Raw genomic sequence first — 70335 nt, 5'->3', positions numbered from 1 at the left:
GCTCCCTTATGCCTCTAATCTGATAGTGGTAGTGGGGTGGTAGATGTCTAGTCTCCCTTATGGCTCTATTTCGGTAGTGGTAGTGGGGTGGTAGATGTCTAGTCTCCCTTATGGCTCTAATTCAATAGTGGTAATGGGGTGGTAGATGTCTAGGCTCCCTTATGGCTCTAATCTGATAGTGGGGTGGTAGATGTCTAGTCTCCCTTATGGCTCTAATCTGATAGTGGTAGTGGGGTGGTAGATGTCTAGTCTCCCTTATGGCTGTAATTTGATAGTGGTAGTGGGGTGGGAGATGTCTAGTCTCCCTTGTGGCTCTAATCTGATCGTGGTAGTGGGGTGGTAGATGTCTAGTCTCCCTTATGGCTCTAATCTGATAGTAGGGTGGTAGATGTCTAGTCTCCCTTATGGCTCTAATCTGATAGTGGAAGTGGGGTGTTAGATGTCTAGACTCCCTTATGGCTCTAATTTGATAGTGGTAGTGGGGTGGTAGATGTCCTACTCCCTTATGGCTCTAATTTGATATTGGTAGTGGGGTGGTAGATGTCTAGTCTCCCTTATGGCTCTAATTAGATAGTGGTAGTTTGGTGGTAGATGTCTAGCCTCCCTTATGGCTCTAATCTGGTAGTGGTAGTGGGGTGGTAGATGTCTAGTCTCCCTTATGGCTCCAATTTGATAGTGGTAATGGGGTGGTAGATGTCTAGTCTCCCTTATGTCTCTAATCTGATAATGGGGTGGTAGAGGTCTAGTCTCCCTTATGGCTCTAATCTGATATTGGTAGTGGGGTGGAAGATGTCTAGTCTCCCTTATGGCTCTAATTTGATAGTGGTAGTGGGGTGGTAGATGTCTATCCTCCCTTATGGCTCTAATCTGATAGTGGTAATGGGGTGGTAGATGTCTAGTTTCCCTTATGGTTCTAATCTGATTGCGGAAGGTAGATGTCTAGGGTCCCTTATGGCTCTAATCTGATAGTGGTAGTGGGTTGGTAGATGTCTAGTCTCCTTTATGGCTCTAATTTGATAGTGGTAGTGGGGTGGTAGATGTCTAGTCTCCCTTATGGCTCTATTTCGGTAGTGGTAGTGGGGTGGTAGATGTCTAGACTCCCTTATGGCTCTAATTCAATAGTGGTAATGGGGTGGTAGATGTGTAGGCTCCCTTATGGCTCTAATCTGATAGTGGGGTGGTAGATGTCTAGTCTCCCTTATGGCTCTAATCTGGTAGTGGTAGTGGGGTGGTAGATGTCTAGTCTCCCTTATGGCTCTAATCTGATAGTGGTAGTGGGGTGGTAGATGTCTAGTCTCCCTTATGGCTCTAATCTGATAGTGGTAGTGGGGTGGTAGATGTCTAGTCTCCCTTATGGAACTAATTTGATAGTGGTTGTGGGGTGGTAGATGTCTAGTCTCCCTTATGGCTCTAATCTGATAGTGGTAGTGGGGTGGTAAATGTCTAGTCTCCCTTATGGCTCTAATCTGATAGTGGTAGTGGGGTGGTAGATGTCTAGTCTCCCTTATGGCTCTAATCTGGTAGTGGTAGTGGGGTGGTAGATGTCTAGTCTCCCTTATGGCTCTAATCTGATAGTGGTAGTGGGGTGGTAGATGTCTAGTCTCCCTTATGGCTCTAATCTGATAGTGGTAGTGGGGTGGTAGATGTCTAGTCTCCCTTATGGAACTAATTTGATAGTGGTTGTGGGGTGGTAGATGTCTAGTCTCCCTTATGGCTCTAATCTGATAGTGGTAGTGGGGTGGTAGATGTCTAGTCTCCCTTATGGCTCTAATCTGATAGTGGTAATGGGGTGGTAGATGTCTAGTTTCCCTTATGGTTCTAATCTGATTGCGGAAGGTAGATGTCTAGGGTCCCTTATGGCTCTAATCTGATAGTGGTAGTGGGTTGGTAGATGTCTAGTCTCCTTTATGGCTCTAATTTGATAGTGGTAGTGGGGTGGTAGATGTCTAGTCTCCCTTTTGGCTCTAATCTGGTAGTGTTAGTGGGGTGGTAGATATCTGGTCTCCCTTATGCCTCTAATCTGGTAGTGGTAGTGGGGTGGTAGATGTCTAGACTCCCTTATGGCTCTAATCTGATATTGGTAGTGGGGTGGAAGATGTCTAGTCTCCCTTATGGCTCTAATCTGATAGTGGTAATCGGGTGGTAGATGTCTAGTCTCCCTTATGGCTCTAATCTGGTAGTGGTAGTGGGGTGGTAGATGTCTAGACTCCCTTATGGCTCTAATCTGATAGTGGTAGTGGGGTGGAAGATGTCTAGTCTCCCTTATGGCTCTAATCTGATAGTGGTAATGGGGTAGTAGATGTCTAGTCTCCCTTATGGCTCTAATCTGGTAGTGGTAGTGGGTTGGTAGATGTCTAGTCTCCCTTATGGCTCTAATCTGATAGTGGTAGTGGGGTGGTAGATGTCTAGTCTCCCTTATGGAACTAATTTGATAGTGGTTGTGGGGTGGTAGATGTCTAGTCTCCCTTATGGCTCTAATCTGATAGTGGTAGTGGGGTGGTAGATGTCTAGTCTACCTTATGGCTCTAATCTGATTGTGGTAATGGGGTGGTAGATGTCTAGTTTCCCTTATGGTTCTAATCTGATTGCGGAAGGTAGATGTCTAGGGTCCCTTATGGCTCTAATCTGATAGTGGTAGTGGGGTGGTTAGATGTCTAGTCTCCCTTATGGCTCTAATCTGGTAGTGTTAGTGGGGTGGTAGATGTCTAGTCTCCCTTATGGCTTTAATCTGATAGTGGTCGATGGGTGGTAGATGTCTAGTCTCCCTTATGGCTCTAATATGATAGTGGTAGTGGGGTGGTAGATCTCTAGTCTCCCTCATGGCTCTAATCTGGTAGTGGTAGTGGGGTGGTAGATGTCTAGACTCCCTTATGGCTCTAATCTGATAGTGGTAGTGGGGTGGAAGATGTCTAGTCTCCTTTATGGCTCTAATCTTATAGTGGTAATGGGGTGGTAGATTTCTAGTCTCCCTTATGGCTCTAATCTGGTAGTGGTAGTGGGGTGGTAGATGTCTAGTCTCCCTTATGGCTCTAATCTGATAGTGATAGTGGGGTGGTAGACGTCTAGTCTCCCTTATGGCTCTAATCTGATAGTGGTAGTGGGGTGGTAGATGTCTAGTCTCCCTTATGGAACTAATTTGATAGTGGTTGTGGGGTGGTAGATGTCTAGTCTCCCTTATGGCTCTAATCTGATAGTGGTAGTGGGGTGGTAGATGTCTAGTCTCCCTTATGGCTCTAATCTTATAGTGGTAATGGGGTGGTAGATGTCTAGTTTCCCTTATGGTTCTAATCTGATTGCGGAAGGTAGATGTCTAGGGTCCCTTATGGCTCTAATCTGATAGTGGTAGTGGGGTGGTAGATGTCTAGTCTCCCTTATGGCTCTAATCTGGTAGTGGTAGTGGGGTGGTAGATGTCTAGACTCCCTTATGGCTCTAATCTGATAGTGGTAGTGGGGTGGAAGATGTCTAGTCTCCCTTATGGCTCTAATCTGATAGTGGTAATGGGGTGGTAGATGTCTAGTCTCCCTTATGGCTCTAATCTGGTAGTGGTAGTGGGTTGGTAGATGTCTAGTCTCCCTTATGGCTCTAATCTGATAGTGGTAGTGGGGTGGTAGATGTCTAGTCTCCCTTATGGAACTAATTTGATAGTGGTTGTGGGGTGGTAGATGTCTAGTCTCCCTTATGGCTCTAATCTGATAGTGGTAGTGGGGTGGTAGATGTCTAGTCTCCCTTATGGCTCTAATCTGATTGTGGTAATGGGGTGGTAGATGTCTAGTTTCCCTTATGGTTCTAATCTGATTGCGGAAGGTAGATGTCTAGGGTCCCTTATGGCTCTAATCTGATAGTGGTAGTGGGGTGGTAGATGTCTAGTCTCCCTTATGGCTCTAATCTGGTAGTGTTAGTGGGGTGGTAGATGTCTAGTCTCCCTTATGGCTTTAATCTGATAGTGGTCGATGGGTGGTAGATGTCTAGTCTCCCTTATGGCTCTAATATGATAGTGGTAGTGGGGTGGTAGATCTCTAGTCTCCCTCATGGCTCTAATCTGGTAGTGGTAGTGGGGTGGTAGATGTCTAGACTCCCTTATGGCTCTAATCTGATAGTGGTAGTGTGGTGGAAGATGTCTAGTCTCCTTTATGGCTCTAATCTTATAGTGGTAATGGGGTGGTAGATTTCTAGTCTCCCTTATGGCTCTAATCTGGTAGTGGTAGTGGGGTGGTAGATGTCTAGTCTCCCTTATGGCTCTAATCTGATAGTGGTAGTGGGGTGGTAGATGTCTAGTCTCCCTTATGGCTCTAATCTGATAGTGGTAGTGGGGTGGTAGATGTCTAGTCTCCCTTATGGAACTAATTTGATAGTGGTTGTGGGGTGGTAGATGTCTAGTCTCCCTTATGGCTCTAATCTGATAGTGGTAGTGGGGTGGTAGATGTCTAGTCTCCCTTATGGCTCTAATTTTATAGTGGTAATGGGGTGGTAGATGACTTGTTTCCCTTATGGTTCTAATCTGATTGCGGAAGGTAGATGTCTAGGGTCCCTTATGGCTCTAATCTGATAGTGGTAGTGGGGTGGTAGATGTCTAGTCTCCCTTATGGCTCTAATCTGATAGTGGGGTGGTAGATGTCTAGTCTCCATTATTGCTCTAACTTGATAGTGGTAGTGGGGTGGTAGATGTCTAGTCTCCATTATGGCTCTAATTTGATAGTGGTAGTGGGGTGGTAGACGTCTAGTCTCCCTTATCGTTCTAATCTGATAGAGGTAGTGGGGTGGTAGATGTCTAGTCTCCCTTATGGAACTAATTTGATAGTGGTAGTGGGGTGGTAGATGTCTAGTCTCCCTTATGGCTCTAATCTGATAGTGTTAATGGGGTGGTAGATGTCTAGTTTCCCTTATGGTTCTAATCTGATTACGGAAGGTAGATGTCTAGGGTCCCTTATGGCTCTAATCTGATAGTGGTAGTGGGGTGGTAGATGTCTAGTCTCCCTTATGGCTCTAATCTGATAGTGGTAGTGGGGTTTTAGATCTCTAGTCTCTCTTATGCCTCTAATCTGATAGTGGTAGTGGGGTGGTAGATGTCTAGTCTCCCTTATGGCTCTATTTCGTTAGTGGTAGTGGGGTGGTAGATGTCTAGTCTCCCTTATGGCTCTAATTCAATAGCGGTAATGGGGTGGTAGATGTCTAGGCTCCCTTATGGCTCTAATCTGATATTGGGGTGGTAGATGTCTAGTCTCCCGAATGGCTCTAATCTGGTAGTGGTAGTGGGGTGGTAGATGTCTAGTCTCCCTTATGGCTCTAATCTGATAGTGGTAGTGGGGTGGTAGATGTCTAGTCTCCCTTATGCAACTAATTTGATAGTGGTTGTGGGGTGGTAGATGTCTAGTCTCCCTTATGGCTCTAATCTGATAGAGGTAGTGGGGTGGTAGATGTCTAGTCTCCCTTATGGCTCTAATCTGATAGTGGTAATGGGGTGGTAGATGTCTAGTTTCCCTTATCGTTCTAATCTGATTGCGGGTGGTAGATGTCTAGGGTCCCTTATGGCTCTAATCTGATAGTGGTAGTGGGGTGGTAGATGTCTAGTCTCCCTTATGGCTCTAATCTGATAGTGGTAGTGGGGTGGTAGATCTCTAGTCTCTCTTATGCCTCTAATCTGATAGTGGTAGTGGGGTGGTAGATGTCTAGTCTCCCTTATGGCTCTATTTCGTTAGTGGTAGTGGGGTGGTAGATGTCTAGTCTCCCTTATGGCTCTAATTCAATAGCGGTAATGGGGTGGTAGATGTCTAGGCTCCCTTATGGCTCTAATCTGATAGTGGGGTGGTAGATGTCTAGTCTCCCGAATGGCTCTAATCTGGTAGTGTTAGTGGGGTGGTAGATGTCTAGTCTCCCTTATGGCTTTAATCTGATAGTAGTCGATGGGTGGTAGATGTCTAGTCTCCCTTATGGCTCTAATCTGATAGTGGTAGTGGGGTGGTAGATGTCTAGTCTCCCTTATGCCTCTAATCTGATAGTGGTAGTGGGGTGGTAGATGTCTAGTCTCCCTTATGGCTCTTTTTCGGTAGTGGTAGTGGGGTGGTAGATGTCTAGTCTCCCTTATGGCTCTAATTCAATAGTGGTAATCGGGTGGTAGATGTCTAGGCTCCCTTATGGCTCTAATCTGATAGTGGGGTGGTAGTTGTCTAGTCTCCCTTATGGCTCTAATCTGGTAGTGGTAGTGGGGTGGTAGATGTCTAGTCTCCCTTATGGCTCTAATCTGATAGTGGTAGTGGGGTGGTAGATGTCTAGTCTCCCTTATGGCTCTAATCTGATAGTGGTAGTGGGGTGGTAGATGTCTAGTCTACCTTATGGCTCTAATCTGATTGTGGTAATGGGGTGGTAGATGTCTAGTTTCCCTTATGGTTCTAATCTGATTGCGGAAGGTAGATGTCTAGGGTCCCTTATGGCTCTAATCTGATAGTGGTAGTGGGGTGGTAGATGTCTAGTCTCCCTTATGGCTCTAATCTGGTAGTGTTAGTGGGGTGATAGATGTCTAGTCTCCCTTATGGCTTTAATCTGATAGTGGTCGATGGGTGGTAGATGTCTAGTCTCCCTTATGGCTCTAATATGATAGTGGTAGTGGGGTGGTAGATCTCTAGTCTCCCTCATGGCTCTAATCTGGTAGTGGTAGTGGGGTGGTAGATGTCTAGTCTCCCTTATGGCTCTAATCTGATAGTGGTAGTGGGGTGGAAGATGTCTAGTCTCCTTTATGGCTCTAATCTTATAGTGGTAATGGGGTGGTAGATTTCTAGTCTCCCTTATGGCTCTAATCTGATAGTGGTAGTGGGGTGGTAGATGTCTAGTCTCCCTTATGGCTCTAATCTGATAGTGGTAATGGGGTGGTAGATGTCTAGTCTCCCTTATGGAACTAATTTGATAGTGGTTGTGGGGTGGTAGATGTCTAGTCTCCCTTATGGCTCTAATCTGATAGTGGTAGTGGGGTGGTAGATGTCTAGTCTCCCTTATGGCTCTAATCTTATAGTGGTAATGGGGTGGTAGATGTCTAGTTTCCCTTATGGTTCTAATCTGATTGCGGAAGGTAGATGTCTAGGGTCCCTTATGGCTCTAATCTGATAGTGGTAGTGGGATGGTAGATGTCTAGTCTCCCTTATGGCTCTAATCTGATAGTGGGGTGGTAGATGTCTAGTCTCCATTATTGCTCTAACTTGATAGTGGTAGTGGGTTGGTAGATGTCTAGTCTCCCTTATGGCTCTAATTTGATAGTGGTAGTGGGGTGGTAGACGTCTAGTCTCCCTTATTGCTCAAATCTGGTAGCGGTAATGGGGTGGTAGATGTCTAGGCTCCCTTATGGCTCTAATCTGATAGTGGGGTGGTAGATGTCTAGTCTCCCGAATGGCTCTAATCTGGTAGTGGTAGTGGGGTGGTAGATGTCTAGTCTCCCTTATGGCTCTAATCTGATAGTGGTAGTGGGGTGGTAGATGTCTAGTCTCCCTTATGCAACTAATTTGATAGTGGTTGTGGGGTGGTAGATGTCTAGTCTCCCTTATGGCTCTAATCTGATAGAGGTAGTGGGGTGGTAGATGTCTAGTCTCCCTTATGGCTCTAATCTGATAGTGGTAATGGGGTGGTAGATGTCTAGTTTCCCTTATCGTTCTAATCTGATTGCGGGTGGTAGATGTCTAGGGTCCCTTATGGCTCTAATCTGATAGTGGTAGTGGGGTGGTAGATGTCTAGTCTCCCTTATGGCTCTAATCTGATAGTGGTAGTGGGGTGGTAGATCTCTAGTCTCTCTTATGCCTCTAATCTGATAGTGGTAGTGGGGTGGAAGATGTCTAGTCTCCCTTATGGCTCTATTTCGTTAGTGGTAGTGGGGTGGTAGATGTCTAGTCTCCCTTATGGCTCTAATTCAATAGCGGTAATGGGGTGGTAGATGTCTAGGCTCCCTTATGGCTCTAATCTGATAGTGGGGTGGTAGATGTCTAGTCTCCCGAATGGCTCTAATCTGGTAGTGGTAGTGGGGTGGTAGATGTCTAGTCTCCCTTATGGCTCTAATCTGATAGTGGTAGTGGGGTGGTAGATGTCTAGTCTCCCTTATGCAACTAATTTGATAGTGGTTGTGGGGTGGTAGATGTCTGGTCTCCCTTATGGCTCTAATCTGATAGAGGTAGTGGGGTGGTAGATGTCTAGTCTCCCTTATGGCTCTAATCTGATAGTGGTAATGGGGTGGTAGATGTCTAGTTTCCCTTATCGTTCTAATCTGATTGCGGGTGGTAGATGTCTAGGGTCCCTTATGGCTCTAATCTGATAGTGGTAGTGGGGTGGTAGATGTCTAGTCTCCCTTATGGCTCTAATCTGATAGTGGTAGTGGGGTGGTAGATCTCTAGTCTCTCTTATGCCTCTAATCTGATAGTGGTAGTGGGGTGGAAGATGTCTAGTCTCCCTTATGGCTCTATTTCGTTAGTGGTAGTGGGGTGGTAGATGTCTAGTCTCCCTTATGGCTCTAATTCAATAGCGGTAATGGGGTGGTAGATGTCTAGGCTCCCTTATGGCTCTAATCTGATAGTGGGGTGGTAGATGTCTAGTCTCCCGAATGGCTCTAATCTGGTAGTGTTAGTGGGGTGGTAGATGTCTAGTCTCCCTTATGGCTTTAATCTGATAGTAGTCGATGGGTGGTAGATGTCTAGTCTCCCTTATGGCTCTAATCTGATAGTGGTAGTGGGGTGGTAGATGTCTAGTCTCCCTTATGCCTCTAATCTGATAGTGGTAGTGGGGTGGTAGATGTCTAGTCTCCCTTATGGCTCTTTTTCGGTAGTGGTAGTGGGGTGGTAGATGTCTAGTCTCCCTTATGGCTCTAATTCAATAGTGGTAATCGGGTGGTAGATGTCTAGGCTCCCTTATGGCTCTAATCTGATAGTGGGGTGGTAGTTGTCTAGTCTCCCTTATGGCTCTAATCTGGTAGTGGTAGTGGGGTGGTAGATGTCTAGTCTCCCTTATGGCTCTAATCTGATAGTGGTAGTGGGGTGGTAGATGTCTAGTCTCCCGTATGGCTCTAATCTGATAGTGGTAGTGGGGTGGTAGATGTCTAGTCTACCTTATGGCTCTAATCTGATTGTGGTAATGGGGTGGTAGATGTCTAGTTTCCCTTATGGTTCTAATCTGATTGCGGAAGGTAGATGTCTAGGGTCCCTTATGGCTCTAATCTGATAGTGGTAGTGGGGTGGTAGATGTCTAGTCTCCCTTATGGCTCTAATCTGGTAGTGTTAGTGGGGTGGTAGATGTCTAGTCTCCCTTATGGCTTTAATCTGATAGTGGTCGATGGGTGGTAGATGTCTAGTCTCCCTTATGGCTCTAATATGATAGTGGTAGTGGGGTGGTAGATCTCTAGTCTCCCTCATGGCTCTAATCTGGTAGTGGTAGTGGGGTGGTAGATGTCTAGACTCCCTTATGGCTCTAATCTGATAGTGGTAGTGGGGTGGAAGATGTCTAGTCTCCTTTATGGCTCTAATCTTATAGTGGTAATGGGGTGGTAGATTTCTAGTCTCCCTTATGGCTCTAATCTGGTAGTGGTAGTGGGGTGGTAGATGTCTAGTCTCCCTTATGGCTCTAATCTGATAGTGGTAGTGGGGTGGTAGATGTCTAGTCTCCCTTATGGCTCTAATCTGATAGTGGTAGTGGGGTGGTAGATGTCTAGTCTCCCTTATGGAACTAATTTGATAGTGGTTGTGGGGTGGTAGATGTCTAGTCTCCCTTATGGCTCTAATCTGATAGTGGTAGTGGGGTGGTAGATGTCTAGTCTCCCTTATGGCTCTAATCTTATAGTGGTAATGGGGTGGTAGATGTCTAGTTTCCCTTATGGTTCTAATCTGATTGCGGAAGGTAGATGTCTAGGGTCCCTTATGGCTCTAATCTGATAGTGGTAGTGGGATGGTAGATGTCTAGTCTCCCTTATGGCTCTAATCTGATAGTGGGGTGGTAGATGTTTAGTCTCCATTATTGCTCTAACTTGATAGTGGTAGTGGGGTGGTCGATGTCTATCCTCCCTTATGGCTCTAATTTGATAGTGGTAGTGGGGTGGTAGACGTCTAGTCTCCCTTATTGCTCAAATCTGGTAGTGGTAGTGGGGTGGTAGATGTCTAGTCTCCCTTATGGCTCTAATCTGATAGAGGTAGTGGGGTGGTAGATGTCTAGTCTCCCTTATGGCTCTAATCTGATAGTGGTAATGGGGTGGTAGATGTCTAGTTTCCCTTATCGTTCTAATCTGATTGCGGGTGGTAGATGTCTAGGGTCCCTTATGGCTCTAATCTGATAGTGGTAGTGGGTTGGTAGATGTCCTCTCTTCCTTATGGCTCTAATTTGATAGTGGTAGTGGGTTGGTAGATGTCTAGTCTCCCTTTTGGCTCTAATTTGATAATGGTAGTGGGTGGTAGATGTCTAGCCTCCCTCATGGCTCTAATCTGATAGTGGTAGTGGGGTGGTAGATGTCTAGACTCCCTTATGGCTCTAATCTGATAGTGGTAGTGGGGTGGAAGATGTCTAGTCTCCCTTATGGCTCTAATCTGATATTGGTAATGGGGTGGTAGATGTCTAGTCTCCCTTATGGCTCTAATCTGGTAGTGGTAGTGGGGTGGTAGATGTCTAGTCTCCCTTATGGCTCTAATCTGATAGTGGTAGTGGGGTGGTAGATGTCTAGTCTCCCTCATGGCTCTAATCTGATAGTGGTAGTGGGGTGGTAGATGTCTAGTCTCCCTTATGGAACTAATTTGATAGTGGTTGTGGGGTGGTAGATGTCTAGTCTCCCTTATGGCTCTAATCTGATAGTGGTAGTGGGGTGGTAGATGTCTAGTCTCCCTTATGGCTCAAATCTGATAGTGTTAATGGGGTGGTAGATGTCTAGTTTCCCTTATGGTTCTAATCTGATTACGGAAGGTAGATGTCTAGGGTCCCTTATGGCTCTAATCTGATAGTGGTAGTGGGGTGGTAGATGTCTAGTCTCCCTTATGGCTCTAATCTGATAGTGGTAGTGGGGTGGTAGATCTCTAGTCTCTCTTATGCCTCTAATCTGATAGTGGTAGTGGGGTGGTAGATGTCTAGTCTCCCTTATGGCTCTATTTCGTTAGTGGTAGTGGGGTGGTAGATGTCTAGTCTCCCTTATGGCTCTAATTCAATAGCGGTAATGGGGTGGTAGATGTCTAGGCTCCCTTATGGCTCTAATCTGATAGTGGGGTGGTAGATGTCTAGTCTCCCGAATGGCTCTAATCTGGTAGTGGTAGTGGGGTGGTAGATGTCTAGTCTCCCTTATGGCTCTAATCTGATAGTGGTAGTGGGGTGGTAGATGTCTAGTCTCCCTTATGCAACTAATTTGATAGTGGTTGTGGGGTGGTAGATGTCTAGTCTCCCTTATGGCTCTAATCTGATAGAGGTAGTGGGGTGGTAGATGTCTAGTCTCCCTTATGGCTCTAATCTGATAGTGGTAATGGGGTGGTAGATGTCTAGTTTCCCTTATCGTTCTAATCTGATTGTGGGTGGTAGATGTCTAGGGTCCCTTATGGCTCTAATCTGATAGTGGTAGTGGGTTGGTAGATGTCCTCTCTTCCTTATGGCTCTAATTTGATAGTGGTAGTGGGTTGGTAGATGTCTAGTCTCCCTTTTGGCTCTAATTTGATAGTGGTAGTGGGTGGTAGATGTCTAGCCTCCCTCATGGCTCTAATCTGATAGTGGTAGGGGGATGGTAGATGTCTAGACTCCCTTATGGCTCTAATCTGATAGTGGTAGTGGGGTGGAAGATGTCTAGTCTCCCTTATGGCTCTAATCTGATATTGGTAATGGGGTGGTAGATGTCTAGTCTCCCTTATGGCTCTAATCTGGTAGTGGTAGTGGGGTGGTAGATGTCTAGTCTCCCTTATGGCTCTAATCTGATAGTGGTAGTGGGGTGGTAGATGTCTAGTCTCCCTCATGGCTCTAATCTGATAGTGGTAGTGGGGTGGTAGATGTCTAGTCTCCCTTATGGAACTAATTTGATAGTGGTTGTGGGGTGGTAGATGTCTAGTCTCCCTTATGGCTCTAATCTGATAGTGGTAGTGGGGTGGTAGATGTCTAGTCTCCCTTATGGCTCTAATCTGATAGTGTTAATGGGGTGGTAGATGTCTAGTTTCCCTTATGGTTCTAATCTGATTACGGAAGGTAGATGTCTAGGGTCCATTATGGCTCTAATCTGATAGTGGTAGTGGGGTGGTAGATGTCTAGTCTCCCTTATGGCTCTAATCTGATAGTGGTAGTGGGGTGGTAGATCTCTAGTCTCTCTTATGCGTCTAATCTGATAGTGGTAGTGGGGTGGTAGATGTCTAGTCTCCCTTATGGCTCTAATTCAATAGCGGTAATGGGGTGGTAGATGTCTAGGCTCCCTTATGGCTCTAATATGATAGTGGGGTGGTAGATGTCTAGTCTCCCGAATGGCTCTAATCTGGTAGTGGTAGTGGGGTGGTAGATGTCTAGTCTCCCTTATGGCTTTAATCTGATAGTAGTCGATGGGTGGTAGATGTCTAGTCTCCCTTATGGCTCTAATCTGATAGTGGTAGTGGGGTGGTAGATGTCTAGTCTCCCTTATGCCTCTAATCTGATAGTGGTAGTGGGGTGGTAGATGTCTAGTCTCCCTTATGGCTCTTTTTCGGTAGTGGTAGTGGGGTGGTAGATGTCTAGTCTCCCTTATGGCTCTAATTCAATAGTGGTAATCGGGTGGTAGATGTCTAGGCTCCCTTATGGCTCTAATCTGATAGTGGGGTGGTAGTTGTCTAGTCTCCCTTATGGCTCTAATCTGGTAGTGGTAGTGGGGTGGTAGATGTCTAGTCTCCCTTATGGCTCTAATCTGATAGTGGTAGTGGGGTGGTAGATGTCTAGTCTCCCTTATGGCTCTAATCTGATAGTGGTAGTGGGGTGGTAGATGTCTAGTCTCCCTTATGGAACTAATTTGATAGTGGTTGTGGGGTGGTAGATGTCTAGTCTCCCTTATGGCTCTAATCTGATAGTGGTAGTGGGGTGGTAGATGTCTAGTCTCCCTTATGGCTCTAATCTGATAGTGGTAGTGGGGTGGTAGATGTCTAGTCTCCCTTATGGCTCTAATCTGGTAGTGGTAGTGGGGTGGTAGATGTCTAGTCTCCCTTATGGCTCTAATCTGATAGTGGTAGTGGGGTGGTAGATGTCTAGTCTCCCTTATGGCTCTAATCTGATAGTGGTAGTGGGGTGGTAGATGTCTAGTCTCCCTTATGGAACTAATTTGATAGTGGTTGTGGGGTGGTAGATGTCTAGTCTCCCTTATGGCTCTAATCTGATAGTGGTAGTGGGGTGGTAGATGTCTAGTCTCCCTTGTGGCTCTTTTTCGGTAGTGGTAGTGGGGTGGTAGATGTCTAGTCTCCCTTATGGCTCTAATTCAATAGTGGTAATCGGGTGGTAGATGTCTAGGCTCCCTTATGGCTCTAATCTGATAGTGGGGTGGTAGTTGTCTAGTCTCCCTTATGGCTCTAATCTGGTAGTGGTAGTGGGGTGGTAGATGTCTAGTCTCCCTTATAGCTCTAATCTGATAGTGGTAGTGGGGTGGTAGATGTCTAGTCTCCCTTATGGCTCTAATCTGATAGTGGTAGTGGGGTGGTAGATGTCTAGTCTCCCTTATGGAACTAATTTGATAGTGGTTGTGGGGTGGTAGATGTCTAGTCTCCCTTATGGCTCTAATCTGATAGTGGTAGTGGGGTGGTAGATGTCTAGTCTCCCTTATGGCTCTAATCTGGTAGTGGTAGTGGGGTGGTAGATGTCTAGTCTCCCTTATGGCTCTAATCTGATAGTGGTAGTGGGGTGGTAGATGTCTAGTCTCCCTTATGGCTCTAATCTGATAGTGGTAGTGGGGTGGTAGATGTCTAGTCTCCCTTATGGAACTAATTTGATAGTGGTTGTGGGGTGGTAGATGTCTAGTCTCCCTTATGGCTCTAATCTGATAGTGGTAATGGGGTGGTAGATGTCTAGTTTCCCTTATGGTTCTATTCTGATTGCGGAAGGTAGATGTCTAGGGTCCCTTTTGGCTCTAATCTGATAGTGGTAGTGGGTTGGTAGATGTCTAGTCTCCTTTATGGCTCTAATTTCATAGTGGTAGTGGGGTGGTAGATGTCTAGTCTCCCTTTTGGCTCTAATCTGGTAGTGTTAGTGGGGTGGTAGATATCTAGGCTCCCTTATGGCTTTAATCTGATAGTGGTAGATGGGTGGTAGATGTCTAGTCTCCCTTATGGCTCTAATCTGATAGTGGTAGTGGGGTGGTAGATGTCTAGACTCCCTTATGGCTCTAATCTGATAGTGGTAGTGGGGTGGTAGATGTCTAGTCTCCCTTATGCCTCTAATATGATAGTTGTAGTGGGGTGGTAGATGTCTAGTCTCCCTTATGGCTCTATTTCGGTAGTGGTAGTGGGGTGGTAGATGTCTAGTCTCCCTTATGGAACTAATTTGATAGTGGTTGTGGGGTGGTAGATGTCTAGTCTCCCTTATGGCTCTAATCTGATAGTGGGGTGGTAGTTGTCTAGTCTCCCTTATGGCTCTAATCTGGTAGTGGTAGTGGGGTGGTAGATGTCTAGTCTCCCTTATGGCTCTAATCTGATAGTGGTAGTGGGGTGGTAGATGTCTAGTCTCCCTTATGGCTCTAATCTGATAGTGGTAGTGGGGTGGTAGATGTCTAGTCTCCCTTATGGAACTAATTTGATAGTGGTTGTGGGGTGGTAGATGTCTAGTCTCCCTTATGGCTCTAATCTGATAGTGGTAGTGGGGTGGTAGATGTCTAGTCTCCCTTATGGCTCTAATCTGATAGTGGTAGTGGGGTGGTAGATGTCTAGTCTCCCTTATGGCTCTAATCTGGTAGTGGTAGTGGGGTGGTAGATGTCTAGTCTCCCTTATTTCTCTAATCTGATAGTGGTAGTGGGGTGGTAGATGTCTAGTCTCCCTTATGGCTCTAATCTGATAGTGGTAGTGGGGTGGTAGATGTCTAGTCTCCCTTATGGAACTAATTTGATAGTGGTTGTGGGGTGGTAGATGTCTAGTCTCCCTTATGGCTCTAATCTGATAGTGGTAATGGGGTGGTAGATGTCTAGTTTCCCTTATGGTTCTATTCTGATTGCGGAAGGTAGATGTCTAGGGTCCCTTTTGGCTCTAATCTGATAGTGGTAGTGGGTTGGTAGATGTCTAGTCTCCTTTATGGCTCTAATTTCATAGTGGTAGTGGGGTGGTAGATGTCTAGTCTCCCTTTTGGCTCTAATCTGGTAGTGTTAGTGGGGTGGTAGATATCTAGGCTCCCTTATGGCTTTAATCTGATAGTGGTAGATGGGTGGTAGATGTCTAGTCTCCCTTATGGCTCTAATCTGATAGTGGTAGTGGGGTGGTAGATGTCTAGACTCCCTTATGGCTCTAATCTGATAGTGGTAGTGGGGTGGTAGATGTCTAGTCTCCCTTATGCCTCTAATATGATAGTTGTAGTGGGGTGGTAGATGTCTAGACTCCCTTATGGCTCTATTTCGGTAGTGGTAGTGGGGTGGTAGATGTCTAGTCTCCCTTATGGCTCTAATTCAATAGTGGTAATGGGGTGGTAGATGTCTAGGCTCCCTTATGGCTCTAATCTGATAGTGGGGTGGTAGATGTCTAGTCTCCCTTATGGCTCTAATCTGATAGTGGTAGTGGGGTGGTAGATGTCTAGTCTCCCTTATGGCTGTAATTTGATAGTGGTAGTGGGGTGGTAGATGTCTAGTCTCCCTTATGGCTCTATTCTGGTAGGGGTAGTGGGGTGGTAGATGTCTAGTCTCCATTATGGTTCTAATCTGATAGTGGTAGTGGGTTAGTAGATGTCTAGTCTCCCTTATGGCTCTAATTTGATAGTGGTAGTGGGGTGGTAGATGTCTAGTCTCCCTTATGGCTCTAATCTGGTGGTGGTAGTGGGGTGGTAGATGTCTAGTCTCCCTTAATGCTCTAATCTGATAGTGGTACTGGGGTGGTAGATGTCTAGTCTCCCTTATGGCTCTAATCTGATAGTGGTAGTGGGGTGGTAGATGTCTAGTCTCCCTTATGGCTCTAATCTGATAGTGGTAGTGGGGTGGTAGATGTCTAGTCTCCCTTATGGCTCTAATCTGATAGTGGTAGTGGGGTGGTAGATGTCTAGTCTCCCTTATGGCTCTAATCTGATAGTGGTAGTGGGGTGGTAGATGTCTAGTCTCCCTTATGCCTCTAATCTGATAGTGGTAGTGGGGTGGTAGATGTCTAGTCTCCCTTATGGCTCTTTTTCGGTAGTGGTAGTGGGGTGGTAGATGTCTAGTCTCCCTTATGGCTCTAATTCAATAGTGGTAATCGGGTGGTAGATGTCTAGGCTCCCTTATGGCTCTAATCTGATAGTGGGGTGGTAGTTGTCTAGTCTCCCTTATGGCTCTAATCTGGTAGTGGTAGTGGGGTGGTAGATGTCTAGTTTCCCTTATGGTTCAATTCTGATTGCGGAAGGTAGATGTCTAGGGTCCCTTATGGCTCTAATCTGATAGTGGTAGTGGGTTGGTAGATGTCTAGTCTCCTTTATGGCTCTAATTTCATAGTGGTAGTGGGGTGGTAGATGTCTAGTCTCCCTTTTGGCTCTAATCTGGTAGTGTTAGTGGGGTGGTAGATATCTAGGCTCCCTTATGGCTTTAATCTGATAGTGGTAGATGGGTGGTAGATGTCTAGTCTCCCTTATGGCTCTAATCTGATAGTGGTAGTGGGGTGGTAGATGTCTAGTCTCCCTTATGCCTCTAATATGATAGTTGTAGTGGGGTGGTAGATGTCTAGTCTCCCTTATGGCTCTATTTCGGTAGTGGTAGTGGGGTGGTAGATGTCTAGTCTCCCTTATGGCTCTAATTCAATAGTGGTAATGGGGTGGTAGATGTCTAGGCTCCCTTATGGCTCTAATCTGATAGTGGGGTGGTAGATGTCTAGTCTCCCTTATGGCTCTAATCTGATAGTGGTAGTGGGGTGGTAGATGTCTAGTCTCCCTTTTGGCTGTAATTTGATAGTGGTAGTGGGGTGGTAGATGTCTAGTCTCCCTTATGGCTCTAATCTGGTAGTGGTAGTGGGGTGGTAGATGTCTAGTCTCCATTATGGTTCTAATCTGATAGTGGTAGTGGGTTAGTAGATGTCTAGTCTCCCTTATGGCTCTAATCTGATAGTGGTAGTGGGGTGGTAGATGTCTAGTCTCCCTTATGGAACTAATTTGATAGTGGTTGTGGGGTGGTAGATGTCTAGTCTCCCTTATGGCTCTAATCTGATAGTGGTAGTGGGGTGGTAGATGTCTAGTCTCCCTTATGGCTCTAATCTGATAGTGGTAGTGGGGTGGTAGATGTCTAGTCTCCCTTATGGCTCTAATCTGGTAGTGGTAGTGGGGTGGTAGATGTCTAGTCTCCCTTATGCCTCTAATCTGATAGTGGTAGTGGGGTGGTAGATGTCTAGTCTCCCTTATGGCTCTATTTCGGTAGTGGTAGTAGGGTGGTAGATGTCTAGTCTCCCTTATGGCTCTAATTCAATAGTGGTAATGGGGTGGTAGATGTCAAGGCTCCCTTATGGCTTTAATCTGATAGTGGGGTGGTAGATGTCTAGTCTCCCTTATGGCTCTAATCTGGTAGTGGTAGTGGGGTGGTAGATGTCTAGTCTCCCTTATGGCTCTAATCTGGTAGTGGTAGTGGGGTGGTAGATGTCTAGTCTCCCTTATGGCTCTAATCTGATAGTGGTAGTGGGGTGGTAGATGTCTAGTCTCCCTTATGGCTCTAATCTGATAGTGGTTGTGGGGTGGTAGATGTTTAGTCTCCCTTATGGCTCTAATCTGATAGTGGTAATGGGGTGGTAGATGTCTATGCTCCCTTATGGCTCTAATCTGATAGTGGGGTGGTAGATGTCTAGTCTCCCTTATGGCTCTAATCTGATAGTGGTAGTGGGGTGGTAGATGTCTAGTCTCCCTTATGGCTCTAATCTGGTAGTGGTAATGGGGTGGTAGATGTCTAGTCTCCCTTATGGCTCTAATCTGATAGTGGGGTGGTAGATGTCTAGTCTCCCTTATGGCTCTATTTCGGTAGTGGTAGTGGGGTGGTAGATGTCTAGTCTCCCTTATGGAACTAATTTGATAGTGGTTGTGGGGTGGTAGATGTCTAGTCTCCCTTATGGCTCTAATCTGATAGTGGTAGTGGGGTGGTAGATGTCTAGTCTCCCTTATGGCTCTAATCTGATAGTGGTAGTGGGGTGGTAGATTTCTAATCTCCCTTATGGCTCTAATCTGGTAGTGGTAGTGGGGTGGTAGATGTCTAGTCTCCCTTATGGCTCTAATCTGATAGTGGTAGTGGGGTGGTAGATGTCTAGTCTCCCTTATGGCTCTAATTTGATAGTGGTTGTGGGGTGGTAGATGTCTAGTCTCCCTTATGGCTCTAATTCAATAGCGGTAATGGGGTGGTAGATGTCTAGGCTCCCTTATGGCTCTAATCTGATAGTGGGGTGGTAGATGTCTAGTCTCCCTTATGGCTCTATTTCGGTAGTGGTAGTGGGGTGGTAGATGTCTAGTCTCCCTTATGGCTCTAATTCAATAGTGGTAATGGGGTGGTAGATGTCTAGGCTCCCTTATGGCTCTATTCTGATAGTGAGGTGGTAGATGTCTAGTCTCCCTTATGGCTCTAATCTGGCAGTGGTAGTGGGGTGGTAGATGTCTAGTCTCCCTTATGGCTCTAATCTGAAATTGGTAGTGGGGTGGTAGATGTCTAGTCTCCCTTATGGCTCTAATCTGATAGTGGTAGTGGGGTGGTAGATGTCTAGTCTCCCTTATGGCTCTAATCTGATAATGGTAATGGGGTGGTAGATGTCTAGTTTCCCTTATGGTTCTAATCTGATTGCGGAATGTAGATGTCTAGGGTCCCTTATGGCTCTAATCTGATAGTGGTAGTGGGTTGGTAGATGTCTAGTCTCCTTTATGGCTCTAATTTCATAGTGGTAGTGGGGTGGTAGATGTCTAGTCTCCCTTATGGCTCTAATCTGATAGTGGTAGTGGGGTGGTAGATGTCTAGTCTCCCTTATGGAACTAATTTGATAGTGGTTGTGGGGTGGTAGATGTCTAGTCTCCCTTATGGCTCTAATCTGATAGTGGTAGTGGGGTGGTAGATGTCTAGTCTCCCTTATGGCTCTAATCTTTTAGTGGTAATGGGGTGGTAGATGTCTAGTTTCCCTTATGGTTCTAATCTGATTGCGGAAGGTAGATGTCTAGGGTCCCTTATGGCTCTAATCTGATAGTGGTAGTGGGGTGGTAGATGTCTAGTCTCCCTTATGGCTCTAATCTGATAGTGGGGTGGTAGATGTCTAGTCTCCATTATTGCTCTAACTTGATAGTGGTAGTGGGGTGGTAGATGTCTAGTCTCCCTTATGGCTCTAATTTGATAGTGGTAGTGGGTTGGGAGATGTCCTACTCCCTTATGGCTCTAATTTGATAGTGGTAGTGGGGTGGTAGATGTCTAGTCTCCCTTTTGGGTCTAATTTGATAGTGGTAGTGGGTGGTAGATGTCTAGCCTCCCTCATGGCTCTAATCTGATAGTGGTAGTGGGGTGGTAGATGTCTAGACTCCCTTATGGCTCTAATCTGATAGTGGTAGTGGGGTGGAAGATGTCTAGTCTCCCTTATGGCTCTAATCTGATATTGGTAATGGGGTGGTAGATGTCTAGTCTCCCTTATGGCTCTAATCTGGTAGTGGTAGTGGGGTGGTAGATGTCTAGTCTCCCTTATGGCTCTAATCTGATAGTGGTAGTGGGGTGGTAGATGTCTAGTCTCCCTCATGGCTCTAATCTGATAGTGGTAGTGGGGTGGTAGATGTCTAGTCTCCCTTATGGCTCTAATCTGATAGTGGTAGTGGGGTGGTAGATGTCTAGTCTCCCTTATGGCTCTAATCTGATAGTGGTAATGGGGTGGTAGATGTCTAGGTTCCCTTATGGTTCTAATCTGATTACGGAAGGTAGATGTCTAGGGTCCCTTATGGCTCTAATCTGATAGTGGTAGTGGGGTGGTAGATGTCTAGTCTCCCTTATGGCTCTAATCTGATAGTGGTAGTGGGGTGGTAGATCTCTAGTCTCTCTTATGCCTCTAATCTGATAGTGGTAGTGGGGTGGTAGATGTCTAGTCTCCCTTATGGCTCTATTTCGTTAGTGGTAGTGGGGTGGTAGATGTCTAGTCTCCCTTATGGTTCTAATTCAATAGCGGTAATGGGGTGGTAGATGTCTAGGCTCCCTTATGGCTCTAATCTGATAGTGGGGTGGTAGATGTCTAGTCTCCCGAATGGCTCTAATCTGGTAGTGGTAGTGGGGTGGTAGATGTCTAGTCTCCCTTATGGCTCTAATCTGATAGTGGTAGTGGGGTGGTAGATGTCTAGTCTCCCTTATGGCTCTAATCTGATAGTGGTAGTGGGGTGGTAGATGTCTAGTCTCCCTTATGGAACTAATTTGATAGTGGTTGTGGGGTGGTAGATGTCTAGTCTCCCTTATGGCTCTAATCTGATAGTGGTAGTGGGGTGGTAGATGTCTAGTTTCCCTTATGGTTCTAATCTGATTGCGGAAGGTAGATGTCTAGGGTCCCTTATGGCTCTAATTTGATAGTGGTAGTGGGGTGGTAGATGTCTAGTCTCCCTTATGGCTCTAATCTGGTAGTGTTAGTGGGGTGGTAGATGTCTAGTCTCCCTTATGGCTTTAATCTGATGGTAGTCGATGGGTGGTAGATGTCTAGTCTCCCTTATGGCTCTAATCTGATAGTGGTAGTGGGGTGGTAGATGTCTAGTCTCCCTTATGCCTCTAATCTGATAGTGGTAGTGGGGTGGTAGATGTCTAGTCTCCCTTATGGCTCTTTTTCGGTAGTGGTAGTGGGGTGGTAGATGTCTAGTCTCCCTTATGGCTCTAATTCAATAGTGGTAATGGGGTGGTAGATGTCTAGGATCCCTTATGGCTCTAATTCAATAGTGGTAATCGGGTGGTAGATGTCTAGGCTCCCTTATGGCTCTAATCTGATAGTGTGGTGGTAGTTGTCTAGTCTCCCTTATGGCTCTAATCTGGTAGTGGTAGTGGGGTGGTAGATGTCTAGTCTCCCTTATGGCTGTAATCTGATAGTGGTAGTGGGGTCGTAGATGTCTAGTCTCCCTTATGGCTCTAATCTGATAGTGGTAGTGGGGTGGTAGATGTCTAGTCTCCCTTATGGAACTAATTTGATAGTGGTTGTTGGGTGGTAGATGTCTAGTCTCCCTTATGGCTCTAATCTGATAGTGGTAGTGGGGTGGTAGATGTCTAGTCTCCCTTATGGCTCTAATCTGATAGTGGTAGTGGGGTGGTAGATGTCTAGTCTCCCTTATGGCTCTAATCTGGTAGTGGTAGTGGGGTGGTAGATGTCTAGTCTCCCTTATGGCTCTAATCTGATAGTGGTAGTGGGGTGGTAGATGTCTAGTCTCCCTTATGGCTCTAATCTGATAGTGGTAGTGGGGTGGTAGATGTCTAGTCTCCCTTATGGAACTAATTTGATAGTGGTTGTGGGGTGGTAGATGTCTAGTCTCCCTTATGGCTCTAATCTGATAGTTGTAATGGGGTGGTAGATGTCTAGTTTCCCTTATGGTTCTATTCTGATTGCGGAAGGTAGATGTCTAGGGTCCCTTATGGCTCTAATCTGATAGTGGTAGTGGGTTGGTAGATGTCTAGTCTCCTTTATGGCTCTAATTTCATAGTGGTAGTGGGGTGGTAGATGTCTAGTCTCCCTTTTGGCTCTAATCTGGTAGTGTTAGTGGGGTGGTAGATATCTAGGCTCCCTAATGGCTTTAATCTGATAGTGGTAGATGTTTGGTAGATGTCTAGTCTCCCTTATGGCTCTAATCTGATAGTGGTAGTGGGGTGGTAGATGTCTAGTCTCCCTTATGCCTCTAATATGATAGTTGTAGTGGGGTGGTAGATGTCTAGTCTCCCTTATGGCTCTATTTCGGTAGTGGTAGTGGGGTGGTAGATGTCTAGTCTCCCTTATGGCTCTAATTCAATAGTGGTAATGGGGTGGTAGATGTCTAGTCTCCCTTATGGCTCTAATCTGATAGTGGGGTGGTAGATGTCTAGTCTCCCTTATGGCTCTAATCTGATAGTGGTAGTGGGGTGGTAGATGTCTAGTCTCCCTTATGGCTGTAATTTGATAGTGGTAGTGGGGTGGTAGATGTCTAGTCTCCCTTATGGCTCTAATCTGGTAGTGGTAGTGGGGTGGTAGATGTCTAGTCTCCATTGGTTCTAATCTGATAGTGGTAGTGGGTTAGTAGATGTCTAGTCTCCCTTATGGCTCTAATTTGATAGTGGTAGTGGGGTGGTAGATGTCTAGTCTCCCTTAAGCTCTAATCTGATAGTGGTAGTGGGGTGGTAGATGTCTAGTCTCCCTTATGGCTCTAATCTGATAGTGGTAGTGGGGTGGTAGATGTCTAGTCTCCCTTATGGAACGAATTTGATAGTGGTTGTGGGGTGGTAGATGTCTAGTCTCCCTTATGGCTCTAATCTGATAGTGGTAGTGGGGTGGTAGATGTCTAGTCTCCCTTATGGCTCTAATCTGGTAGTGGTAGTGGGGTGGTAGATGTCTAGTCTCCCTTATGGAACTAATTTGACAGTGGTTGCGGGGTGGTAGATGTCTAGTCTCCTTTATGGCTCTAATCTGATAGTGGTAGTGGGGTGGTAGATGTCTAGTCTCCCTTATGGCTCTAATCTGATAGTGGTAATGGGGTGGTAGATGTCTAGTTTCCCTTATGGTTCTAATCTGATTGCGGAAGGTAGATGTCTAGGGTCCCTTATGGCTCTAATCTGATAGTGGTAGTGGGTTGGTAGATGTCTAGTCTCCTTTATGGCTCTAATTTGATAGTGGTAGTGGGGTGGTAGATGTCTAGTCTCCCTTTTGGCTCTAATCTGGTAGTGTTAGTGGGGTGGTAGATATCTAGTCTCCCTTATGGCTTTAATCTGATAGTGGTAGTGGGGTGGTAGATGTCTAGTCTCCCTTATGCCTCTAATCTGATAGTTGTAGTGGGGTGGTAGATGTCTAGTCTCCCTTATGGCTCTATTTCGGTAGTGGTAGTGGGGTGGTAGATGTCTAGTCTCCCTTATGGCTCTAATTCAATAGCGGTAATGGGGTGGTAGATGTCTAGGCTCCCTTATGGCTCTAATCTGATAGTGGGGTGGTAGATGTCTAGTCTCCCTTATGGCTCTAATCTGATAGTGGTAGTGGGGTGGTAGATGTCTAGTCTCCCTTATGGCTGTAATTTGATAGTGGTAGTGGGGTGGTAGATGTCTAGTCTCCCTTATGGCTCTAATCTGGTAGTGGTAGTGGGGTGGTTGATGTCTAGTCTCCCTTATGGCTCTAATCTGGAAGTGGTAGTGGGGTGGTAGATGTCTAGTCTCCCTTATGGCTCTAATCTGGTAGTGTTAGTGGGGTAGTAGATGTCTAGTCTCCCTTATGGCTTTAATCTGATAGTAGTCGATGGGTGGTAGATGTCTAGTCTCCCTTATGGCTCTAATCTGATAGTGGTAGTGGGGTGGTAGATGTCTAGTCTCCCTTATGCCTCTAATCTGATAGTGGTAGTGGGGTGGTAGATGTCTAGTCTCCCTTATGGCTCTATTTCGGTAGTGGTAGTAGGGTGGTAGATGTCTAGTCTCCCTTATGGCTCTAATTCAATAGTGGTAATGGGGTGGTCGATGTCAAGGCTCCCTTATGGCTTTAATCTGATAGTGGGGTGGTAGATGTCTAGTCTCCCTTATGGCTCTAATCTGGTAGTGGTAGTGGGGTGGTAGATGTCTAGTCTCCCTTATGGCTCTAATCTGATAGTGGTAGTGGGGTGGTAGATGTCTAGTCTCCCTTATGGCTCTAATCTGATAGTGGTTGTGGGGTGGTAGATGTCTAGTCTCCCTTATGGCTCTAATCTGATAGTGGTAGTGGGGTGGTAGATGTCTAGTCTCCCTTATGGCTCTAATCTGATAGTGGTAGTGGGGTGGTAGATGTCTAGTCTCCCTTATGGCTCTAATCTGGTAGTGGTAGTGGGTTGGTAGATGTCTAGTCTCCCTTATGGCTCTAATCTGATAGTGGTAGTGGGGTGGTAGATGTCTAGTCTCCCTTATGGCTCTAATCTGATAGTGGTAGTGGGGTGGTAGATGTCTAGTCTCCCTTATGGAACTAATTTGATAGTGGTTGTGGGGTGGTAGATGTCTAGTCTCCCTTATGGCTCTAATCTGATAGTGGTAATGGGGTGGTAGATGTCTAGTTTCCCTTATGGTTCTATTCTGATTGCGGAAGGTAGATGTCTAGGGTCCCTTTTGGCTCTAATCTGATAGTGGTAGTGGGTTGGTAGATGTCTAGTCTCCTTTATGGCTCTAATTTCATAGTGGTAGTGGGGTGGTAGATGTCTAGTCTCCCTTTTGGCTCTAATCTGGTAGTGTTAGTGGGGTGGTAGATATCTAGGCTCCCTTATGGCTTTAATCTGATAGTGGTAGATGGGTGGTAGATGTCTAGTCTCCCTTATGGCTCTAATCTGATAGTGGTAGTGGGGTGGTAGATGTCTAGACTCCCTTATGGCTCTAATCTGATAGTGGTAGTGGGGTGGTAGATGTCTAGTCTCCCTTATGCCTCTAATATGATAGTTGTAGTGGGGTGGTAGATGTCTAGTCTCCCTTATGGCTCTATTTCGGTAGTGGTAGTGGGGTGGTAGATGTCTAGTCTCCCTTATGGCTCTAATTCAATAGTGGTAATGGGGTGGTAGATGTCTAGGCTCCCTTATGGCTCTAATCTGATAGTGGGGTGGTAGATGTCTAGTCTCCCTTATGGCTCTAATCTGATAGTGGTAGTGGGGTGGTAGATGTCTAGTCTCCCTTATGGCTCTAATCTGATAGTGGTAATGGGGTGGTAGATGTCTAGTCTCCCTTATGGCTCTAATCTGGTAGTGGTAGTGGGGTGGTAGATGTCTAGTCTCCCTTATGGCTGTAATTTGATAGTGGTAGTGGGGTGGTAGATGTCTAGTCTCCCTTATGGCTCTAATCTGGTAGGGGTAGTGGGGTGGTAGATGTCTAGTCTCCATTATGGTTCTAATCTGATAGTGGTAGTGGGTTAGTAGATGTCTAGTCTCCCTTATGGCTCTAATTTGAAAGTGGTAGTGGGGTGGTAGATGTCTAGTCTCCCTTATGGCTCTAATCTGGTGGTGGTAGTGGGGTGGTAGATGTCTAGTCTCCCTTATGGCTCTAATCTGATAGTGGTAGTGGGGTGGTAGATGTCTAGTCTCCCTTATGGCTCTAATCTGATAGTGGTAGTGGGGTGGTAGATGTCTAGTCTCCCTTATGGAACTAATTTGATAGTGGTTGTGGGGTGGTAGATGTCTAGTCTCCCTTATGGCTCTAATCTGATAGTGGTAATGGGGTGGTAGATGTCTAGTTTCCCTTATGGTTCTATTCTGATTGCGGAAGGTAGATGTCTAGGGTCCCTTATGGCTCTAATCTGATAGTGGTAGTGGGTTGGTAGATGTCTAGTCTCCTTTATGGCTCTAATTTCATAGTGGTAGTGGGGTGGTAGATGTCTAGTCTCCCTTTTGGCTCTAATCTGGTAGTGTTAGTGGGGTGGTAGATATCTAGGCTCCCTTATGGCTTTAATCTGATAGTGGTAGATGGGTGGTAGATGTCTAGTCTCCCTTATGGCTCTAATCTGATAGTGGTAGTGGGGTGGTAGATGTCTAGTCTCCCTTATGCCTCTAATATGATAGTTGTAGTGGGGTGGTAGATGTCTAGTCTCCCTTATGGCTCTATTTCGGTAGTGGTAGTGGGGTGGTAGATGTCTAGTCTCCCTTATGGCTCTAATTCAATAGTGGTAATGGGGTGGTAGATGTCTAGGCTCCCTTATGGCTCTAATCTGATAGTGGGGTGGTAGATGTCTAGTCTCCCTTATGGCTCTAATCTGATAGTGGTAGTGGGGTGGTAGATGTCTAGTCTCCCTTATGGAACTAATTTGATAGTGGTTGTGGGGTGGTAGATGTCTAGTCTCCCTTATGGCTCTAATCTGATAGTGGTAGTGGGGTGGTAGATGTCTAGTCTCCCTTATGGCTGTAATTTGATAGTGGTAGTGGGGTGGTAGATGTCTAGTCTCCCTTATGGCTCTAATCTGATAGTGGTAGTGGGGTGGTAGATGTCTAGTCTCCCTTATGGCTCTAATCTGGTAGGGGTAGTGGGGTGGTAGATGTCTAGTCTCCATTATGGTTCTAATCTGATAGTGGTAGTGGGTTAGTAGATGTCTAGTCTCCCTTATGGCTCTAATTTGATAGTGGTAGTGGGGTGGTAGATGTCTAGTCTCCCTTATGGCTCTAATCTGGTGGTGGTAGTGGGGTGGTAGATGTCTAGTCTCCCTTATGGCTCTAATCTGATAGTGGTACTGGGGTGGTAGATGTCTAGTCTCCCTTATGGCTCTAATCTGATAGTGGTAGTGGGGTGGTAGATGTCTAGTCTCCCTTATGGCTCTAATCTGATAGTGGTAGTGGGGTGGTAGATGTCTAGTCTCCCTTATGCCTCTAATATGACAGTTGTAGTGGGGTGGTAGATGTCTAGTCTCCCTTATGGCTCTATTTCGGTAGTGGTAGTGGGGTGGTAGATGTCTAGTCTCCCTTATGGCTCTAATTCAATAGTGGTAATGGGGTGGTAGATGTCTAGGCTCCCTTATGGCTCTAATCTGATAGTGGGGTGGTAGATGTCTAGTCTCCCTTATGGCTCTAATCTGATAGTGGTAGTGTGGTGGTAGATGTCTAGTCTCCCTTATGGCTGTAATTTGATAGTGATAGTGGGGTGGTAGATGTCTAGTCTCCCTTATGGCTCTAATCTGATAGTGGTAGTGGGGTGGTAGATGTCTAGTCTCCCTTATGGCTCTAATCTGATAGTGGTAGTGGGGTGGTAGATGTCTAGTCTCCCTTATGGCTCTAATCTGGTAGTGGTAGTGGGGTGGTAGATGTCTAGTCTCCATTATGGTTCTAATCTGATAGTGGTAGTGGGTTAGTAGATGTCTAGTCTCCCTTATGGCTCTAATCTGATAGTGGTAGTGGGGTGGTAGATGTCTAGTCTCCCTTATGGAACTAATTTGATAGTGGTTGTGGGGTGGTAGATGTCTAGTCTCCCTTATGGCTCTAATCTGATAGTGGTAGTGGGGTGGTAGATGTCTAGTCTCCCTTATGGCTCTAATCTGATAGTGGTAGTGGGGTGGTAGATGTCTAGTCTCCCTTATGGCTCTAATCTGGTAGTGGTAGTGGGGTGGTAGATGTCTAGTCTCCCTTATGCCTCTAATCTGATAGTGGTAGTGGGGTGGTAGATGTCTAGTCTCCCTTATGGCTCTATTTCGGTAGTGGTAGTAGGGTGGTAGATGTCTAGTCTCCCTTATGGCTCTAATTCAATAGTGGTAATGGGGTGGTAGATGTCAAGGCTCCCTTATGGCTTTAATCTGATAGTGGGGTGGTAGATGTCTAGTCTCCCTTATGGCTCTAATCTGGTAGTGGTAGTGGGGTGGTAGATGTCTAGTCTCCCTTATGGCTCGAATCTGATAGTGGTAGTGGGGTGGTAGATGTCTAGTCTCCCTTATGGCTCTAATCTGGTAGTGGTAGTGGGGTGGTAGATGTCTAGTCTCCCTTATGGCTCTAATCTGATAGTGGTAGTGGGGTGGTAGATGTCTAGTCTCCCTTATGGCTCTAATCTGATAGTGGTTGTGGGGTGGTAGATGTTTAGTCTCCCTTATGGCTCTAATCTGATAGTGGTAATGGGGTGGTAGATGTCTATGCTCCCTTATGGCTCTAATCTGATAGTGGGGTGGTAGATGTCTAGTCTCCCTTATGGCTCTATTTCGGTAGTGGTAGTGGGGTGGTAGATGTCTAGTCTCCCTTATGGAACTAATTTGATAGTGGTTGTGGGGTGGTAGATGTCTAGTCTCCCTTATGGCTCTAATCTGATAGTGGTAGTGGGGTGGTAGATGTCTAGTCTCCCTTATGGCTCTAATCTGGTAGTGGTAATGGGGTGGTAGATGTCTAGTCTCCCTTATGGCTCTAATCTGATAGTGGGGTGGTAGATGTCTAGTCTCCCTTATGGCTCTATTTCGGTAGTGGTAGTGGGGTGGTAGATGTCTAGTCTCCCTTATGGAACTAATTTGATAGTGGTTGTGGGGTGGTAGATGTCTAGTCTCCCTTATGGCTCTAATCTGATAGTGGTAGTGGGGTGGTAGATGTCTAGTCTCCCTTATGGCTCTAATCTGATAGTGGTAGTGGGGTGGTATATTTCTAATCTCCCTTATGGATCTAATCTGGTAGTGGTAGTGGGGTGGTAGATGTCTAGTCTCCCTTATGGCTCTAATCTGATAGTGGTAGTGGGGTGGTAGATGTCTAGTCTCCCTTATGGCTCTAATTTGATAGTGGTTGTGGGGTGGTAGATGTCTAGTCTCCCTTATGGCTCTAATTCAATAGCGGTAATGGGGTGGTAGATGTCTAGGCTCCCTTATGGCTCTAATCTGATAGTGGGGTGGTAGATGTCTAGTCTCCCTTATGGCTCTATTTCGGTAGTGGTAGTGGGGTGGTAGATGTCTAGTCTCCCTTATGGCTCTAATTCAATAGTGGTAATGGGGTGGTAGATGTCTAGGCTCCCTTATGGCTCTATTCTGATAGTGAGGTGGTAGATGTCTAGTCTCCCTTATGGCTCTAATCTGGTAGTGGTAGTGGGGTGGTAGATGTCTAGTCTCCCTTATGGCTCTAATCTGAAATTGGTAGTGGGGTGGTAGATGTCTAGTCTCCCTTATGGCTCTAATCTGATAGTGGTAGTGGGGTGGTAGATGTCTAGTCTCCCTTATGGCTCTAATCTGGTAGTGGTAATGGGGTGGTAGATGTCTAGTCTCCCTTATGGCTCTAATCTGATAGTGGTAGTGGGTTGGTAGATGTCTAGTCTCCTTTATGGCTCTAATTTCATAGTGGTAGTGGGGTGGTAGATGTCTAGTCTCCCTTATGGCTCTAATCTGATAGTGGTAGTGGGGTGGTAGATGTCTAGTCTCCCTTATGGAACTAATTTGATAGTGGTTGTGGTGTGGTAGATGTCTAGTCTCCCTTATGGCTCTAATCTGATAGTGGTAGTGGGGTGGTAGATGTCTAGTCTCCCTTATGGCTCTAATCTTATAGTGGTAATGGGGTGGTAGATGTCTAGTTTCCCTTATGGTTCTAATCTGATTGCGGAAGGTAGATGTCTAGGGTCCCTTATGGCTCTAATCTGATAGTGGTAGTGGGGTGGTAGATGTCTAGTCTCCCTTATGGCTCTAATCTGATAGTGGGGTGGTAGATGTCTAGTCTCCATTATTGCTCTAACTTGATAGTGGTAGTGGGGTGGTAGATGTCTAGTCTCCCTTATGGCTCTAATTTGATAGTGGTAGTGGGTTGGTAGATGTCCTACTCCCTTATGGCTCTAATTTGATAGTGGTAGTGGGGTGGTAGATGTCTAGTCTCCCTTTTGGCTCTAATTTGATAGTGGTAGTGGGTGGTAGATGTCTAGCCTCCCTCATGGCTCTAATCTGATAGTGGTAGTGGGGTGGTAGATGTCTAGACTCCCTTATGGCTCTAATCTGATAGTGGTAGTGGGGTGGAAGATGTCTAGTCTCCCTTATGGCTCTAATCTGATATTGGTAATGGGGTGGTAGATGTCTAGTCTCCCTTATGGCTCTAATCTGGTAGTGGTAGTGGGGTGGTAGATGTCTAGTCTCCCTTATGGCTCTAATCTGATAGTGGTAGTGGGGTGGTAGATGTCTAGTCTCCCTCATGGCTCTAATCTGATAGTGGTAGTGGGGTGGTAGATGTCTAGTCTCCCTTATGGCTCTAATCTGATAGTGGTAGTGGGGTGGTAGATGTCTAGTCTCCCTTATGGCTCTAATCTGATAGTGGTAATGGGGTGGTAGATGTCTAGGTTCCCTTATGGTTCTAATCTGATTACGGAAGGTAGATGTCTAGGGTCCCTTATGGCTCTAATCTGATAGTGGTAGTGGGGTGGTAGATGTCTAGTCTCCCTTATGGCTCTAATCTGATAGTGGTAGTGGGGTGGTAGATCTCTAGTCTCTCTTATGCCTCTAATCTGATAGTGGTAGTGGGGTGGTAGATGTCTAGTCTCCCTTATGGCTCTATTTCGTTAGTGGTAGTGGGGTGGTAGATGTCTAGTCTCCCTTATGGTTCTAATTCAATAGCGGTAATGGGGTGGTAGATGTCTAGGCTCCCTTATGGCTCTAATCTGATAGTGGGGTGGTAGATGTCTAGTCTCCCGAATGGCTCTAATCTGGTAGTGGTAGTGGGGTGGTAGATGTCTAGTCTCCCTTATGGCTCTAATCTGATAGTGGTAGTGGGGTGGTAGATGTCTAGTCTCCCTTATGGCTCTAATCTGATAGTGGTAGTGGGGTGGTAGATGTCTAGTCTCCCTTATGGAACTAATTTGATAGTGGTTGTGGGGTGGTAGATGTCTAGTCTCCCTTATGGCTCTAAGCTGATAGTGGTAGTGGGGTGGTAGATGTCTAGTTTCCCTTATGGTTCTAATCTGATTGCGGAAGGTAAATGTCTAGGGTCCCTTATGGCTCTAATCTGATAGTGGTAGTGGGTTGGTAGATGTCTAGTCTCCTTTATGGCTCTAATTTGATAGTGGTAGTGGGGTGGTAGATGTCTAGTCTCCCTTATGGCTCTAATCTGGTAGTGTTAGTGGGGTGGTAGATGTCTAGTCTCCCTTATGGCTTTAATCTGATGTTAGTCGATGGGTGGTAGATGTCTAGTCTCCCTTATGGCTCTAATCTGATAGTGGTAGTGGGGTGGTAGATGTCTAGTCTCCCTTATGCCTCTAATCTGATAGTGGTAGTGGGGTGGTAGATGTCTAGTCTCCCTTATGGCTCTTTTTCGGTAGTGGTAGTGGGGTGGTAGATGTCTAGTCTCCCTTATGGCTCTAATCTGATAGTGGTAGTGGGGTGGTAGATGTCTAGTCTCCCTTATGGCTCTAATCTGATAGTGGTAGTGGGGTGGTAGATGTCTAGTCTCCCTTATGGCTCTAATCTGGTAGTGGTAGTGGGGTGGTAGATGTCTAGTCTCCCTTATGGCTCTAATCTGATAGTGGTAGTGGGGTGGTAGATGTCTAGTCTCCCTTATGGCTCTAATCTGATAGTGGTAGTGGGGTGGTAGATGTCTAGTCTCCCTTATGGAACTAATTTGATAGTGGTTGTGGGGTGGTAGATGTCTAGTCTCCCTTATGGCTCTAATCTGATAGTTGTAATGGGGTGGTAGATGTCTAGTTTCCCTTATGGTTCTATTCTGATTGCGGAAGGTAGATGTCTAGGGTCCCTTATGGCTCTAATCTGATAGTGGTAGTGGGTTGGTAGATGTCTAGTCTCCTTTATGGCTCTAATTTCATAGTGGTAGTGGGGTGGTAGATGTCTAGTCTCCCTTTTGGCTCTAATCTGGTAGTGTTAGTGGGGTGGTAGATATCTAGGCTCCCTTATGGCTTTAATCTGATAGTGGTAGATGTTTGGTAGATGTCTAGTCTCCCTTATGGCTCTAATCTGATAGTGGTAGTGGGGTGGTAGATGTCTAGTCTCCCTTATGGCTCTAATTCAATAGCGGTAATGGGGTGGTAGATGTCTAGGCTCCCTTATGGCTCTAATCTGATAGTGGGGTGGTAGATGTCTAGTCTCCCTTATGGCTCTAATCTGATAGTGGGGTGGTAGATGTCTAGTCTCCCTTATGGCTCTATTTCGGTAGTGGTAGTGGGGTGGTAGATGTCTAGTCTCCCTTATGGCTCTAATCTGATAGTGGTAGTGGGGTGGTAGATGTCTAGTCTCCCTTATGGCTCTAATCTGGTAGTGGTAGTGGGGTGGTAGATGTCTAGTCTCCCTTATGGCTCTAATCTGATAGTGGTAGTGGGGTGGTAGATGTCTAGTCTCCCTTATGGCTCTAATCTGATAGTGGTAGTGGGGTGGTAGATGTCTAGTCTCCCTTATGGCTCTAATCTGATAGTGGTAGTGGGGTGGTAGATGTCTAGTCTCCCTTATGGAACTAATTTGATAGTGGTTGTGGGGTGGTAGATGTCTAGTCTCCCTTATGGCTCTAATCTGATAGTGGTAGTGGGGTGGTAGATGTCTAGTCTCCCTTATGGTCTAATCTGATAGTGGTAGTGGGGTGGTAGATGTCTAGTCTCCCTTATGGCTCTAATCTGGTAGTGGTAGTGGGGTGGTAGATGTCTAGTCTCTCTTATGGCTCTAATCTGGTAGTGGGGTGGTAGATGTCTAGTCTCCCTTATGGCTCTAATCTGATAGTGGTAGTGGGGTGGTAGATGTCTAGTCTCCCTTATGGAACTAATTTGATAGTGGTTGTGGGGTGGTAGATGTCTAGTCTCCCTTATGGCTCTAATCTGATAGTGGTAATGGGGTGGTAGATGTCTAGGCTCCCTTATGGCTCTAATCTGATAGTGGGGTGGTAGATGTCTAGTCTCCCTTATGGCTCTAATCTGATAGTGGTAGTGGGGTGGTAGATGTCTAGTCTCCCTTATGGAACGAATTTGATAGTGGTTGTGGGGTGGTAGATGTCTAGTCTCCCTTATGGCTCTAATCTGATAGTGGTAGTGGGGTGGTAGATGTCTAGTCTCCCTTATGGCTCTAATCTGGTAGTGGTAGTGGGGTGGTAGATGTCTAGTCTCCCTTATGGAACTAATTTGACAGTGGTTGTGGGGTGGTAGATGTCTAGTCTCCTTTATGGCTCTAATCTGATAGTGGTAGTGGGGTGGTAGATGTCTAGTCTCCCTTATGGCTCTAATCTGATAGTGGTAATGGGGTGGTAGATGTCTAGTTTCCCTTATGGTTCTAATCTGATTGCGGAAGGTAGATGTCTAGGGTCCCTTATGGCTCTAATCTGATAGTGGTAGTGGGTTGGTAGATGTCTAGTCTCCTTTATGGCTCTAATTTGATAGTGGTAGTGGGGTGGTAGATGTCTAGTCTCCCTTTTGGCTCTAATCTGGTAGTGTTATTGGGGTGGTAGATATCTAGTCTCCCTTATGGCTTTAATCTGATAGTGGTAGTGGGGTGGTAGATGTCTAGTCTCCCTTATGCCTCTAATCTGATAGTTGTAGTGGGGTGGTAGATGTCTAGTCTACCTTATGTCTCTATTTCGGTAGTGGTAGTGGGGTGGTAGATGTCTAGTCTCCCTTATGGCTCTAATTCAATAGCGGTAATGGGGTGGTAGATGTCTAGGCTCCCTTATGGCTCTAATCTGATAGTGGGGTGGTAGATGTCTAGTCTCCCTTATGGCTCTAATCTGATAGTGGTAGTGGGGTGGTAGATGTCTAGTCTCCCTTATGGCTGTAATTTGATAGTGGTAGTGGGGTGGTAGATGTCTAGTCTCCCTTATGGCTCTAATCTGGTAGTGGTAGTGGGGTGGTAGATGTCTAGTCTCCCTTATGGCTCTAATCTGGAAGTGGTAGTGGGGTGGTAGATGTCTAGTCTCCCTTATGGCTCTAATCTGGTAGTGTTAGTGGGGTAGTAGATGTCTAGTCTCCCTTATGGCTTTAATCTGATAGTAGTCGATGGGTGGTAGATGTCTAGTCTCCCTTATGGCTCTAATCTGATAGTGGTAGTGGGGTGGTAGATGTCTAGTCTCCCTTATGCCTCTAATCTGATAGTGGTAGTGGGGTGGTAGATGTCTAGTCTCCCTTATGGCTCTATTTCGGTAGTGGTAGTAGGGTGGTAGATGTCTAGTCTCCCTTATGGCTCTAATTCAATAGTGGTAATTGGGTGGTCGATGTCAAGGCTCCCTTATGGAACTAATTTGACAGTGGTTGCGGGGTGGTAGATGTCTAGTCTCCTTTATGGAACGAATTTGATAGTGGTTGTGGGGTGGTAGATGTCTAGTCTCCCTTATGGCTCTAATCTGATAGTGGTAGTGGGGTGGTAGATGTCTAGTCTCCCTTATGGCTCTAATCTGGTAGTGGTAGTGGGGTGGTAGATGTCTAGTCTCCCTTATGGCTCTAATCTGATAGTGGTAGTGGGGTGGTAGATGTCTAGTCTCCCTTATGGCTCTAATCTGATAGTGGTAGTGGGGTGGTAGATGTCCTGTCTCCCTTATGGAACTAATTTGATAGTGGTTGTGGGGTGGTAGATGTCTAGTCTCCCTTATGGCTCTAATCTGATAGTGGTAATGGGGTGGTAGATGTCTAGGCTCCCTTATGGCTCTAATCTGATAGTGGGGTGGTAGATGTCTAGTCTCCCTTATGGCTCTATTTCGGTAGTGGTAGTGGGGTGGTAGATGTCTAGTCTCCCTTATGGAACTAATTTGATAGTGGTTGTGGGGTGGTAGATGTCTAGTCTCCCTTATGGCTCTAATCTGATAGTGGTAGTGGGGTGGTAGATGTCTAGTCTCCCTTATGGCTCTAATCTGGTAGTGGTAGTGGGGTGGTAGATGTCTAGTCTCCCTTATGGCTCTAATCTGATAGTGGTAGTGGGGTGGTAGATGTCTAGTCTCCCTTATGGCTCTAATCTGATAGTGGTAGTGGGGTGGTAGATGTCTAGTCTCCCTTATGGCTCTAATCTGATAGTGGTAGTGGGGTGGTAGATGTCTAGTCTCCCTTATGGAACTAATTTGATAGTGGTTGTGGGGTGGTAGATGTCTAGTCTCCCTTATGGCTCTAATCTGATAGTGGTAGTGGGGTGGTAGATGTCTAGTCTCCCTTATGGCTCTAATCTGATAGTGGTAGTGGGGTGGTAGATGTCTAGTCTCCCTTATGGCTCTAATCTGGTAGTGGTAGTGGGGTGGTAGATGTCTAGTCTCCCTTATGGCTCTAATCTGGTAGTGGGGTGGTAGATGTCTAGTCTCCCTTATGGCTCTAATCTGATAGTGGTAGTGGGGTGGTAGATGTCTAGTCTCCCTTATGGAACTAATTTGATAGTGGTTGTGGGGTGGTAGATGTCTAGTCTCCCTTATGGCTCTAATTCAATAGCGGTAATGGGGTGGTAGATGTCTAGGCTCCCTTATGGCTCTAATCTGATAGTGGGGTGGTAGATGTCTAGTCTCCCTTATGGCTCTAATCTGGTAGTGGGGTGGTAGATGTCTAGTCTCCCTTATGGCTCTAATCTGATAGTGGTAATGGGGTGGTAGATGTCTAGGCTCCCTTATGGCTCTAATCTGATAGTGGGGTGGTAGATGTCTAGTCTCCCTTATGGCTCTATTTCGGTAGTGGTAGTGGGGTGGTAGATGTCTAGTCTCCCTTATGGAACTAATTTGATAGTGGTAGTGGGGTGGTAGATGTCTAGTCTCCCTTATGGAACTAATTTGATAGTGGTAGTGGGGTGGTAGATGTCTAGTCTCCCTTATGGCTCTAATCTGATAGTGGTAGTGGGGTGGTAGATGTCTAGTCTCCCTTATGGAACTAATTTGATAGTGGTTGTGGGGTGGTAGATGTCTAGTCTCCCTTATGGCTCTAATTCAATAGCGGTAATGGGGTGGTAGATGTCTAGGCTCCCTTATGGCTCTAATCTGAATGTGGGGTGGTAGATGTCTAGTCTCCCTTATGGCTCTATTTCGGTAGTGGTAGTGGGGTGGTAGATGTCTAGTCTCCCTTATGGCTCTAATTCAATAGTGGTAATGGGGTGGTAGATGTCTAGGCTCCCTTATGGCTCTAATCTGATAGTGGGGTGGTAGATGTCTAGTCTCCCTTATGGCTCTAATCTGGTAGTGGTAGTGGGGTGGTAGATGTCTAGTCTCCCTTATGGCTCTAATCTGAAATTGGTAGTGGGGTGGTAGATGTCTAGTCTCCCTTATGGCTCTAATCTGATAGTGGTAGTGGGGTGGTAGATGTCTAGTCTCCCTTATGGCTCTAATCTGATAATGGTAATGGGGTGGTAGATGTCTAGTGTCCCTTATGGTTCTAATCTGATTGCGGAAGGTAGATGTCTAGGGTCCCTTATGGCTCTAATCTGATAGTGGTAGTGGGTTGGTAGATGTCTAGTCTCCTTTATGGCTCTAATTTCATAGTGGTAGTGGGGTGGTAGATGTCTAGTCTCCCTTTTGGCTCTAATCTGGTAGTGTTAGTGGGGTGGTAGATATCTAGTCTCCCTTATGGCTTTAATCTGATAGTGGTAGATGGGTGGTAGATGTCTAGTCTCCCTTATGGCTCTAATCTGATAGTGGTAGTGGGGTGGTAGATGTCTAGTCTCCCTTATGCCTCTAATATGATAGTTGTAGTGGGGTGGTAGATGTCTAGTCTCCCTTATGACTCTAATCTGATAGTGGTAGTGGGGTGGTAGATGTCTAGTCTCCCTTATGGCTCTAATCTGGTAGTGGTAGTGGGGTGGTAGATGTCTAGTCTCCCTTATGGCTCTAATCTGATAGTGGTAGTGGGGTGGTAGATGTCTAGTCTCCCTTATGGCTCTAATCTGATAGTGGTAGTGGGGTGGTAGATGTCTAGTCTCCCTTATGGAACTAATTTGATAGTGGTTGTGGGGTGGTAGATGTCTAGTCTCCCTTATGGCTCTAATCTGATAGTGGTAATGGGGTGGTAGATGTCTAGGCTCCCTTATGGCTCTAATCTGATAGTGGGGTGGTAGATGTCTAGTCTCCCTTATGGCTCTATTTCGGTAGTGGTAGTGGGGTGGTAGATGTCTAGTCTCCATTATGGCTCTAATCTGATAGTGGTAGTGGGGTGGGAGATGTCTAGTCTCCCTTATGGCTCTAATCTGATAGTGGTAGTGGGGTGGTAGATGTCTAGTCTCCCTTATGGAACTAATTTGATAGTGGTTGTGGGGTGGTAGATGTCTAGTCTCCCTTATGGCTCTAATTCAATAGCGGTAATGGGGTGGTAGATGTCTAGGCTCCCTTATGGCTCTAATCTGATAGTGGGGTGGTAGATGTCTAGTCTCCCTTATGGCTCTATTTCGGTAGTGGTAGTGGGGTGGTAGATGTCTAGTCTCCCTTATGGCTCTAATTCAATAGTGGTAATGGGGTGGTAGATGTCTAGGCTCCCTTATGGCTCTAATCTGATAGTGGGGTGGTAGATGTCTAGTCTCCCTTATGGCTCTAATCTGATAGTGGTAATGGGGTGGTAGATGTCTAGTTTCCCTTATGGTTCTAATCTGATTGCGGAAGGTAGATGTCTAGGGTCCCTTATGGCTCTAATCTGATAGTGGTAGTGGGTTGGTAGATGTCTAGTCTCCTTTATGGCTCTAATTTCATAGTGGTAGTGGGGTGGTAGATGTCTAGTCTCCCTTTTGGCTCTAATCTGGTAGTGTTAGTGGGGTGGTAGATATCTAGTCTCCCTTATGGCTTTAATCTGATAGTGGTAGATGGGTGGTAGATGTCTAGTCTCCCTTATGGCTCTAATCTGATAGTGGTAGTGGGGTGGTAGATGTCTAGTCTCCCTTATGCCTCTAATATGATAGTTGTAGTGGGGTGGTAGATGTCTAGTCTCCCTTATGGCTCTATTTCGGTAGTGTTAGTGGGGTGGTAGATATCTAGTCTCCCTTATGGCTTTAATCTGATAGTGGTAGATGGGTGGTAGATGTCTAGTCTCCCTTATGGCTCTAATCTGATAGTGGTAGTGGGGTGGTAGATGTCTAGGTTCCCTTATGCCAATAATCTGATAGTTGTAGTGGGGTGGTAGATGTCAAGTCTCCCTTATGGCTCTAATTTGATAATGGTAGTGGGGTGGTAGATGTCTAGTCTCCCTTATGACTCTAATCTGATAGTGGTAGTGGGGTGGTAGATGTCTAGTCTCCCTTATGGCTCTAATCTGGTAGTGGTAGTGGGGTGGTAGATGTCTAGTCTCCCTTATGGCTCTAATCTGATAGTGGTAGTGGGGTGGTAGATGTCTAGTCTCCCTTATGGCTCTAATCTGATAGTGGTAGTGGGGTGGTAGATGTCTAGTCTCCCTTATGGAACTAATTTGATAGTGGTTGTGGGGTGGTAGATGTCTAGTCTCCCTTATGGCTCTAATCTGATAGTGGTAATGGGGTGGTAGATGTCTAGGCTCCCTTATGGCTCTAATCTGATAGTGGGGTGGTAGATGTCTAGTCTCCCTTATGGCTCTATTTCGGTAGTGGTAGTGGGGTGGTAGATGTCTAGTCTCCATTATGGCTCTAATCTGATAGTGGTAGTGGGGTGGGAGATGTCTAGTCTCCCTTATGGCTCTAATCTGATAGTGGTAGTGGGGTGGTAGATGTCTAGTCTCCCTTATGGAACTAATTTGATAGTGGTTGTGGGGTGGTAGATGTCTAGTCTCCCTTATGGCTCTAATTCAATAGCGGTAATGGGGTGGTAGATGTCTAGGCTCCCTTATGGCTCTAATCTGATAGTGGGGTGGTAGATGTCTAGTCTCCCTTATGGCTCTATTTCGGTAGTGGTAGTGGGGTGGTAGATGTCTAGTCTCCCTTATGGCTCTAATTCAATAGTGGTAATGGGGTGGTAGATGTCTAGGCTCCCTTATGGCTCTAATCTGATAGTGGGGTGGTAGATGTCTAGTCTCCCTTATGGCTCTAATCTGATAGTGGTAATGGGGTGGTAGATGTCTAGTTTCCCTTATGGTTCTAATCTGATTGCGGAAGGTAGATGTCTAGGGTCCCTTATGGCTCTAATCTGATAGTGGTAGTGGGTTGGTAGATGTCTAGTCTCCTTTATGGCTCTAATTTCATAGTGGTAGTGGGGTGGTAGATGTCTAGTCTCCCTTTTGGCTCTAATCTGGTAGTGTTAGTGGGGTGGTAGATATCTAGTCTCCCTTATGGCTTTAATCTGATAGTGGTAGATGGGTGGTAGATGTCTAGTCTCCCTTATGGCTCTAATCTGATAGTGGTAGTGGGGTGGTAGATGTCTAGTCTCCCTTATGCCTCTAATATGATAGTTGTAGTGGGGTGGTAGATGTCTAGTCTCCCTTATGGCTCTATTTCGGTAGTGTTAGTGGGGTGGTAGATATCTAGTCTCCCTTATGGCTTTAATCTGATAGTGGTAGATGGGTGGTAGATGTCTAGTCTCCCTTATGGCTCTAATCTGATAGTGGTAGTGGGGTGGTAGATGTCTAGGTTCCCTTATGCCAATAATCTGATAGTTGTAGTGGGGTGGTAGATGTCAAGTCTCCCTTATGGCTCTAATTTGATAATGGTAGTGGGGTGGTAGATGTCTAGTCTCCCTTATGGCTCTAATTTGATAGTGGTTATGGGGTGGTAGATGTCTAGTCTCCCTTATGGCTCTAATCTGATAGTGTTAGTGGGGTGGTAGATGTCTAGTCTCCCTTATGGCTCTAATCTGATAGTGGTAGTGGGGTGGTAGATGTCTAGTCTCCCTTATGGCTCTAATCTGGTAGTGGTAGTGGGGTGGTAGATGTCTAGTCTCCCTTATGGCTCTAATCTGATAGTGGTAGTGGGGTGGTAGATGTCTAGTCTCCCTTATTGCTCTAATCTGATAGTGGTAGTGGGGTGGTAGATGTCTAGTCTCCCTTATGGAACTAATTTGATAGTGGTTGTGGGGTGGTAGATGTCTAGTCTCCCTTATGGCTCTAATCTGATAGTGGTAGTGGGTTAGTAGATGTCTAGTCTCCCTTATGGCTCTAATTTGATAGTGGTAGTGGGGTGGTAGATGTCTAGTTTCCCTTATTGCTCTAATCTGGTGGTGGTAGTGGGGTGGTAGATGTCTAGTCTCCCTTATGGCTCTAATCTGATAGTGGTACTGGGGTGGGAGATGTCTAGTATCCCTTATGGCTCTAATCTGACAGTGGTGGTGGGGTGGTAGATGTCTATCCTCCCTTATGGCTCTAATTTGATAGTGGTTGTGGGGTGGTAGATGTCTAGTCTCCCTTATGGCTCTAATCTGATAGTGGTATTGGGGTGGTAGATGTCTAGTCTCCCTTATGGCTCTAATCTGATAGTGGTAGTGGGGTGGTAGATGTCTAGTCTCCCTTATGGCTCTAATCTGGTAGTGGTAGTGGGTTGGTAGATGCCTAGGCTCCCTTATGGCTCTAATCTGATAGTGGTAGTGGGGTGGTAGATGTCTAGTCTCCCTTATTGCTCTAATCTGATAGTGGTAGTGGGGTGGTAGATGTCTAGTCTCCCTTATGGAACTAATTTGATAGTGGTTGTGGGGTGGTAGATGTCTAGTCTCCCTTATGGCTCTAATCTGATAGTGGTAGTGGGGTGGTAGATGTCTAGTCTCCCTTATGGCTCTAATCTGATAGTGGTAATGGGGTGGTAGATGTCTAGTTTCCCTTATGGTTCTAATCTGATTGCGGAAGGTAGATGTCTAGGGTCCCTTATGGCTCTAATCTGATAGTGGTAGTGGGTTGGTAGATGTCTAGTCTCCTTTATGGCTCTAATTTGATAGTGGTAGTGGGGTGGTAGATGTCTAGTCTCCCTTATGCCAATAATCTGATAGTTGTAGTGGGGTGGTAGATGTCAAGTCTCCCTTATGGCTCTAATTTGATAATGGTATTGGGGTGGTAGATGTCTAGTCTCCCTTATGGCTCTAATTTGATAGTGGTTGTGGGGTGGTAGATGTCTAGTCTCCCTTATGGCTCTAATCTGGTAGTGGTAGTGGGGTGGTAGATGTCTAGTCTCCCTTGTGGCTCTAATCTGATAGTGGTAGAGGGGTGGTAGATGTCTAGTCTCCCTTATTGCTCTAATCTGATAGTGGTAGTGGGGTGGTAGATGTCTAGTCTCCCTTATGGAACTAATTTGATAGTGGTTGTGGGGTGGTAGATGTCTAGTCTCCCTTATGGCTCTAATCTGATAGTGGTAGTGGGTTAGTAGATGTCTAGTCTCCCTTATGGCTCTAATTTGATAGTGGTAGTGGGGTGGTAGATGTCTAGTTTCCCTTATTGCTCTAATCTGGTGGTGGTAGTGGGGTGGTAGATGTCTAGTCTCCCTTATGGCTCTAATCTGATAGTGGTACTGGGGTGGGAGATGTCTAGTATCCCTTATGGCTCTAATCTGACAGTGGTGGTGGGGTGGTAGATGTCTATCCTCCCTTATGGCTCTAATTTGATAGTGGTTGTGGGGTGGTAGATGTCTAGTCTCCCTTATGGCTCTAATCTGATAGTGGTATTGGGGTGGTAGATGTCTAGTCTCCCTTATGGCTCTAATCTGATAGTGGTAGTGGGGTGGTAGATGTCTAGTCTCCCTTATGGCTCTAATCTGGTAGTGGTAGTGGGTTGGTAGATGCCTAGGCTCCCTTATGGCTCTAATCTGATAGTGGTAGTGGGGTGGTAGATGTCTAGTCTCCCTTATTGCTCTAATCTGATAGTGGTAGTGGGGTGGTAGATGTCTAGTCTCCCTTATGGCTCTAATCTGATAGTGGTAGTGGGGTGGTAGATGTCTAGTCTCCCTTATGGCTCTAATCTGATAGTGGTAATGGGGTGGTAGATGTCTAGTTTCCCTTATGGTTCTAATCTGATTGCGGAAGGTAGATGTCTAGGGTCCCTTATGGCTCTAATCTGATAGTGGTAGTGGGTTGGTAGATGTCTAGTCTCCTTTATGGCTCTAATTTGATAGTGGTAGTGGGGTGGTAGATGTCTAGTCTCCCTTATGCCAATAATCTGATAGTTGTAGTGGGGTGGTAGATGTCTAGTCTCCCTTATGGCTCTAATCTGATAGTGGTAGTGGGGTGGTAGATGTCTAGTCTCCCTTATGGCTCTAATCTGATAGTGGTAGTGGGGTGGTAGATGTCTAGTCTCCCTTATGGCTCTAATCTGGTAGTGGTAGTGGGGTGGTAGATGTCTAGTCTCCCTTATGGCTCTAATCTGATAGTGGTAGTGGGGTGGTAGATGTCTAGTCTCCCTTATTGCTCTAATCTGATAGTGGTAGTGGGGTGGTAGATGTCTAGTCTCCCTTATGGAACTAATTTGATAGTGGTTGTGGGGTGGTAGATGTCTAGTCTCCCTTATGGCTCTAATTTGATAGTGGTTGTGGGGTGGTAGATGTCTAGTCTCCCTTATTGCTCTAATCTGATAGTGGTAGTGGGGTGGTAGATGTCTAGTCTCCCTTATGGAACTAATTTGATAGTGGTTGTGGGGTGGTAGATGTCTAGTCTCCCTTATGGCTCTAATCTGATAGTGGTAATGGGGTGGTAGATGTCTAGTTTCCCTTATGGTTCTAATCTGATTGCGGAAGGTAGATGTCTAGGGTCCCTTATGGCTCTAATCTGATAGTGGTAGTGGGTTGGTAGATGTCTAGTCTCCTTTATGGCTCTAATTTGATAGTGGTAGTGGGGTGGTAGATGTCTAGTCTCCCTTTTGGCTCTAATCTGGTAGTGTTAGTGGGGTGGTAGATATCTAGTCTCCCTTATGGCTTTAATCTGATAGTGGTAGATGGGTGGTAGATGTCTAGTCTCCCTTATGGCTCTAATCTGATAGTGGTAGTGGGGTGGTAGATGTCTAGTCTCCCTTATGGCTCTATTTCGGTAGTGGTAGTGGGGTGGTAGATGTCTAGTCTCCCTTATGGCTCTAATCTGGTAGTGGTAGTGGGGTGGTAGATGTCTAGTCTCCATTATGGTTCTAATCTGATAGTGGTAGTGGGTTAGTAGATGTCTAGTCTCCCTTATGGCTCTAATTTGATAGTGGTAGTGGGGTGGAAGATGTCTAGTCTCCCTTATGGCTCTAATCTGATAGTGGTAGTGGGGTGGTAGATGTCTAGTCTCCCTTATGGCTCTAATCTGGTAGTGGTAGTGGGTTGGTAGATGCCTAGGCTCCCTTATGGCTCTAATCTGATAGTGGTAGTGGGGTGGTAGATGTCTAGTCTCCCTTATGGCTCTAATCTGATAGTGGTAGTGGGGTGGTAGATGTCTAGTCTCCCTTATGGCTCTAATCTGATAGTGGTAATGGGGTGGTAGATGTCTAGTTTCCCTTATGGTTCTAATCTGATTGCGGAAGGTAGATGTCTAGGGTCCCTTATGGCTCTAATCTGATAGTGGTAGTGGGTTGGTAGATGTCTAGTCTCCTTTATGGCTCTAATTTGATAGTGGTAGTGGGGTGGTAGATGTCTAGTCTCCCTTATGCCAATAATCTGATAGTTGTAGTGGGGTGGTAGATGTCAAGTCTCCCTTATGGCTCTAATTTGATAATGGTAGTGGGGTGGTAGATGTCTAGTCTCCCTTATGGCTCTAATTTGATAGTGGTTGTGGGGTGGTAGATGTCTAGTCTCCCTTATGGCTCTAATCTGGTAGTGGTAGTGGGGTGGTAGATGTCTAGTCTCCCTTATGGCTCTAATCTGATAGTGGTAGTGGGGTGGTAGATGTCTAGTCTCCCTTATTGCTCTAATCTGATAGTGGTAGTGGGGTGGTAGATGTCTAGTCTCCCTTATGGAACTAATTTGATAGTGGTTGTGGGGTGGTAGATGTCTAGTCTCCCTTATGGCTCTAATCTGATAGTGGTAGTGGGTTAGTAGATGTCTAGTCTCCCTTATGGCTCTAATTTGATAGTGGTAGTGGGGTGGTAGATGTCTAGTTTCCCTTATTGCTCTAATCTGGTGGTGGTAGTGGGGTGGTAGATGTCTAGTCTCCCTTATGGCTCTAATCTGATAGTGGTACTGGGGTGGTAGATGTATAGTATCCCTTATGGCTCTAATCTGACAGTGGTGGTGGGGTGGTAGATGTCTATCCTCCCTTATGGCTCTAATTTGATAGTGGTTGTGGGGTGGTAGATGTCTAGTCTCCCTTATGGCTCTAATCTGATAGTGGTATTGGGGTGGTAGATGTCTAGTCTCCCTTATGGCTCTAATCTGATAGTGGTAGTGGGGTGGTAGATGTCTAGTCTCCCTTATGGCTCTAATCTGATAGTGGTAATGGGGTGGTAGATGTCTAGTTTCCCTTATGGTTCTAATCTGATTGCGGAAGGTAGATGTCTAGGGTCCCTTATGGCTCTAATCTGATAGTGGTAGTGGGTTGGTAGATGTCTAGTCTCCTTTATGGCTCTAATTTGATAGTGGTAGTGGGGTGGTAGATGTCTAGTCTCCCTTATGCCAATAATCTGATAGTTGTAGTGGGGTGGTAGATGTCTAGTCTCCCTTATGGCTCTAATCTGATAGTGGTAGTGGGGTGGTAGATGTCTAGTCTCCCTTATGGCTCTAATCTGATAGTGGTAGTGGGGTGGTAGATGTCTAGTCTCCCTTATGGCTCTAATCTGGTAGTGGTAGTGGGGTGGTAGATGTCTAGTCTCCCTTATGGCTCTAATCTGATAGTGGTAGTGGGGTGGTAGATGTCTAGTCTCCCTTATTGCTCTAATCTGATAGTGGTAGTGGGGTGGTAGATGTCTAGTCTCCCTTATGGAACTAATTTGATAGTGGTTGTGGGGTGGTAGATGTCTAGTCTCCCTTATGGCTCTAATTTGATAGTGGTTGTGGGGTGGTAGATGTCTAGTCTCCCTTATTGCTCTAATCTGATAGTGGTAGTGGGGTGGTAGATGTCTAGTCTCCCTTATGGAACTAATTTGATAGTGGTTGTGGGGTGGTAGATGTCTAGTCTCCCTTATGGCTCTAATCTGATAGTGGTAATGGGGTGGTAGATGTCTAGTTTCCCTTATGGTTCTAATCTGATTGCGGAAGGTAGATGTCTAGGGTCCCTTATGGCTCTAATCTGATAGTGGTAGTGGGTTGGTAGATGTCTAGTCTCCTTTATGGCTCTAATTTGATAGTGGTAGTGGGGTGGTAGATGTCTAGTCTCCCTTTTGGCTCTAATCTGGTAGTGTTAGTGGGGTGGTAGATATCTAGTCTCCCTTATGGCTTTAATCTGATAGTGGTAGATGGGTGGTAGATGTCTAGTCTCCCTTATGGCTCTAATCTGATAGTGGTAGTGGGGTGGTAGATGTCTAGTCTCCCTTATGGCTCTATTTCGGTAGTGGTAGTGGGGTGGTAGATGTCTAGTCTCCCTTATGGCTCTAATCTGGTAGTGGTAGTGGGGTGGTAGATGTCTAGTCTCCATTATGGTTCTAATCTGATAGTGGTAGTGGGTTAGTAGATGTCTAGTCTCCCTTATGGCTCTAATTTGATAGTGGTAGTGGGGTGGTAGATGTCTAGTCTCCCTTATGGCTCTAATCTGGTGGTGGTAGTGGGGTGGTAGATGTCTAGTCTCCCTTATGACTCTAATCTGATAGTGGTACTGGGGTGGGAGATGTCTAGTATCCCTTATGGCTCTAATCTGACAGTGGTGGAGGGTGGTAGATGTCTATCCTCCCTTATGGCTCTAATTTGATAGTGGTTGTGGGGTGGTAGATGTCTAGTCTCCCTTGTGGCTCTAATCTGATAGTGGTAGTGGGGTGGTAGATGTCTAGTCTCCCTTATGGCTCTAATCTGATAGTAGGGTGGTAGATGTCTAGTCTCCCTTATGGCTCTAATCTGATAGTGGAAGTGGGGTGTTAGATGTCTAGTCTCCCTTATGGCTCTAATTTGATAGTGGTAGTGGGTTGGTAGATGTCTAGACATCCCTTATGGCTCTAATCTGATAGTGGTAGTGGGTTGGTAGATGTCTAGTCTCCTTTATGGCTCTAATTTCATAGTGGTAGTGGGGTGGTAGATGTCTAGTCTCCCTTATGGCTCTAATCTGATAGTGGTAGTGGGGTGGTAGATGTCTAGTCTCCCTTATTGCTCTAATCTGATAGTGGTAGTGGGGTGGTAGATGTCTAGTCTCCCTTATGGAACTAATTTGATAGTGGTTGTGGGGTGGTAGATGTCTAGTCTCCCTTATGGCTCTAATTTGATAGTGGTTGTGGGGTGGTAGATGTCTAGTCTCCCTTATTGCTCTAATCTGATAGTGGTAGTGGGGTGGTAGATGTCTAGTCTCCCTTATGGAACTAATTTGATAGTGGTTGTGGGGTGGTAGATGTCTAGTCTCCCTTATGGCTCTAATCTGATAGTGGTAATGGGGTGGTAGATGTCTAGTTTCCCTTATGGTTCTAATCTGATTGCGGAAGGTAGATGTCTAGGGTCCCTTATGGCTCTAATCTGATAGTGGTAGTGGGTTGGTAGATGTCTAGTCTCCTTTATGGCTCTAATTTGATAGTGGTAGTGGGGTGGTAGATGTCTAGTCTCCCTTTTGGCTCTAATCTGGTAGTGTTAGTGGGGTGGTAGATATCTAGTCTCCCTTATGGCTTTAATCTGATAGTGGTAGATGGGTGGTAGATGTCTAGTCTCCCTTATGGCTCTAATCTGATAGTGGTAGTGGGGTGGTAGATGTCTAGTCTCCCTTATGGCTCTATTTCGGTAGTGGTAGTGGGGTGGTAGATGTCTAGTCTCCCTTATGGCTCTAATCTGGTAGTGGTAGTGGGGTGGTAGATGTCTAGTCTCCATTATGGTTCTAATCTGATAGTGGTAGTGGGTTAGTAGATGTCTAGTCTCCCTTATGGCTCTAATTTGATAGTGGTAGTGGGGTGGTAGATGTCTAGTCTCCCTTATGGCTCTAATCTGGTGGTGGTAGTGGGGTGGTAGATGTCTAGTCTCCCTTATGACTCTAATCTGATAGTGGTACTGGGGTGGGAGATGTCTAGTATCCCTTATGGCTCTAATCTGACAGTGGTGGAGGGTGGTAGATGTCTATCCTCCCTTATGGCTCTAATTTGATAGTGGTTGTGGGGTGGTAGATGTCTAGTCTCCCTTGTGGCTCTAATCTGATAGTGGTAGTGGGGTGGTAGATGTCTAGTCTCCCTTATGGCTCTAATCTGATAGTAGGGTGGTAGATGTCTAGTCTCCCTTATGGCTCTAATCTGATAGTGGAAGTGGGGTGTTAGATGTCTAGTCTCCCTTATGGCTCTAATTTGATAGTGGTAGTGGGTTGGTAGATGTCTAGACATCCCTTATGGCTCTAATCTGATAGTGGTAGTGGGTTGGTAGATGTCTAGTCTCCTTTATGGCTCTAATTTCATAGTGGTAGTGGGGTGGTAGATGTCTAGTCTCCCTTTTGGCTCTAATCTGGTAGTGTTAGTGGGGTGGTAGATATCTAGTCTCCCTTATGGCTTTAATCTGATAGTGGTAGATGGGTGGTAGATGTCTAGTCTCCCTTATGGCTCTAATCTGATAGTGGTAGTGGGGTGGTAGATGTCTAGTCTCCGTTATGCCTCTAATATGATAGTTGTAGTGGGGTGGTAGATGTCTAGTCTCCCTTATGGCTCTAATCTGATAGTGGTAGTGGGGTGGTAGATGTCTAGTCTCCCTTATGGCTCTAATCTGGTAGTGGTAGTGGGGTGGTAGATGTCTAGTCTCCCTTATGGCTCTAATCTGATAGTGGTAGTGGGGTGGTAGATGTCTAGTCTCCCTTATGGCTCTAATCTGATAGTGGTAGTGGGGTGGTAGATGTCTAGTCTCCCTTATGGAACTAATTTGATAGTGGTTGTGGGGTGGTAGATGTCTAGTCTCCCTTATGGCTCTAATCTGATAGTGGTAATGGGGTGGTAGATGTCTAGGCTCCCTTATGGCTCTAATCTGATAGTGGGGTGGTAGATGTCTAGTCTCCCTTATGGCTCTATTTCGGTAGTGGTAGTGGGGTGGTAGATGTCTAGTCTCCCTTATGGAACTAAGTTGATAGTGGTTGTGGGGTGGTAGATGTCTTGTCTCCCTTATGGCTCTAATCTGATAGTGGTAGTGGGGTGGTAGATGTCTAGTCTCCCTTATGGCTCTAATCTGATAGTGGTAGTGGGGTGGTAGATGTCTAGTCTCCCTTATGGCTCTAATCTGGTAGTGGTAGTGGGGTGGTAGATGTCTAGTCTCCATTATGGCTCTAATCTGATAGTGGTAGTGGGGTGGGAGATGTCTAGTCTCCCTTATGGCTCTAATCTGATAGTGGTAGTGGGGTGGTAGATGTCTAGTCTCCCTTATGGAACTAATTTGATAGTGGTTGTGGGGTGGTAGATGTCTAGTCTCCCTTATGGCTCTAATTCAATAGCGGTAATGGGGTGGTAGATGTCTAGGCTCCCTTATGGCTCTAATCTGATAGTGGGGTGGTAGATGTCTAGTCTCCCTTATGGCTCTATTTCGGTAGTGGTAGTGGGGTGGTAGATGTCTAGTCTCCCTTATGGCTCTAATTCAATAGTGGTAATGGGGTGGTAGATGTCTAGGCTCCCTTATGGCTCTAATCTGATAGTGGGGTGGTAGATGTCTAGTCTCCCTTATGGCTCTAATCTGATAGTGGTAATGGGGTGGTAGATGTCTAGTTTCCCTTATGGTTCTAATCTGATTGCGGAAGGTAGATGTCTAGGGTCCCTTATGGCTCTAATCTGATAGTGGTAGTGGGTTGGTAGATGTCTAGTCTCCTTTATGGCTCTAATTTCATAGTGGTAGTGGGGTGGTAGATGTCTAGTCTCCCTTTTGGCTCTAATCTGGTAGTGTTAGTGGGGTGGTAGATATCTAGTCTCCCTTATGGCTTTAATCTGATAGTGGTAGATGGGTGGTAGATGTCTAGTCTCCCTTATGGCTCTAATCTGATAGTGGTAGTGGGGTGGTAGATGTCTAGTCTCCCTTATGCCTCTAATATGATAGTTGTAGTGGGGTGGTAGATGTCTAGTCTCCCTTATGGCTCTATTTCGGTAGTGTTAGTGGGGTGGTAGATATCTAGTCTCCCTTATGGCTTTAATCTGATAGTGGTAGATGGGTGGTAGATGTCTAGTCTCCCTTATGGCTCTAATCTGATAGTGGTAGTGGGGTGGTAGATGTCTAGGTTCCCTTATGCCAATAATCTGATAGTTGTAGTGGGGTGGTAGATGTCAAGTCTCCCTTATGGCTCTAATTTGATAATGATAGTGGGGTGGTAGATGTCTAGTCTCCCTTATGGCTCTAATTTGATAGTGGTTATGGGGTGGTAGATGTCTAGTCTCCCTTATGGCTCTAATCTGATAGTGTTAGTGGGGTGGTAGATGTCTAGTCTCCCTTATGGCTCTAATCTGATAGTGGTAGTGGGGTGGTAGATGTCTAGTCTCCCTTATTGCTCTAATCTGATAGTGGTAGTGGGGTGGTAGATGTCTAGTCTCCCTTATGGAACTAATTTGATAGTGGTTGTGGGGTGGTAGATGTCTAGTCTCCCTTATGGCTCTAATCTGATAGTGGTAGTGGGTTAGTAGATGTCTAGTCTCCCTTATGGCTCTAATTTGATAGTGGTAGTGGGGTGGTAGATGTCTAGTTTCCCTTATTGCTCTAATCTGGTGGTGGTAGTGGGGTGGTAGATGTCTAGTCTCCCTTATGGCTCTAATCTGATAGTGGTACTGGGGTGGGAGATGTCTAGTATCCCTTATGGCTCTAATCTGACAGTGGTGGTGGGGTGGTAGATGTCTATCCTCCCTTATGGCTCTAATTTGATAGTGGTTGTGGGGTGGTAGATGTCTAGTCTCCCTTATGGCTCTAATCTGATAGTGGTATTGGGGTGGTAGATGTCTAGTCTCCCTTATGGCTCTAATCTGATAGTGGTAGTGGGGTGGTAGATGTCTAGTCTCCCTTATGGCTCTAATCTGGTAGTGGTAGTGGGTTGGTAGATGTCTAGGCTCCCTTATGGCTCTAATCTGATAGTGGTAGTGGGGTGGTAGATGTCTAGTCTCCCTTATTGCTCTAATCTGATAGTGGTAGTGGGGTGGTAGATGTCTAGTCTCCCTTATGGAACTAATTTGATAGTGGTTGTGGGGTGGTAGATGTCTAGTCTCCCTTATGGCTCTAATCTGATAGTGGTAGTGGGGTGGTAGATGTCTAGTCTCCCTTATGGCTCTAATCTGATAGTGGTAATGGGGTGGTAGATGTCTAGTTTCCCTTATGGTTCTAATCTGATTGCGGAAGGTAGATGTCTAGGGTCCCTTATGGCTCTAATCTGATAGTGGTAGTGGGTTGGTAGATGTCTAGTCTCCTTTATGGCTCTAATTTGATAGTGGTAGTGGGGTGGTAGATGTCTAGTCTCCCTTATGCCAATAATCTGATAGTTGTAGTGGGGTGGTAGATGTCAAGTCTCCCTTATGGCTCTAATTTGATAATGGTAGTGGGGTGGTAGATGTCTAGTCTCCCTTATGGCTCTAATTTGATAGTGGTTGTGGGGTGGTAGATGTCTAGTCTCCCTTATGGCTCTAATCTGATAGTGGTAGTGGGGTGGTAGATGTCTAGTCTCCCTTATGGCTCTAATCTGATAGTGGTAGTGGGGTGGTAGATGTCTAGTCTCCCTTATGGCTCTAATCTGATAGTGGTAGTGGGGTGGTAGATGTCTAGTCTCCCTTATTGCTCTAATCTGATAGTGGTAGTGGGGTGGTAGATGTCTAGTCTCCCTTATGGAACTAATTTGATAGTGGTTGTGGGGTGGTAGATGTCTAGTCTCCCTTTTGGCTCTAATTTGATAGTGGTTGTGGGGTGGTAGATGTCTAGTCTCCCTTATTGCTCTAATCTGATAGTGGTAGTGGGGTGGTAGATGTCTAGTCTCCCTTATGGCTCTAATTTGATAATGGTAGTGGGGTGGTAGATGTCTAGTCTCCCTTATGGCTCTAATTTGATAGTGGTTGTGGGGTGGTAGATGTCTAGTCTCCCTTATGGCTCTAATCTGATAGTGGTAATGGGGTGGTAGATGTCTAGTTTCCCTTATGGTTCTAATCTGATTGCGGAAGGTAGATGTCTAGGGTCCCTTATGGCTCTAATCTGATAGTGGTAGTGGGTTGGTAGATGTCTAGTCTCCTTTATGGCTCTAATTTGATAGTGGTAGTGGGGTGGTAGATGTCTAGTCTCCCTTATGCCAATAATCTGATAGTTGTAGTGGGGTGGTAGATGTCAAGTCTCCCTTATGGCTCTAATTTGATAATGGTAGTGGGGTGGTAGATGTCTAGTCTCCCTTATGGCTCTAATTTGATAGTGGTTGTGGGGTGGTAGATGTCTAGTCTCCCTTATGGCTCTAATCTGATAGTGGTAGTGGGGTGGTAGATGTCTAGTCTCCATTATGGCTCTAATCTGATAGTGGTAGTGGGGTGGGAGATGTCTAGTCTCCCTTATGGCTCTAATCTGATAGTGGTAGTGGGGTGGTAGATGTCTAGTCTCCCTTATGGCTCTAATCTGATAGTGGTAGTGGGGTGGTAGATGTCTAGTCTCCCTTATGGCTCTAATCTGGTAGTGGTAGTGGGGTGGTAGATGTCTAGTCTCCATTATGGCTCTAATCTGATAGTGGTAGTGGGGTGGGAGATGTCTAGTCTCCCTTATGGCTCTAATCTGATAGTGGTAGTGGGGTGGTAGATGTCTAGTCTCCCTTATGGAACTAATTTGATAGTGGTTGTGGGGTGGTAGATGTCTAGTCTCCCTTATGGCTCTAATTCAATAGCGGTAATGGGGTGGTAGATGTCTAGGCTCCCTTATGGCTCTAATCTGATAGTGGGGTGGTAGATGTCTAGTCTCCCTTATGGCTCTATTTCGGTAGTGGTAGTGGGGTGGTAGATGTCTAGTCTCCCTTATGGCTCTAATTCAATAGTGGTAATGGGGTGGTAGATGTCTAGGCTCCCTTATGGCTCTAATCTGATAGTGGGGTGGTAGATGTCTAGTCTCCCTTATGGCTCTAATCTGATAGTGGTAATGGGGTGGTAGATGTCTAGTTTCCCTTATGGTTCTAATCTGATTGCGGAAGGTAGATGTCTAGGGTCCCTTATGGCTCTAATCTGATAGTGGTAGTGGGTTGGTAGATGTCTAGTCTCCTTTATGGCTCTAATTTCATAGTGGTAGTGGGGTGGTAGATGTCTAGTCTCCCTTTTGGCTCTAATCTGGTAGTGTTAGTGGGGTGGTAGATATCTAGTCTCCCTTATGGCTTTAATCTGATAGTGGTAGATGGGTGGTAGATGTCTAGTCTCCCTTATGGCTCTAATCTGATAGTGGTAGTGGGGTGGTAGATGTCTAGTCTCCCTTATGCCTCTAATATGATAGTTGTAGTGGGGTGGTAGATGTCTAGTCTCCCTTATGGCTCTATTTCGGTAGTGTTAGTGGGGTGGTAGATATCTAGTCTCCCTTATGGCTTTAATCTGATAGTGGTAGATGGGTGGTAGATGTCTAGTCTCCCTTATGGCTCTAATCTGATAGTGGTAGTGGGGTGGTAGATGTCTAGGTTCCCTTATGCCAATAATCTGATAGTTGTAGTGGGGTGGTAGATGTCAAGTCTCCCTTATGGCTCTAATTTGATAATGATAGTGGGGTGGTAGATGTCTAGTCTCCCTTATGGCTCTAATTTGATAGTGGTTATGGGGTGGTAGATGTCTAGTCTCCCTTATGGCTCTAATCTGATAGTGTTAGTGGGGTGGTAGATGTCTAGTCTCCCTTATGGCTCTAATCTGATAGTGGTAGTGGGGTGGTAGATGTCTAGTCTCCCTTATTGCTCTAATCTGATAGTGGTAGTGGGGTGGTAGATGTCTAGTCTCCCTTATGGAACTAATTTGATAGTGGTTGTGGGGTGGTAGATGTCTAGTCTCCCTTATGGCTCTAATCTGATAGTGGTAGTGGGTTAGTAGATGTCTAGTCTCCCTTATGGCTCTAATTTGATAGTGGTAGTGGGGTGGTAGATGTCTAGTTTCCCTTATTGCTCTAATCTGGTGGTGGTAGTGGGGTGGTAGATGTCTAGTCTCCCTTATGGCTCTAATCTGATAGTGGTACTGGGGTGGGAGATGTCTAGTATCCCTTATGGCTCTAATCTGACAGTGGTGGTGGGGTGGTAGATGTCTATCCTCCCTTATGGCTCTAATTTGATAGTGGTTGTGGGGTGGTAGATGTCTAGTCTCCCTTATGGCTCTAATCTGATAGTGGTATTGGGGTGGTAGATGTCTAGTCTCCCTTATGGCTCTAATCTGATAGTGGTAGTGGGGTGGTAGATGTCTAGTCTCCCTTATGGCTCTAATCTGGTAGTGGTAGTGGGTTGGTAGATGTCTAGGCTCCCTTATGGCTCTAATCTGATAGTGGTAGTGGGGTGGTAGATGTCTAGTCTCCCTTATTGCTCTAATCTGATAGTGGTAGTGGGGTGGTAGATGTCTAGTCTCCCTTATGGAACTAATTTGATAGTGGTTGTGGGGTGGTAGATGTCTAGTCTCCCTTATGGCTCTAATCTGATAGTGGTAGTGGGGTGGTAGATGTCTAGTCTCCCTTATGGCTCTAATCTGATAGTGGTAATGGGGTGGTAGATGTCTAGTTTCCCTTATGGTTCTAATCTGATTGCGGAAGGTAGATGTCTAGGGTCCCTTATGGCTCTAATCTGATAGTGGTAGTGGGTTGGTAGATGTCTAGTCTCCTTTATGGCTCTAATTTGATAGTGGTAGTGGGGTGGTAGATGTCTAGTCTCCCTTATGCCAATAATCTGATAGTTGTAGTGGGGTGGTAGATGTCAAGTCTCCCTTATGGCTCTAATTTGATAATGGTAGTGGGGTGGTAGATGTCTAGTCTCCCTTATGGCTCTAATTTGATAGTGGTTGTGGGGTGGTAGATGTCTAGTCTCCCTTATGGCTCTAATCTGATAGTGGTAGTGGGGTGGTAGATGTCTAGTCTCCCTTATGGCTCTAATCTGATAGTGGTAGTGGGGTGGTAGATGTCTAGTCTCCCTTATGGCTCTAATCTGATAGTGGTAGTGGGGTGGTAGATGTCTAGTCTCCCTTATTGCTCTAATCTGATAGTGGTAGTGGGGTGGTAGATGTCTAGTCTCCCTTATGGAACTAATTTGATAGTGGTTGTGGGGTGGTAGATGTCTAGTCTCCCTTTTGGCTCTAATTTGATAGTGGTTGTGGGGTGGTAGATGTCTAGTCTCCCTTATTGCTCTAATCTGATAGTGGTAGTGGGGTGGTAGATGTCTAGTCTCCCTTATGGCTCTAATTTGATAATGGTAGTGGGGTGGTAGATGTCTAGTCTCCCTTATGGCTCTAATTTGATAGTGGTTGTGGGGTGGTAGATGTCTAGTCTCCCTTATGGCTCTAATCTGATAGTGGTAATGGGGTGGTAGATGTCTAGTTTCCCTTATGGTTCTAATCTGATTGCGGAAGGTGGATGTCTAGGGTCCCTTATGGCTCTAATCTGATAGTGGTAGTGGGTTGGTAGATGTCTAGTCTCCTTTATGGCTCTAATTTGATAGTGGTAGTGGGGTGGTAGATGTCTAGTCTCCCTTATGCCAATAATCTGATAGTTGTAGTGGGGTGGTAGATGTCAAGTCTCCCTTATGGCTCTAATTTGATAATGGTAGTGGGGTGGTAGATGTCTAGTCTCCCTTATGGCTCTAATTTGATAGTGGTTGTGGGGTGGTAGATGTCTAGTCTCCCTTATGGCTCTAATCTGATAGTGGTAGTGGGGTGGTAGATGTCTAGTCTCCCTTATGGCTCTAATCTGATAGTGGTAGTGGGGTGGTAGATGTCTAGTCTCCCTTATGGCTCTAATCTGGTAGTGGTAGTGGGGTGGTAGATGTCTAGTCTCCCTTATGGCTCTAATCTGATAGTGGTAGTGGGGTGGTAGATGTCTAGTCTCCCTTATTGCTCTAATCTGATAGTGGTGGTGGGGTGGTAGATGTCTAGTCTCCCTTATGGAACTAATTTGATAGTGGTTGTGGGGTGGTAGATGTCTAGTCTCCCTTTTGGCTCTAATTTGATAGTGGTTGTGGGGTGGTAGATGTCTAGTCTCCCTTATTGCTCTAATCTGATAGTGGTAGTGGGGTGGTAGATGTCTAGTCTCCCTTATGGAACTAATTTGATAGTGGTTGTGGGGTGGTAGATGTCTAGTCTCCCTTATGGCTCTAATCTGATAGTGGTAATGGGGTGGTAGATGTCTAGTTTCCCTTATGGTTCTAATCTGATTGCGGAAGGTAGATGTCTAGGGTCCCTTATGGCTCTAATCTGATAGTGGTAGTGGGTTGGTAGATGTCTAGTCTCCTTTATGGCTCTAATTTGATAGTGGTAGTGGGGTGGTAGATGTCTAGTCTCCCTTTTGGCTCTAATCTGGTAGTGTTAGTGGGGTGGTAGATATCTAGTCTCCCTTATGGCTTTAATCTGATAGTGGTAGATGGGTGGTAGATGTCTAGTCTCCCTTATGGCTCTAATCTGATAGTGGTAGTGGGGTGGTAGATGTCTAGTCTCCCTTATGGCTCTATTTCGGTAGTGGTAGTGGGGTGGTAGATGTCTAGTCTCCCTTATGGCTCTAATCTGGTAGTGGTAGTGGGGTGGTAGATGTCTAGTCTCCCTTATGGCTCTAATCTGATAGTGGGGTGGTAGATGTCTAGTCTCCATTATGGCTCTAACTTGAGAGTGGTAGTGGGGTGGTAGATGTCTAGTCTCCCTTATGGCTGTAATTTGATAGTGGTAGTGGGGTGGGAGATGTCTAGTCTCCCTTGTGGCTCTAATCTGATAGTGGTAGTGGGGTGGTAGATGTCTAGTCTCCCTTATGGCTCTAATCTGATAGTAGGGTGGTAGATGTCTAGTCTCCCTTATGGCTCTAATCTGATAGTGGAAGTGGGGTGTTAGATGTCTAGTCTCCCTTATGGCTCTAATTTGATAGTGGTAGTGGGTTGGTAGATGTCTAGACATCCCTTATGGCTCTAATCTGATAGTGGTAGTGGGGTGGTAGATGTCTAGTCTCCCTTATGCCTCTAATATGATAGTTGTAGTGGGGTGGTAGATGACTAGTCTCCCTTATGGCTCTAATCTGGTAGTGGTAGTGGGGTGGTAGATGTCTAGTCTCCCTTATGGCTCTAATCTGATAGTGGTAGTGGGGTGGTAGATGTCTAGTCTCCCTTATGGCTCTAATCTGATAGTGGTAGTGGGGTGGTAGATGTCTAGTCTCCCTTATGGAACTAATTTGATAGTGGTTGTGGGGTGGTAGATGTCTAGTCTCCCTTATGGCTCTAATCTGATAGTGGTAATGGGGTGGTAGATGTCTAGGCTCCCTTATGGCTCTAATCTGATAGTGGGGTGGTAGATGTCTAGTCTCCCTTATGGCTCTATTTCGGTAGTGGTAGTGGGGTGGTAGATGTCTAGTCTCCCTTATGGAACTAATTTGATAGTGGTTGTGGGGTGGTAGATGTCTAGTCTCCCTTATGGCTCTAATCTGATAGTGGTAGTGGGGTGGTAGATGTCTAGTCTCCCTTATGGCTCTAATCTGATAGTGGTAGTGGGGTGGTAGATGTCTAGTCTCCCTTATGGCTCTAATCTGGTAGTGGTAGTGGGGTGGTAGATGTCTAGTCTCCCTTATGGCTCTAATCTGATAGTGGTAGTGGGGTGGTAGATGCCTAGTCTCCCTTATGGCTCTAATCTGATAGTGGTAGTGGGGTGGTAGATGTCTAGTCTCCCTTATGGAACTAATTTGATAGTGGTTGTGGGGTGGTAGATGTCTAGTCTCCCTTATGGCTCTAATTCAATAGCGGTAATGGGGTGGTAGATGTCTAGGCTCCCTTATGGCTCTAATCTGATAGTGGGGTGGTAGATGTCTAGTCTCCCTTATGGCTCTATTTCGGTAGTGGTAGTGGGGTGGTAGATGTCTAGTCTCCCTTATGGCTCTAATTCAATAGTGGTAATGGGGTGGTAGATGTCTAGTCTCCCTTATGGCTCTAATCTGATAGTGGTAGTGGGGTGGTAGATGTCTAGTCTCCCTTATGGCTCTAATCTGGTAGTGGTAGTGGGGTGGTAGATGTCTAGTCTCCCTTATGGCTCTAATCTGATAGTGGTAGTGGGGTGGTAGATGCCTAGTCTCCCTTATGGCTCTAATCTGATAGTGGTAGTGGGGTGGTAGATGCCTAGTCTCCCTTATGGCTCTAATCTGATAGTGGTAGTGGGGTGGTAGATGTCTAGTCTCCCTTATGGAACTAATTTGATAGTGGTTGTGGGGTGGTAGATGTCTAGTCTCCCTTATGGCTCTAATTCAATAGCGGTAATGGGGTGGTAGATGTCTAGGCTCCCTTATGGCTCTAATCTGATAGTGGTAGTGGGGTGGTAGATGTCTAGTCTCCCTTATGGCTCTAATCTAATAGTGGTAATGGGTTGGTAGATGTCTAGTTTCCCTTATGGTTCTAATCTGATTGCGGAAGGTAGATGTCTAGGGTCCCTTATGGCTCTAATCTGATAGTGGTAGTGGGTTGGTAGATGTCTAGTCTCCTTTATGGCTCTAATTTCATAGTGGTAGTGGGGTGGTAGATGTCTAGTCTCCCTTTTGGCTCTAATCTGATAGTGTTAGTGGGGTGGTAGATATCTAGTCTCCCTTATGGCTTTAATCTGATAGTGGTAGATGGGTGGTAGATGTCTAGTCTCCCTTATGGCTCTAATCTGATAGTGGTAGTGGGGTGGTAGATGTCTAGTCTCCCTTATGCCTCTAATATGATAGTTGTAGTGGGGTGGTAGATGTCTAGTCTCCCTTATGGCTCTATTTCGGTAGTGGTAGTGGGGTGGTAGATGTCTAGTCTCCCTTATGGCTCTAATTCAATAGTGGTAATGGGGTGGTAGATGTCTAGGCTCCCTTATGGCTCTAATCTGATAGTGGGGTGGTAGATGTCTAGTCTCCCTTATGGCTCTAATCTGATAGTGGTAGTGGGGTGGTAGATGTCTAGTCTCCCTTATGGCTGTAATTTGATAGTGGTAGTGGGGTGGTAGATGTCTAGTCTCCCTTATGGCTCTAATCTGGTGGTGGTAGTGGGGTGGTAGATGTCTAGTCTCCCTTATGGCTCTAATCTCATAGTGGTACTGGGGTGGGAGATGTCTAGTATCCCTTATGGCTCTAATCTGACAGTGGTGGTGGGGTGGTAGATGTCTATCCTCCCTTATGGCTCTAATTTGATAGTGGTTGTGGGGTGGTAGATGTCTAGTCTCCCTTATGGCTCTAATCTGATAGTGGTAGTGGGGTGGTAGATGTCTAGTCTCCCTTATGGCTCTAATCTGAAAGTGGTAGTGGGGTGGTAGATGTCTAGTCTCCCTTTTGGCTCTAATCTGGTAGTGGTAGTGGGGTGGTAGATGTCTAGTCTCCCTTATGGCTCTAATCTGATAGTGGTAGTGGGGTGGTAGATGTCTAGTCTCCCTTATTGCTCTAATCTGATAGTGGTAGTGGGGTGGTAGATGTCTAGTCTCCCTTATGGAACTAATTTGATAGTGGTTGTGGGGTGGTAGATGTCTAGTCTCCCTTATGGCTCTAATCTGATAGTGGTAGTGGGGTGGTAGATGTCTAGTCTCCCTTATGGCTCTAATCTGATAGTGGTAATGGGGTGGTAGATGTCTAGTTTCCCTTTTGGTTCTAATCTGATTGCGGAAGGTAGATGTCTAGGGTCCCTTATGGCTCTAATCTGATAGTGGTAGTGGGTTGGTAGATGTCTAGTCTCCTTTATGGCTCTAATTTGATAGTGGTAGTGGGGTGGTAGATGTCTAGTCTCCCTTTTGGCTCTAATCTGGTAGTGTTAGTGGGGTGGTAGATATCTAGTCTCCTTTATGGCTTTAATCTGATAGTGGTAGATGGGCGGTAGATGTCTAGTCTCCCTTATGGCTCTAATCTGATAGTTGTAGTGGGGTGGTAGATGTCTAGTCTCCCTTATGCCTCTAATCTGATAGTTGTAGTGGGGTGGTAGATGTCTAGTCTCCCTTATGGCTCTATTTCGGTAGTGGTAGTGGGGTGGTAGATGTCTAGTCTCCCTTATGGCTCTAATTCAATAGTGGTAATGGGGTGGTAGACGTCTAGGCTCCCTTATGGCTCTAATCTGATAGTGGGGTGGTAGATGTCTAGTCTCCCTTATGGCTCTAATCTGATAGTGGTAGTGGGGTGGTAGATGTCTAGTCTCCCTTATGGCTGTAATTTGATAGTGGTAGTGGGGTGGGAGATGTCTAGTCTCCCTTATGGCTCTAATTTGATAGTGGTAGTGGGGTGGTAGATGTCTAGTCTCCCTTATGGCTCTAATCTGGTAGTGGTAGTGGGGTGGTAGATGTCTAGTCTCCATTATGGTTCTAATCTGATAGTGGTAGTGGGTTAGTAGATGTCTAGTCTCCCTTATGGCTCTAATTTGATAGTGGTGGTGGGGTGGTAGATGTCTATCCTCCCTTATGGCTCTAATTTGATAGTGGTTGTGGGGTGGTAGATGTCTAGTCTCCCTTATGGCTCTAATTTGAAAGTGGTAATGGGGTGGTAGATGTCTAGTCTCCCTTATGGCTCTAGTCTGATAGTGGGGTGGTAGATGACTAGTCTCCATTATGGCTCTTACTTGATAGTGGTAGTGGGGTGGTAGATGTCTAGTCTCCCTTATGGCTGTAATCTGATAGTGGTAGTGGGGTGGTAGATGTCTAGTCTCCCTTATGGCTCTAATCTGATAGTAGGGTGGTAGATGTCTAGTCTCCCTTATGGCTCTAATCTGGTGGTGGTAGTGGGGTGGTAGATGTCTAGTCTCCCTTATGGCTCTAATCTGATAGTGGTACTGGGGTGGGAGATGTCTAGTATCCCTTATGGCTCTAATCTGACAGTGGTGGTGGGTTGGTAGATGTCTATCCTCCCTTATGGCTTTAATCTGATAGTGGTAGATGGGTGGTAGATGTCTAGTCTCCCTTATGGCTCTAATCTGATAGTGGAAGTGGGGTGTTAGATGTCTAGTCTCCCTTATGGCTCTAATTTGATAGTGGTAGTGGGTTGGTAGATGTCTAGACATCCCTTATGGCTCTAATTTGATAGTGGTAGTGGGTTGGTAGATGTCCTACTCCCTTATGGCTCTAATTTGATAGTGGTAGTGGGGTGGTAGATGTCTAGTCTCCCTTATGGCTCTAATTTGATAGTGGTAGTGGGGTGGTAGATGTCTAGCCTCCCTTATGGCTCTAATCTGGTAGTGGTAGTGGGGTGGTAGATGTCTAGTCTCCCTTATGGCTCCGATTTGATATTGGTAATGGGGTGGTAGAGGTCTAGTCTCCCTTATGGCTCTAATCTGATAGTGGTAGTGGGGTGGAAGATGTCTAGTCTCCCTTATGGCTCTAATTTGATGGTGGTAGTGGGGTGGTAGATGTCTAGTCTCCCTTATGGCTCTAATCTGGTAGTGGTAGTGGGGTGGTAGATGTCTAGTCTCCATTATGTTTCTAATCTTATAGTGGTAGTGGGTTAGTAGATGTCTAGTCTCCCTTATGGCTCTAATTTGATAGTGGTAGTGGGGTGGTAGATGTCTAGTCTCCCTTATGGCTCTAATCTGGTGGTGGTAGTGGGGTGGTAGATGTCTAGTCTCCCTTATGGCTCTAATCTGATAGTGGTACTGGGGTGGGAGATGTCTAGTATCCCTTATGGCTCTAATCTGACAGTGGTGGTGGGGTGGTAGATGTCTATCCTCCCTTATGGCTCTAATTTGATAGTGGTTGTGGGGTGGTAGATGTCTAGTCTCCCTTATGGCTCTAATCTGATAGTGGGGTGGTAGATGTCTAGTCTCCATTATGGCTCTAACTTGATAGTGGTAGTGGGGTGGTAGATGTCTAGTCTCCCTTATGGCTGTAATTTGATAGTGGTAGTGGGGTGGGAGATGTCTAGTCTCCCTTGTGGCTCTAATCTGATAGTGGTAGTGGGGTGGTAGATGTCTAGTCTCCCTTATGGCTCTAATCTGATAGTAGGGTGGTAGATGTCTAGTCTCCCTTATGGCTCTAATCTGATAGTACAAGTGGGGTGTTAGATGTCTAGTCTCCCTTATGGCTCTAATTTGATAGTGGTAGTGGGTTGGTAGATGTCTAGACATCCCTTATGGCTCTAATTTGATAGTGGTAGTGGGTTGGTAGATGTCCTACTCCCTTATGGCTCTAATTTGATAGTGGTAGTGGGGTGGTAGATGTCTAGTCTCCCTTATGGCTCTAATTTGATAGTTGTAGTGGGGTGGTAGATGTCTAGCCTCCCTTATGGCTCTAATCTGGTAGTGGTAGTGGGGTGGTAGATGTCTAGTCTCCCTTATGGCTCTAATTTGATAGTGGTAGTGGGTTGGTAGATGTCTAGACATCCCTTATGGCTCTAATTTGATAGTGGTAGTGGGTTGGTAGATGTCCTACTCCCTTATGGCTCTAATTTGATAGTGGTAGTGGGGTGGTAGATGTCTAGTCTCCCTTATGGCTCTAATTTGATAGTGGTAGTGGGGTGGTAGATGTCTAGTCTCCCTTATGGCTCTAATCTGGTGGTGGTAGTGGGGTGGTAGATGTCTAGTCTCCCTTATGGCTCTAATCTGATAGTGGTACTGGGGTGGGAGATGTCTAGTATCCCTTATGGCTCTGATCTGACAGTGGTGGTGGGGTGGTAGATGTCTATCCTCCCTTATGGCTCTAATTTGATAGTGGTTGTGGGGTGGTAGATGTCTAGTCTCCCTTATGGCTCTAATTTGAAAGTGGTAATGGGGTGGTAGATGTCTAGTCTCCCTTATGGCTCTAATCTGATAGTGGGGTGGTAGATGTCTAGTCTCCATTATGGCTCTAACTTGATAGTGGTAGTGGGGTGGTAGATGTCTAGTCTCCCTTATGGCTGTAATTTGATAGTGGTAGTGGGGTGGGAGATGTCTAGTCTCCCTTGTGGCTCTAATCTGATAGTGGTAGTGGGGTGGTAGATGTCTAGTCTCCCTTATGGCTCTAATCTGATAGTAGGGTGGTAGATGTCTAGTCTCCCTTATGGCTCTAATCTGATAGTACAAGTGGGGTGTTAGATGTCTAGTCTCCCTTATGGCTCTAATTTGATAGTGGTAGTGGGTTGGTAGATGTCTAGACATCCCTTATGGCTCTAATTTGATAGTGGTAGTGGGTTGGTAGATGTCCTACTCCCTTATGGCTCTAATTTGATAGTGGTAGTGGGGTGGTAGATGTCTAGTCTCCCTTATGGCTCTAATTTGATAGTTGTAGTGGGGTGGTAGATGTCTAGCCTCCCTTATGGCTCCAATTTGATATTGGTAATGGGGTGGTAGAGGTCTAGTCTCCCTTATGGCTCTAATCTGATAGTGGTAGTGGGGTGGAAGATGTCTAGTCTCCCTTATGGCTCTAATTTGATAGTGGTAGTGGGGTGGTAGATGTCTAGTCTCCTTTATGGCTCTAATCTGGTAGTGGTAGTGGGGTGGTAGATGTCTAGTCTCCATTATGGTTCTAATCTGATAGTGGTAGTGGGTTAGTAGATGTCTAGTTTCCCTTATGGCTCTAATTTGATAGTGGTAGTGGGGTGGTAGATGTCTAGTCTCCCTTATGGCTCTAATCTGGTGGTGGTAGTGGGGTGGTAGATGTCTAGTCTCCCTTATGGCTCTAATCTGATAGTGGTACTGGGGTGGGAGATGTCTAGTATCCCTTATGGCTCTAATCTGACAGTGGTGGTGGGGTGGTAGATGTCTATCCTCCCCTATGGCTCTAATTTGATAATGGTTGTGGGGTGGTAGATGTCTAGTGTCCCTTATGGCTCTAATTTGATAGTGGTAATGGGGTGGTAGATGTCTAGTCTCCCTTATGGCTCTAATCTGATAGTGGGGTGGTAGATGTCTAGTCTCCATTATGGCTCTAACTTGATAGTGGTAGTGGGGTGGTAGATGTCTAGTCTCCCTTATGGCTCTAATTCAATAGTGGTAATGGGGTGGTAGATGTCTATGCTCCCTTATGGCTCTAATCTGGTAGTGGGGTGGTAGATGTCTAGTCTCCCTTATGGCTCTAATCTGATAGTGGTAGTGGGGTGGTAGATGTCTAGTCTCCCTTATGGCTCTAATTTGATAGTGGTAGTGGGGTGGTAGATGTCTAGTCTCCCTTATGGCTGTAATTTGATAGTGGTAGTGGGGTGGGAGATGTCTAGTCTCCCTTGTGGCTCTAATCTGATAGTGGTAGTGGGGTGGTAGATGTCTAGTCTCCCTTATGGCTCTAATCTGATAGTAGGGTGGTAGATGTCTAGTCTCCCTTATGGCTCTAATCTGATAGTGGAAGTGGGGTGTTAGATGTCTAGTCTCCCTTATGGCTCTAATTTGATAGTGGTAGTGGGTTGGTAGATGTCTAGACATCCCTTATGGCTCTAATTTGATAGTGGTAGTGGGTTGGTAGATGTCCTACTCCCTTATGGCTCTAATTTGATAGTGGTAGTGGGGTGGTAGATGTCTAGTCTCCCTTATGGCTCTAATTAGAAAGTGGTAGTGGGGTGGTAGATGTCTAGCCTCCCTTATGGCTCTAATCTGGTAGTGGTAGTGGGGTGGTAGATGTCTAGTCTCCCTTATGGCTCCAATTTGATATTGGTAATGGGGTGGTCGATGTCTAGTCTCCCTTATGTCTCTAATCTGATAATGGGGTGGTAGAGGTCTAGTCTCCCTTATGGCTCTAATCTGATAGTGGTAGTGGGGTGGAAGATGTCTAGTCTCCCTTATGGCTCTAATTTGATAGTGGTAGTGGGGTGGTAGATGTCTAGTCTCCCTTATGGCTCTAATCTGGTAGTGGTAGTGGGGTGGTAGATGTCTAGTCTCCATTATGGTTCTAATCTGATAGTGGTAGTGGGTTAGTAGATGTCTAGTCTCCCTTATGGGTCTAATTAGATAGTGGTAGTGGGGTGGTAGATGTCTAGTATCCCTTATGGCTCTAATCTGGTGGTGGTAGTGGGGTGGTAGATGTCTAGTCTCCCTTATGGCTCTAATCTGATAGTGGTACTGGGGTGGGAGATGTCTAGTATCCCTTATGGCTCTAATCTGACAGTGGTGGTGGGGTGGTAGATGTCTATCCTCCCTTATGGCTCTAATTTGATAATGGTTGTGGGGTGGTAGATGTCTAGTCTCCCTTATCGCTCTAATTTGATAGTGGTAATGGGGTGGTAGATGTCTAGTCTCCCTTATGGCTCTAATCTGATAGTGGGGTGGTAGATGTCTAGTCTCCATTATGGCTCTAACTTGATAGTGGTAGTGGGGTGGTAGATGTCTAGTCTCCCTTATGGCTCTAATTCAATTGTGGTAATGGGGTGGTAGATGTCTAGGCTCCCTTATGGCTCTAATCTGATAGTGGGGTGGTAGATGTCTAGTCTCCCTTATGGCTCTAATCTGATAGTGGTAGTGGGGTGGTAGATGTCTAGTCTCCCTTATGGCTGTAATTTGATAGTGGTAGAGGGGTGGGAGATGTCTAGGCTCCCTTGTGGCTCTAATCTGATAGTGGTAGTGGGGTGGTAGATGTCTAGTCTCCCTTATGGCTCTAATCTGATAGTAGGGTGGTAGATGTCTAGTCTCCCTTATGGCTCTAATCTGATAGTGGAAGTGGGGTGTTAGATGTCTAGTCTCCCTTATGGCTCTAATTTGATAGTGGTAGTTGGTTGGTAGATGTCTAGACATCCCTTATGGCTCTAATTTGATAGTGGTAGTGGGTTGGTAGACGGCCTACTCCCTTATGGCTCTAATTTGATAGTGGTAGTGGGGTGGTAGATGTCTAGTCTCCCTTATGGCTCTAATCTGATAGTGGTAGTGGGGTGGTAGATGTCTAGTCTCCCTTATGGCTCTAATCTGGTGGTGGTAGTGGGGTGGTAGACGTCTAGTCTCCCTTATGGCTCTAATTTGATAGTGGTAGTGGGGTGGTAGATGTCTAGTCTCCCTTATGGTTCTAATCTGATAGTGGTAGTGGGGTGGTAGATGTCTAGTCTCCCTTATGGCTCTAATCTGGTAGTGTTAGTGGGGTGGTAGATGTCAAGTCTCCCTTATGCCTCTAATCTGATAGTGGTAGTGGGGTGGTAGATGTCTAGTCTCCCTTATGGCTCTAATCTGTTAGTGGTAATGGGGTGGTAGATGTCTAGTCTCCCTTATGGCTCTAATCTGATAGTGGTAGTGGGGTGGTAGATGTCCAGTCTCCCTTCTGGCTCTAATCTGATAGTGGTAGTGGGGTGGTAGATGTCTAGTCTCCCTTATGGCTCTAATCTGATAGTGGTAGTGGGTTGGTAGATGTCTAGTCTCCCTTATGGTATTAATCTGATAGTGGGTGGTAGATGTCTAGTCTCCCTTATGGCTATAATCTGATAGTGGTAGTGGGTTGGTAGATGTCTAGTCTCCCTTATGGCTCTAATTTGATAGTGGTAGTGGGGTGGTAGATGTCTAGTCTCCCCTATGGCTCTAATCTGATAGTGGTAGTGGGGTGGTAGATGTCTAGTCTCCCTTATGGCTCTAATATGATAGTGGTAGTGGGGTGGTAGATGTCTAGTCTCCCTTGTGGCTCTAATCTGATAGTGGGTTGGTAGATGTCTTGTCTCCTTTATGACTCTAATCTGATAGTGGTAATGGGGTAGTAGATGTCTAGTCTCCCTTATGGATCTAATCTGATAGTGGTAGTGTGTTGGTAGATGTCTAGTCTCCCTTATGGCTCTAATTTGATAGTGGTAGTGGGGTGGTAGATGTCTAGTCTCCCTTATGGCTCTAATCTGGTAGTGGTAGTGGGGTGGTAGATGTCTAGTCTCCCTTGTGGCTCTAATATGATAGTGGTAGTGGGGTGTAGATGTCTAGTCTCCCTTATGGCTCTAATCTGATAGTGGTAGTGGGGTGGTAGATGTCTAGTCTCCCTTACGGCTCTAATTTTATAGTGGTAGTGGGGTGGTAGATGTCTAGTCTCCCTTATGGCTCTAATCTGGAATTGGTAGTGGGGTGGTAGATGTCTAGTCTCCCTTATGGCTCTAATCTGATAGTGGTAGTCTGGTGGTAGATGTCTAGTCTCCCTTGTAAGTCTAATCTGATAGTGGTAGTGGGGTGGTAGATGTCTAGTCTCCATTATGGCTCTAATCTGATTGTGGTAGTGGGGTGGTAGATGTCTAGTCTCCCTTATGGCTCTAATCTGATAGTGGTAATGAGGTGTTAGATGTCTAGTCTCCCTTATGGTTCTAATATGATAGTGGGTGGTAGATGTCTAGTCTCCCTTATGGCTCTAATCTGATAGTGGTAGAGGGGTGGTAGATGTCTAGTCTCCCTTATGGCTCTAATCTGATAATGGTAGTGGGGTGGTAGATGTCTAGTCTCCCTTATGGCTCTAATCTGATAGTGGTAATGAGGTGTTAGATGTCTAGTCTCCCTTATGGTTCTAATCTTATAGTGGTAGTGGGTTAGTAGATGTCTAGTCTCCCTTATGGCTCTAATTTGATAGTGGTAGTGGGGTGGTAGATGTCTAGTCTCCCTTATGGCTCTAATCTGGTGGTGGTAGTGGGGTGGTAGATGTCTAGTCTCCCTTATGGCTCTAATCTGATAGTGGTACTGGGGTGGGAGATGTCTAGTATCCCTTATGGCTCTAATCTGACAGTGGTGGTGGGGTGGTAGATGTCTATCCTCCCTTATGGCTCTAATTTGATAGTGGTTGTGGGGTGGTAGATGTCTAGTCTCCCTTATGGCTCTAATCTGATAGTGGGGTGGTAGATGTCTAGTCTCCATTATGGCTCTAACTTGATAGTGGTAGTGGGGTGGTAGATGTCTAGTCTCCCTTATGGCTGTAATTTGATAGTGGTAGTGGGGTGGGAGATGTCTAGTCTCCCTTGTGGCTCTAATCTGATAGTGGTAGTGGGGTGGTAGATGTCTAGTCTCCCTTATGGCTCTAATCTGATAGTAGGGTGGTAGATGTCTAGTCTCCCTTATGGCTCTAATCTGATAGTACAAGTGGGGTGTTAGATGTCTAGTCTCCCTTATGGCTCTAATTTGATAGTGGTAGTGGGTTGGTAGATGTCTAGACATCCCTTATGGCTCTAATTTGATAGTGGTAGTGGGTTGGTAGATGTCCTACTCCCTTATGGCTCTAATTTGATAGTGGTAGTGGGGTGGTAGATGTCTAGTCTCCCTTATGGCTCTAATTTGATAGTTGTAGTGGGGTGGTAGATGTCTAGCCTCCCTTATGGCTCTAATCTGGTAGTGGTAGTGGGGTGGTAGATGTCTAGTCTCCCTTATGGCTCTAATTTGATAGTGGTAGTGGGTTGGTAGATGTCTAGACATCCCTTATGGCTCTAATTTGATAGTGGTAGTGGGTTGGTAGATGTCCTACTCCCTTATGGCTCTAATTTGATAGTGGTAGTGGGGTGGTAGATGTCTAGTCTCCCTTATGGCTCTAATTTGATAGTGGTAGTGGGGTGGTAGATGTCTAGTCTCCCTTATGGCTCTAATCTGGTGGTGGTAGTGGGGTGGTAGATGTCTAGTCTCCCTTATGGCTCTAATCTGATAGTGGTACTGGGGTGGGAGATGTCTAGTATCCCTTATGGCTCTGATCTGACAGTGGTGGTGGGGTGGTAGATGTCTATCCTCCCTTATGGCTCTAATTTGATAGTGGTTGTGGGGTGGTAGATGTCTAGTCTCCCTTATGGCTCTAATTTGAAAGTGGTAATGGGGTGGTAGATGTCTAGTCTCCCTTATGGCTCTAATCTGATAGTGGGGTGGTAGATGTCTAGTCTCCATTATGGCTCTAACTTGATAGTGGTAGTGGGGTGGTAGATGTCTAGTCTCCCTTATGGCTGTAATTTGATAGTGGTAGTGGGGTGGGAGATGTCTAGTCTCCCTTGTGGCTCTAATCTGATAGTGGTAGTGGGGTGGTAGATGTCTAGTCTCCCTTATGGCTCTAATCTGATAGTAGGGTGGTAGATGTCTAGTCTCCCTTATGGCTCTAATCTGATAGTACAAGTGGGGTGTTAGATGTCTAGTCTCCCTTATGGCTCTAATTTGATAGTGGTAGTGGGTTGGTAGATGTCTAGACATCCCTTATGGCTCTAATTTGATAGTGGTAGTGGGTTGGTAGATGTCCTACTCCCTTATGGCTCTAATTTGATAGTGGTAGTGGGGTGGTAGATGTCTAGTCTCCCTTATGGCTCTAATTTGATAGTTGTAGTGGGGTGGTAGATGTCTAGCCTCCCTTATGGCTCCAATTTGATATTGGTAATGGGGTGGTAGAGGTCTAGTCTCCCTTATGGCTCTAATCTGATAGTGGTAGTGGGGTGGAAGATGTCTAGTCTCCCTTATGGCTCTAATTTGATAGTGGTAGTGGGGTGGTAGATGTCTAGTCTCCCTTATGGCTCTAATCTGGTAGTGGTAGTGGGGTGGTAGATGTCTAGTCTCCATTATGGTTCTAATCTGATAGTGGTAGTGGGTTAGTAGATGTCTAGTTTCCCTTATGGCTCTAATTTGATAGTGGTAGTGGGGTGGTAGATGTCTAGTCTCCCTTATGGCTCTAATCTGGTGGTGGTAGTGGGGTGGTAGATGTCTAGTCTCCCTTATGGCTCTAATCTGATAGTGGTACTGGGGTGGGAGATGTCTAGTATCCCTTATGGCTCTAATCTGACAGTGGTGGTGGGGTGGTAGATGTCTATCCTCCCTTATGGCTCTAATTTGATAATGGTTGTGGGGTGGTAGATGTCTAGTGTCCCTTATGGCTCTAATTTGATAGTGGTAATGGGGTGGTAGATGTCTAGTCTCCCTTATGGCTCTAATCTGATAGTGGGGTGGTAGATGTCTAGTCTCCATTATGGCTCTAACTTGATAGTGGTAGTGGGGTGGTAGATGTCTAGTCTCCCTTATGGCTCTAATTCAATAGTGGTAATGGGGTGGTAGATGTCTATGCTCCCTTATGGCTCTAATCTGGTAGTGGGGTGGTAGATGTCTAGTCTCCCTTATGGCTCTAATCTGATAGTGGTAGTGGGGTGGTAGATGTCTAGTCTCCCTTATGGCTCTAATTTGATAGTGGTAGTGGGGTGGTAGATGTCTAGTCTCCCTTATGGCTGTAATTTGATAGTGGTAGTGGGGTGGGAGATGTCTAGTCTCCCTTGTGGCTCTAATCTGATAGTGGTAGTGGGGTGGTAGATGTCTAGTCTCCCTTATGGCTCTAATCTGATAGTAGGGTGGTAGATGTCTAGTCTCCCTTATGGCTCTAATCTGATAGTGGAAGTGGGGTGTTAGATGTCTAGTCTCCCTTATGGCTCTAATTTGATAGTGGTAGTGGGTTGGTAGATGTCTAGACATCCCTTATGGCTCTAATTTGATAGTGGTAGTGGGTTGGTAGATGTCCTACTCCCTTATGGCTCTAATTTGATAGTGGTAGTGGGGTGGTAGATGTCTAGTCTCCCTTATGGCTCTAATTAGAAAGTGGTAGTGGGGTGGTAGATGTCTAGCCTCCCTTATGGCTCTAATCTGGTAGTGGTAGTGGGGTGGTAGATGTCTAGTCTCCCTTATGGCTCCAATTTGATATTGGTAATGGGGTGGTCGATGTCTAGTCTCCCTTATGTCTCTAATCTGATAATGGGGTGGTAGAGGTCTAGTCTCCCTTATGGCTCTAATCTGATAGTGGTAGTGGGGTGGAAGATGTCTAGTCTCCCTTATGGCTCTAATTTGATAGTGGTAGTGGGGTGGAAGATGTCTAGTCTCCCTTATGGCTCTAATCTGGTAGTGGTAGTGGGGTGGTAGATGTCTAGTCTCCATTATGGTTCTAATCTGATAGTGGTAGTGGGTTAGTAGATGTCTAGTCTCCCTTATGGGTCTAATTAGATAGTGGTAGTGGGGTGGTAGATGTCTAGTATCCCTTATGGCTCTAATCTGGTGGTGGTAGTGGGGTGGTAGATGTCTAGTCTCCCTTATGGCTCTAATCTGATAGTGGTACTGGGGTGGGAGATGTCTAGTATCCCTTATGGCTCTAATCTGACAGTGGTGGTGGGGTGGTAGATGTCTATCCTCCCTTATGGCTCTAATTTGATAATGGTTGTGGGGTGGTAGATGTCTAGTCTCCCTTATCGCTCTAATTTGATAGTGGTAATGGGGTGGTAGATGTCTAGTCTCCCTTATGGCTCTAATCTGATAGTGGGGTGGTAGATGTCTAGTCTCCATTATGGCTCTAACTTGATAGTGGTAGTGGGGTGGTAGATGTCTAGTCTCCCTTATGGCTCTAATTCAATTGTGGTAATGGGGTGGTAGATGTCTAGGCTCCCTTATGGCTCTAATCTGATAGTGGGGTGGTAGATGTCTAGTCTCCCTTATGGCTCTAATCTGATAGTGGTAGTGGGGTGGTAGATGTCTAGTCTCCCTTATGGCTCTAATTTGATAGTGGTAGTTGGTTGGTAGATGTCTAGACATCCCTTATGGCTCTAATTTGATAGTGGTAGTGGGTTGGTAGACGGCCTACTCCCTTATGGCTCTAATTTGATAGTGGTAGTGGGGTGGTAGATGTCTAGTCTCCCTTATGGCTCTAATCTGATAGTGGTAGTGGGGTGGTAGATGTCTAGTCTCCCTTATGGCTCTAATCTGGTGGTGGTAGTGGGGTGGTAGACGTCTAGTCTCCCTTATGGCTCTAATTTGATAGTGGTAGTGGGGTGGTAGATGTCTAGTCTCCCTTATGGTTCTAATCTGATAGTGGTAGTGGGGTGGTAGATGTCTAGTCTCCCTTATGGCTCTAATCTGGTAGTGTTAGTGGGGTGGTAGATGTCAAGTCTCCCTTATGCCTCTAATC

This window comes from Salvelinus fontinalis, unplaced genomic scaffold, assembly GCF_029448725.1.
Source record: "Salvelinus fontinalis isolate EN_2023a unplaced genomic scaffold, ASM2944872v1 scaffold_0016, whole genome shotgun sequence".
In the NCBI taxonomy this organism is placed as follows: Eukaryota; Metazoa; Chordata; class Actinopteri; order Salmoniformes; family Salmonidae; genus Salvelinus; species Salvelinus fontinalis.
Note: the sequence above shows the minus strand (reverse complement) of the source record.